Raw genomic sequence first — 71,470 nt, 5'->3', positions numbered from 1 at the left:
CTCTCTTATTTTTATTTTTTTTGGGTCAAAATCCTCTTTTTCCTTTCACCCTTTTTCTATTCATGTATGCGATGAACAAGTGGTAGAGTCAAATCTGAAATTCTTTTAGGTTTTGAACCTGAATATTTTGAGATTTTTCTTTCATTAAATTTTCTGTTCATGTTGTTTTCACCTTCTACTTAATTGATCTGAACTAGACCTTTTTTTTTTGTGATTGCAGGTGGGAAAAGTTGGTAAATTTCATGTTTTATTTTGGTAAATTAAGTTTCGATTGTAATTTTCCAGGTTTTCTATTGTGAATCCTTGACAAGAAAATATTTTGTGTGTTCTTAGTTTCTGGGTTTTCTTTGACTAATAGCCAATAGCACTGTAAGTGATCATGGAGCCCTACTAATTTAGATACTTGTTTTAAATACCTCTTCCTTGCGTATTTGCAAAGATCTTGCCTTTCTTTTTTCTTTTACAAGAACATCATTTACTTATTTTTGTTTACAAAAATGCCAGTTTTTTTTTAAAATAAAATTCCTATTGATTTGGTTATGAGAAGCTAAGATTGGCTTGTAATCATCTACTGGGGATAACATTTTGAGAATACAACCTAAATTATAGTAGATTTACTGGTCCCTAAAATGGTTTTAATCTTTGTAGGCAATAAAAAATTTGGTATGATATGTTGGTCTTTCCAATTTCTTCATTTGTTGAAAAAGTATAGTTAATTTTTTGCGGCTGAATAACAAGAAGATGTTAGGATTCGTTTGCATTCAGATCCTATTTCTTAAATTATCTACTTTTTTTTTGTACTTTGGTTATGTTATTAACATACTTTACTATATTAAAGGAGTGACCAAATCAAGATTCAATCGTTCTAAAACTAATTCGTGGAATAGTAAAATTTTTAAGTTAAAAATGTTATATTTTCCATTTTTTTTGTGGCATTTTGATTGAAGAATGGTCACTATTGGATAGAGTGGTTCTTGAATTTCAGCCTTAGATCCTTAATTATTTGCATGCTGCTAATGGACTATTGTCAAATGGTGGATACCTTTTGAATTGTCTCAGATATGTATGATATTTATTTTTGAAATAGATTTGACATTTTCCCATTTTTTCTCTATACATACTATCATTATGTTGAAAAAAACACTTCAAATTTTGGTGCTATTGTATTGTACAAAGAACTGAATGAGTTTTACGCAATCATAGACTTATTGGATTGTGAAAGACACTACCACTGGAGGTCGTGGTTTTCTTTTTCCTTTTCGTTTTACAGATGATCATTTTTTCCGTAACTTTTTTAAAGTTTGGTCCTCTATGTGTCTTTTCCTTGCGAATCTCAAAATTTTTTGGAAGATCTTAAGCTTCTGGACTATATGCAAACCTGTTGACCTTGATCCCTAACTTTTGATGATTACAAAACAAATGGATGTTGCTAACATCTTCTCAAAAGCTTTTTAAAAAATGAATCAAATCAAGTTCAAAGATTAAGCACATTTGAAAAAGACAGAATATGCTGAACCTGTCGGACGCTCAAGAAGACAGTACTGGACGTTCGATAATCATTGCATAACTTCGGACGCATGCTTCGGACGTCCAATAGGATCCTTCGAAGTCGACAAAACTATCGGACGCTGAATGTGTCTCTACCGGACATGCGATAGAAACAAAATAATTTCTCAAATCTCTTTGTTTGCTGTCGGACGCACAAAAAGCTTGCACCGGACGTCCGAAAGAATTGAAGAAAATCTCTTAAACTTACTGCCTGCTGTCGAACGCATAAAACAGGGCTATCGAACGTTCGACACTCCAACGGCTAGTTGATTCTTCAGCTACTTTCTATCCGTTGGAAGCATTAATGAGGTACTTTTTTGATCCTATATGAATAGTGGTTGGTCAAATACTTGAAACAACTTTGACACACTGAAGATATAAAAGATCTAGAGTGATTTTAATGAGAAAATACTTTCAAAAGAAGATTTGTAGTCTTAGTGGTGTGAGGTTCATTGTAAGTTTTTTATTTGTGAGTGAATATTTCATGAGTGTAATTCTGTGAGGGTTGTCCTGAGGGATAGTAAAATGTCCTGGATTGACCGAGTGGAGTTCCGGGCAAGGAGGATGTGAGCCTTTCTTTGTACACAAGAATGATTGTAATTCATCAACTTGAAGTAGTTTGTCTGAATTAATCTACAAGCTCAAGAGGAGTTGGATAGTTAATTGGTTTGCAATTCTTTCCTTTTTATTTACTTATTGTTACGTTTGTACTCTTTAAATTGATTATATTTTCTACTCCCAAGCAGCCTTATTTTCTTGTTAATTGTCTCATTGGTTGTTTTCGAGGCTTACAATTGGTATCAGAGTTTGGTCTCCTAGAAATTAAACTCAATCGACTTTGGAGTAAATATGACAACCAACAATGCTATGTTTTTTGAAGGACATTCTGTCATTAGACCACCTATATTTAATGGATCAAATTATGTGAGTTGGAAAGAAAGAATGATTATATTTTTGCAATTTATTGATATTGAATTATGATTTATTATTAGTGAAAGTCCATATGATGCCTCTCTTATAAATGAAAATACTCAGAGATCTAAACAAAAAACAAGAAGTTAACTGATTGCTGCGGATAGAGCTCATCTCACATTAAATGTAAAAGTCATGAATGTGTTATATTGTGTTTTAGACTCAAATGAATCTATTAGATTCAAAGGCTGCAAGTCAGCCAAGGAATTTGGGATAAATTGAGAGAAATTCATGAAGGTAGTGAGAATGTTAGAGAACAAAAGAAGTCCAGTCTAGTTACAAAGTATGAATCCTTCAAGATGCAACCTCATAAAAACATTGATGAGATGTATTGTAGATTCAATGACCTCATTAAGGATTTGGAGGTGCTGAAAAAAGAATACTCTCTAGGTGAGAAAAACAGAAAAATTCTGAATGCTTTATCGAAGGATTGAGAGAGTAAAGTGACTGCCATTGAGGAAGCCAAAGATCTAAATATCTTGCCTATTGAATCTCTCATTAATTCACTGACTTTTTATGAGCTAAAATTCAAGTCCAAGGTGCAGGAAGAAGAAGACACAAAAGTGAGAAAGAATATTGCTCTGAAGGTTTCACAAGATGAAGATGATACAGCCTCCGTGAGTGAAGATGACATGGAAGGTGATGACAGTGATATTGCACTCATCACACGAGACTTCAAAAGAATACTCAACAAGAGGAGATTCAGAAAAAGTGGACCTAACAACTCCTTTCCGAATCAGTCCAACAACTTGAGAAACATAGGGAAGCTTAAATTCAACAAAAAGCAAACTGATAAGTGTTTTGAATGCGGCTAACCTGGACACTATACAAGTGAGTGTCCAGTGATGAAGAAGAAAGAAAGAAGAAAATCAAGATTCAACAAATTTTAATTCACATGGAATGAGTGCAACTCCGATGGTGAAATTGAAGAGGATGAAGAATCTGCTCAATTGGCTTTTATGCCCATTGGAGATGATGAGGTAACATCTTGTAACTCTCAATTGGAAAGTGATGATGAAACTGATGATGATCTTGAATCTTTCATTATAAAATTGCATGATAGTTTAAAAAAATCCTATGCTAGAAACAAGGAGTTAAAACAAAAAATTAGTTTTTTACTTTGAGATAATGCAAATCTTTTTAAACAAAATAAAAAGTTGAAAGCTGAAAATAATTATTTCAAAAAGAGTGAGACTGCTTTACACTTTGAACTTGATAAAAAAACAAAGATTTGTGAATTGTTCAAAAAGGAACAAGGTGATTTGAAAAGAAGAATGGATGGTCTAAATGAATTGGTTAAACACAAGAAACAAGTTTATTTTCAAAAGAATAGGTTGAATTCTAATTCCAACGAATTTGCTATTTATAAGAGAAGATAAGTAAAATTTATTAAACCTGTTCATGTAAATAACTTCTTGATTATGTGTAATTTCTGCTGTCAAAAAAGTCACATGAAAAGTGATTGTTATGTGAGAAAAAATATAAAAAAAGGCATGAAATGCATGTAGATAGTTAGACATGATGCTAACTCTAACAAGTAGGAGATATTAGTAAGATTGATGAGATTCTTGTTCATAATGCTTTTTTGTAATTCTTTTTTGAAGTTTCTGATGCTTAGAACTGAGTTTTTTCTTGATGTTTTTGAATATTACTGAATTTATATGATGTCAAAAAGAGAGAAAAGAATAATTCTGATCTAATGATGATTTGATTTGTTAAACTCTCTGTGATATGTTGGTATGTTGGTGATTGCTGATTTCTGATATCATTTCTCTGTTTTTGTTTGGAATGTTGAATTCCTTGTTATTATTGCTGGATTACGGTATGAGATTTTTACTCTCACCTTATGATGACAAAAAGGGGGAGCAATGGATGCTATGTGTAAGGCGGAGTTATTCTGAAATTATAAGTTTAGATGCATTGTGTGAGGGGGAGTTTATGCTTATATGCTCAATTTTTTTTCTTTCTTTCATCCATTGTTTTGTTATCATCAAAAAGGGGGAGAATGTTGACCTTGGTCCCTAACTTTTGATGATTACAAAACAAATGGATATTGCTAACATCTCCTCAAAGGCTTTTTCAGAAATGAATCAAATCATGTTCAAAGATTAAGCACATTTGAAAAAGATAGAGTATGCTGAACCTGTCGGACGCTCAAGAAGACAATACCAGACGTCCGATAATCATTGCACAACTTCGGACGCATGCTTCGGACCTCCGATAGGATCCTTCGAAGTCGACAAAACTATCGGACGCTGAATATGTCTCTACCGGACGTCCGATAGAAACAAGATAATTTCTCAAATCTCTTTGTTTGCTGTCGGACGCACAAAAAGCTTGCACCGGACGTCCGAAAGAATTGAAGAAAATCTCTTAAAATTACTGCCTGCTATCGGACGCATAAAACAGGGCTATCGGACGTCCGACACTCCAACGGCTGGTTGACTTTTCAGCTACTTTCTATCCGTTGGAAGCATTAATGAAGTACTTTCTTGATCCTATATGAATAGTGGTCGGTCAGATACTTGAAACAATTTTGACACATTGAAGATACGAAAGATTTAAAGTGATTTTAGTGAGAAAATACTCTCAAAAGAAGATTTGTAGTCTTAGTGGTGTGAGATTCATTGTAAACTTTTCATTTGTGAGTGAATACTTCATGAGTGTAGCTCTGTGAGGGTTGTCCTGAGGGATAGTAAAACGTCCTGATTTGACCGAGTGGAGTTCGGGGTAAGCAGGAGGTGAACCTTCCTTTGTACACAAGAGTGATTGTAATTCATCAATTTGAAGTAGCTTGTCTGAATTAATCTACAAGCTCAAGAGGAGTTAGGTAGTTAATTGGTTTGCAATTCTTTCCTTTTTATTTACTTATTGTTACGTTTGTGCTCTTTAAATTGATTATCTTTTCTACTCCCAAGCAGCCTTGCTTTCTTGTTAATTGTCTCATTGGTTGTCTTCGAGCCTTACAAAACCAAAATAAGATAGGTAAAACATAGCTCTTCATCAGTGAAATTTCCGATCATCTTATGTCTATGCTACCATTTTCTCTTACACTTTTTCATGATTAATTTTCATATAAGTAGGAATGTACAGCAGTTAATAATATTTGTTAGAGAGTTAGAACGGTTTGTTATACTTTATGGCCGGTACTAATTCTCCAATGCATTTCATTAACCTAGAATTCCAAAGTTTAAATAAGTTCTATAGGACAAACATAACTACAATTTGGGAAAGTCAATTTCACGTCAGCAATTCTAAAGAATTATTTAAGGTACAAAAGGAGTTTAATAGTCACTTCTTGTTTTAAGATTTTGACGATTTGCATGGCCATTCAAATTTTAAGTTTTTTTTTAATCTGAACTAATGTTGTCAAGAATTTCCCAATTTGACACTTCATGAAGGGTGTATATTGGTTTATCCTTTCATTTTTTTTTGCATAGATGTGTCTATTCATGAGCAATTTTCTCTTAATTTTTCCTTTGATATGAATATTTCTTCATGTTTCCTTTTGTTTCTTGCTAGGTTATTACGAGGATGGATGGTAATTTTTTTGGAAAAAGGTGTAGCTTTCTGGCTGGAGTATTACAGCATACGAAAGTTAGAAATATACTAATTTATTTTATTCGTAATTGGGCTATGATGATACAATTTTGGTTTCTTTAGATGTATATCAGGCTTTAAGTTAATTGCCATATCTTGGTAAGGCAACCTTGATGGCATTTGACGTTCATTCTCCCCTTCAAATGCAATTGGGTTTGCAGCCATGGTAGTACTCTCATCTCTGCCTAACTTTTGTTGATAGACCTGAGCCTAACTTTAAATTACTATAATTACTGTTTGATTTAATTAAAGATTTGATCACTGATTCTTTTTTTTCATTTGTATAATAATTTTAAGATCATGTAAATTTATGATGTTCTTATTGGTTGTTTTCACCTTTGAAACAATCTCTAGAGAGCTATACCAGAAATTCTCAGGCGTGCTGCTTTGATTTACAATTATAGCTCGTTCATCATATGATGTTTTACTTATGAAAAAGCTTTAGCCTTTTTCCTTTTGCTTTATACTATTTTGGTCATGCTAGAGAAATTGCTTGATGCTTTGGTTCAATTATATAGTGACCCAAAATAAGCTTTTGTCAACGTGTCTTAAACTTTTGAGAAATTTTGTGGTCAAGTGTAGAAACTATATGATGTTTAGAATGAAATATCTAAATAATTGGGAGGTCTTGCAAACATATACGTCTTAATAGAGAATAAATATGATATTTGATAGTTGTTTTTTTTTTTTTAAAAAAATAGTGCTACTTTTTTACTTCAGTATAAAAAATTGGTTAGTTGAGAAAATCTATTCAGGGCCTTTCCTTTTTCCTATTTCACAACCCAAAAACATAAAAGAAAAAGAAAAACAGCGTACGTTAGTCACTTAGTGGTATTTGGGTAGAAATTCTATCTCCTAATTTTCTCTCTCTTTATGGTAATTAGAAGATAACATGTTCATAATGATGGCTTTTGGTAACGTTAAATTGCATATTTTGTAGCTGTTTAGTCATGACAAGAGATTAACTGAGACTTTTTTAATGTATCTACATTTGGTTTCTTCGTTTTTTGGTCTTCTGGGTTCTAAAGAATTAGAGAAAATAAGCATTTTTCTTCTTTTTTTTTGTAAACTTTATTTCTTGGAAAAATGGGGATAGGCATCGCTAGAGTTATGTTACTTTCAAAGGGCTATATTTGATGGTCTATTTTGAGGATAGAGCCTTGTAAATCTCTAGCAATGGATAGTGCCATACAGCTGACACTGCTGTTAAAGAGATTTGAACATCTACAAGTGGTGGAAGAAGTAAAATTGACTTGCAAGCACATAAAATAGAGAGAATGTCTACAACAGTGGATGTGAATGGAATATTAGAATGAACGGTTTTCTCTGTTCTTTTTATAATAACTGGTTTAAATTGACTAGATCAATTTCAAACCCCCTTTGATCACCCTCCAAAGGTTCCTGAATAGCTTTAAATTGTGTACCCCTGACTAGGAAATAAATCACATTGCTACACGGTTATAGTTTCCTTTTTCTTTTTAGTTAGTAGTTCAAAATCTCTTATATCTTTGCATCCGTACAAGATATGGTTTTTGTTTCGTTTAATTCTTTTGTAGCTTGATTGTGCTGAACGACTATGAAGCTTAAAGAGTCAGTGATGGCAATTCTTTAGAAGCACAGACTATAGAAGCACTAAAGTTAATGAACTTTACTCGAGATGGGTTCAAAGTGAACTGCATGAGATAACATGCTCGAATTAAAAGTTATCAATAGTTTGTTTTGTTATATGCCTAACAATTTATGGATTTGACCATTTACATCTGAGATAGATAAAATTGTGTTTGATGACTATGAAGCTTAAAGAGTCGATAATGGCAATTCTCTAGAAGCACAGACTCTAGAAGCACTGAAGTTAATGAACTTTACTCGAGATGGGTTCAAAGTGAACTACATGAGATGACATGTTCGAATTAAAAGTTATCAATAGTTTGTTTTGTTATATGCCTAACAATTTATAGATTTGACCATTTACATTTGGGATAGATAACATTGTCAAAATTCATAGTGAAAACACACTTTTTTTTTGTGTTTCACATTTTTTGCTAAATAGCTAAAAGTGAAAAAGTCTTTGTTATGCAGTTGACATTTCTCTGTTTCTCTGATTTGAATGATGAAACGATGATATACACATATTTTCAGCTTTTAGCTTCTACTGTTTGAAATTTTTTGCACTTTTTCTTTTGGTTTAACTTGATGTTCTATTGTTCATTCATGCTGTGTTGGTAAAAAGTTGGCATGAATGAAGGTATGTCCATGATTTATAAGCTAAAATGTATAAGTTATTTTTTTGGCTTTCTATTCTTTATTTATTTATCTACCATTCACATTTGAGGAAAATTTGGTTGGCAAGAGATATTATTCAAATATATGATGATGGCTCAAAATGCATATGCTGTTTATTTGCTTTCTATTGTTTATTTATTCATCCAACATTAATGTTTGAGACAAGTTCGAGTGGCAACAGGTGTGACGACCCGATCTCCTCCTAGGGTGTACCCGAGGGTTTAGCGAGTCGCCTGCCCAACTCTTGCCAGGACTCACTCACATTTAACTCCAGAAAAGAGCTTACAATCATAGAAAAGAAATAAAACAATGATTCCAAACTTAACATATACATTGATGCTTAAATCCAGCTACAAGGTTTATACACGCCCAAATATATCAAGGTGTTTACAATCCAGGTGCAAAAAACCTAGTCAAGTACTAACGCGAGTACAATTGTAAAATCCAAAAAAAACTAGACTACACTAGCCTGTACACGTCTCACGCCTCGCTCATATTCCCTATAAGGAAAACAAAACTAAAGGAATGAGTTAAAAGCCCAATCAGGTTCCATACACATAATCGAGCAATTAAATCTAGAACATTAATCATTTAATAGCAAATAATTCAGAAAATATTTAACATATAAAAGCAATAATAACTCACTCATTAAAAGGATACATGCTCACGAGAAGCCATTCGTTCATTCGTTTGCCAACCATTTTCCTTATTCCTCCAACATTAGAAAAATTTGCAAGTGAAAACTCCTCCAATGTTCTTGACATTCATTCATTCATTTCATTTCCCGCCACTAGCCAATTCACTGGTTAGTCTCCACCAATTTTTGTGGTCATACTCGAGTATACCAAACATTATCCTAGGATCACCAGTCGTCCGACCGAGTCTGCTTCTGGTGCGAGTCGACTGGCAACGAAGGGCCAGGGTTCAGTTCAGCCAAAAGACTTACATTCATACACAAGTAGCATTTAATCATTTAATCATTGAAAATTTCACGTTCATTTAGGTCGAATGCGATAAAGTACACACTCGCCTAACAAAAATTCATTTTTGCAATCATTGAAAAATTTAACATTTAATTAAACATTCATAACAATCCACATAGTCATTTGAACATAATCTACAAAAAACACTCACCAATTTAAGCAAAATAGCGTCAAAAGTTTCCTTCCATATTATGCCCTTGATCACCGACAAACCCCAAGAATAACCAATTTCAAATTGAAGTGAGCAAAGGTAATTCAAAGTTTTCGAGAGAAAATTAACATTTTTCATCTTAGTTAATACCAAATCTTGATCAAAATAACTCATATACTAATATTGAAATGCATTCAAGGATACATATATAACTTAAGATCCAACTAACTCTAAACTCAAACCTTACATCTCACTAATATTTATAAAAGCAAGTAATAGAAATTTGGGCAGCCTGCCCTTTGTATTTTGCTATTTTTCAGCCATTTATGGCTTCATTTTTTTCCCTCAACTCAGCCCAAATTCACACATAAGCAATCTTAACACAATAGCCCTTCAATTAGGTTCAATGTCATCCAAATACAAGGCAATTCTAGCAATGCAACCATAAAAATCAAAGTTGGAAACCAATTTTGAAGACGAATGGCTAAATAGCAGGTTTGACATCTTCCGGCGTTTTGGTCACATTTGAAGCTACGCTTATCGGATTGAGGTAAATTTTATGGCGTTTCGAAGCTAAGACATAGACCTACATTTCCTATAAAGATATCGACACCCAGTTCGTGTAATTTTAGGGTCAAAATGTGCAATTTTAGAGAAAACAGAAAGTTGCCTGTGAAATTGGGCTTTTGGCAGTCAGGGGTATTTTAGTCATTTCATATGCTATAGTACTCCGATTGAGTTAAAATTTTACAGGCAGATAGTTAACTTCATTCCCTACAACTTTCATGTTTTGATCTATACCTGATTGGGCCTCTAACATGGACGAATATATAGGTCAGAAACAGGGCAGATTCATCATTAATGCTGGAAATTTGATGTTTTAATGCTTAAAACTAACACTCATGCCTTTAATAATTACCCCAAGTCCCTATCTAAGCTCATAAACATCATATACTAGATAAATAACCTTAATCACAACTGAAAATTACAAACCCTAGTTGAAAATTATAAGCTAATGAGCAAGACCATGAAATCTTCCATAAAATCCATCACTATCAAGCCATGTATTGCTTCAATTGCAAAATAAGAAAGAAAAAGAGAGGTTTCTAGTATAATACTTCAAAACCCCCAAAATAAGTTGTGATACAAGAACTTTCTTCCTTCCAAAAGTTGTACCAAGCTCACCTCCAAGCTTCCCCAAAGATTAATTAGAGTGGATTCAAGTTTCACTTTACTTTTCTCAAGAATCAACCAAGCTCTCAAGATGAAATTTTTGGAAGTTTTTCTCTCTTTTCTTTCCCTGGAATTTCGGCCAAGGTGAAAGAACTGGAGAAGAAATGAAGCTAAGAGAAAGATAAGAAGATAGGAAATTAATTTGGTCAACGTTGGTTGGATCCTTGACACTTGTCAAGCCAAGATTTCCCTTTATTGTTTTTTCTCTTTTCTTTCCTTTCCTTTGGTAAAAAATGGTGGCTTCTTTATAGGATATTTTAGGGGTGATTAGCTGAAATAAAAGCAAGGTGATTAAGGTAATAAAATAGTGTTCAAGTGGTGCACTAACTCGACAGCAAATAGTGCACGTTGATTCGAACCGTTTTTCCTTAACTTGCACGTACTTATGTTTTTACATATGGTTCACTAGTTTATTATTATCACTTCTAATCACACACTTTTCCTTACCTAATACTCATTCTTATCCACCAAATTTAGTACACACAACTCACTAAGTGATCACACGGCCAAAATACGCGAAAACCCTAATTTACGCTAACTATAAAATTAAAGGTACAACCCTTGATTCTATGATTTATTGTAACTATTGAGGGAGTAAATGAGTAATAAAGATATTATAAAATAATTTAATCAAAATAAAAGGGTATTTTAAGTAAATAAGAAGAATTTTGCGAGTCCTCATAACAGGTATTTATTCAAATATAATGATGACTCAAACTTAGGAGTATGGAACGTGTTCTTGATGACTTTATTTTTATATTTTGTACTTTAGTAATTCCTTAAATTTTTTGCAACAAAGCATGGCAAAACTATTGGTGCATTATCCGTGGTTTAACAAGATTGTCATTCTGGTAGTGGTTATTAAATTCTAACTTGATTCTTTCTTGGCAGGATTTGATTGATGTTTAAATAGTGGAAACTTGGAAGCTAATGGAGTTTTGTCATGAATGTTGGATACTTTCCTTTCTCTCTAATATCTTTAGCAAATAGTTATTATTTACTTCAAGAATCGCTTACTATAGTATAGATGTCAAATTTTATGACAATTCTTTTTAATCTTTTAGCACTAATACATAGCTCCAACAGGATTGTCATTTTGGTGCACTAATACATAGCTCCAAAGCATGGCAAAAACTATTGGTCCATTATCCATGGTTTAACAAGATTGTCATTCTAGTAGTGGTTATTAAATTCTAATTTGATTCTTTCTTGGCAGGATTTTATTGATGTTTGAATAGTGGAAACTTGGAAGCTAATGAAGTTTTATCATGAATGCTAGATACTTTCCCTTCTCTCTAATATCTTTAGCAAATAGTTATTATTTACTTCAAGAATCGCTTACTATAGTATAGATGTCAAATTTTGTGACAATTCTTTTTAATCTTTTAGCACTAATACATAGCTCCAACAGAATTGGCTGATTGCTCGACGCAGACCAAGCAAAGACTAGAGGCATTTCTCCAAATATAGCTGCAAGAGAGCATTTTTCGATGAATGTATCTTAAATTCTGACTTATTCCCTTTTCACAATTAGTGACATGCATAGTGTGTTGGGAGTGTCTACCTCAATTATACATGTTATTATACTCTTCAACTTTATTACTTTTATTTCCTTTGTTAACTCTTATCTGTCTTAGTTTACACCTAAATTAATCACAACTGAAAATGTCAACAAAATCTTCAATTATCGACCACACAAAGAAAATTATATAAAAAATTAATTTTTAATTGGAAAATGCAGCCATTGAGGGCTCTGGGTATATTAATGTTGTAACCTCACACCGCGCATTGTGCGACGATCCCCTCCTAGTCCTTTATACAGATAAGAAGCACTTGCCGCTTCTACTGTTGAGCAATGATGTGCTTCTTGTTGTTGTACCTTCGAGTGCATGGTTTTGCTTGTACGAATTGTACCTGGCAGCTATGGTTGCAAATCTTGTGTCAACTACTATGCACCCGTGAAGAGTAAATATATTCCAAGCATAAAAATCCTTTATCCTAGCTATTAAAAGCAGCTAAGGTTGGGGAACAGTAGAAGTCGTCCCTCCCCGATTCTGCCAGCTGGATTGTGATTTCCAACCAAGTATAGGGGCAATTTGGTTTTATTGGGTTCTTTGTTGTAGGGTTTTGTTTCTTTAGTTAGTTATTTTTTTTTGCAACAATAACATTTCTATAACCTACTCTATCTATTCTAGGGGATCAACAGAAATCACTTTCGGAGGAAGCCACTGAAAGTGGCATGCCACATATGGTAGTTAGTAGAATACAAGGTTTGATCACTTGACCTTCCACCTCCAAGTGGCTATTGAGTCTTTGTTTCTTTAGTGGTTCCTTCTCTTTTTGTGCTTGTCAGTTGGGCCATTCCTAATGCCCCTCTCAGGTCAGTTTATTTTGATTTTGCCCCGAATGAATGTTAGCCAAAAGATGATAATAGCCCTTCCAACAACAATTTATTCCAGTTTTGCTGCACCATGTGTTTTTAAAAATTCAAAAAATAATGATAATGAATTAGAATGAGTGTGCAGTATTTTTGTGCCAGGCAAAGAAAGTGAAAGGTCTAGTTTATTATTTGTTGTTTGTTTCTCTTAGTTTATAAATTTTTGTGTAATGATAGCAACGATAATCATTTTAAGCCAATCTAGCCAACTTAGATTTTGTTCAATAGGTTTGTAATAATAATAATAATAAAAGCTATAAATGAACATCTAAGAGGTTTGGCATCAATTTTTTTCTTTCAATTACTCTATATATATTAATAAAAATATTATAATAAATGATTCCATGATTAGACACTTATTTAATGCTTTTTGTGCACATCCATCTTTACTATTCTTGATTGCTCAACTTTTTACGAATTTACGGATGGAGTATAACTCCAATTCATGCCGACATCGAAAAAGAACATGGTACCTTAACTTACCTGAACTCCTCTTCTCAGCTAACACCCATCTACAAATAGCTTCCTTATTTTTTATTCTCTCTTAAAAAATCACAGGCAGTTTCTCCCGAATAGAAGGATTGCTCACAAAGTTTTCATTTTACTTGACGATCAGACCATAGGACATGGAATATTTAGTAATGTTCACACTTCAATTTGTATGCAGTCTGCTAGCATTGAAAAAAAAAACTAACACCAATCTCTTTGGTATTATAGGAGTTACACCTAGAAGACGTATGCATATTTCACCAAATAAGAATGACATTATTGTGAACCACTGCACCATAGGAGTTGAGATATCAAAATTGAAGATAACATTTTCACTTATGGATGGAAAAAAAGTGCTCAAGTATCATCCGATTAAACCAGGATATATAACTATAATAGCACACTTAGGTCAAAAACCAATATCAAATGTAGATATTTGATGACAAACTTGTGAAAATCTATCTACTATAATGCTTAAATTATTCCAATCCTTAGATGTACAAATACTAAATATAATTAACACTATATATGTGTTCATCTAATAAAATGCATTTTTATCACTATCCATTTTCCTATGATCCATATAAACGATAGGCTGTTAACTTACCATTTTGCAAATTTTTGTTTAAGACAACAATGTTAAAGACTAAGATCCGCTTCCTTTAAAAATTTAATAATACTAAATATTTTCACTTTTTATATTTGTTACCAACATACATTAATTGATGATCACAATATTAATACGACCTAATCATAAATGTCATCCATACCTAAACTTTTCATACACATACTTACGCTTTCGTATCACACAAATTCTATAAACCTTAGCATCATCAACATAATATAACCATTTCACATTTTTCTTACCAACCCCAAACAAGAGGATGTGAGGATTCACAAAATTTATTTATTTTAAAAACCCTATTTCGAGCTTATTTAATCATGTAATTGTCCATTTATTCCGAATATCATTTTCTAGCCCTATTGAACTTAATTACATGGAAGTATAGCTTCAAAATATTTTTAAAGTGACTCGTTTCAAAAAATTAATTTCCGAAAGCGCGTTTAGTGAAATTAGTGAAAAAGTATTTGAAAATTTTAACCGTTGAAGAGTACAATAAGTTTCAAACATTGGAGACTTGTACTATGGATCTAAATTAGGTATTTTAAAGTTTAAGTATTCAGATGATAGTTAGTGGTACTATCGTTATAAGAATTTTTTGGAAGTTTCGCTTTATCGCGCTTAAATTGAAAATTCACATTTTTGCACGCGCGATTAATTGGGAGACTATAGACCTTCATTTTATATCTTTAAGAGTCGATAATAATAGTATGAATATAAGTATATTGGAGGTTTAGTGCACTAGTGAAATGAACGCGAGAGGAATCGAGCATAAAACGCGCGCGTACGCGCACTATTGAAAAGTTGACTTTTGCACCAATTCTAGCCACACAAATGAAGCTTCCTTAGGAAGCCAAATTAGATCAAAACACTCTCTTTATTCCTCACAAAGTGGCCGGCCATCAGCTGCAAAAATAACCCAAGGAGTTCTTCATTTTTCATCTCTAAATCTTGCACAAATCATCTCTAATTCCTTCCAAATTTCACACACACTTAGCTTAATACTTGGAGATCATCTTAAGCTACAAAAAGGGGGAGTTTTCCACAGTTTTCTTGAGCTAAGAGAGGGCCGAAATTCTACCCTTGTTCACCAACACAAGTAAGTGACGATCAACTCTCAAATTCTTGGCCTATGGAAGTTGATTTACACTTATGAGCTTAGATATTCATGTGGATGGCTTGTTATTGTTGGAAAATTTTGAATGTGGGCTCTATGAACTCCCACTCTTGGATTGATGGCTGATGTGATGCTTGATGATGGATTTAATGTTGGTTTAGTGCTCAAATTGGTAGATTAATAGTACATAACTAGTATAGACTTCAAGGAGTGCATGGATGTAAAGTTTTCAATTCTGCCCCTGTTATGATCGTGCCTCTTTTTGTGAAATTTTAATGGCTTGTATATGATATTTATATGTTGTATAGATGGTGTAAAATGTTTCATCGAAATATATTGAGATTTGGTTGGTCAAATGGATTAATCTAGCAAAGCTAGCAAACCTGGAAAAATTTTCCCGTAATGCTTAGCAGCCTTCTTGTTTCATCCATAACTCTGTGCTCCGACGTCGAAATCAAGTGACGTCAGTGGCATTTGAAATTAGACATTCCCAACTTTCCAACGGTATAAACTACAACCCCTAATTCCACCAGAGTATTCCGTACCAACCGTTTAAAGATGACTGTCTTGTTTCTCTGTTTTCTTGGAACGAAGTTCAGAAGCTGCAACTTGAGGCTCGAATTTGAGGTAGTTGTGTGCTGAATTTCACAACGATTTCTTCTGTGAAATTATAGTTCTATGAATGTATTTTCCAACACCACCAACCATGCTCAATTCCGAGTTGAATTGAGTGATTTGTGATCAAAATACGAAACCTACTCTGTTCTTGAAAACCCTAAATTTTGGGTAGAATTGATGCTAGACTTGGTGTGGACTTGTCAATTGAATTTCTTGGAGTTAAAACACTTACCAAATGTACTATGAATGTTCCTTAGGCTTTGCCTACACAAATGAACCATGTTTGAAAGATTTTCCTTGGCCAAATGTTTAAAAATGGAAAACAAAAAGCTCAAGGCAGTTTTGCCTTATGATTTTTCGAAACTTTGGTTGACTACCTTCTCGAAAGTATTTTTCCATGAAATTTGATAGAGGGATACCCTTTATATAGGAGTATTATATTGTCGAATTTGGTACCAATCCGAGTCCATTTCGCTGTTCGACATGTGGAATGTGAGATATGATTTTTCAAAATATCGTATCAGAACTGAAATTTTTTCGACTTTCAAGGAAATAGAATTATTCAAGTATTCCTTATTCCTTCGATAGTACTTGAACATTTATGCTTGATTTTCAAGATAAAAAAAAACTCGATTGCTCTTGTACTTTAAGAAACTCCACTTGAATCTCGATTTACGAGTAATTGAAGTTCATTTTCATGAAATTTTCCTAAATTGTACTAGTGCACAATCTTCCTTTATAATTGGGATGTGTGAATGATAATTCACTATTATTTGCTCAGGTGCACACGAGGACCTTCAAGAGGATGCCATGGTGGAAGCTTGAACCTCCAAGTGACACTTTTGCTATTGACTCACAGTGAGTGTCAACTGTATTTATTATGTGATATATCTGCAAAGTGATAAGTGTTATATAAATTGAAATTTTGAAACCTTTGAGTTGAGTGTGTACTTTATCGCACTCGTCCTCATTTAAACAAAGTGAACTTGAGTTCGTGAAGTGAAGTGCTTACTTGTCTAAGTGACTTGTTAAGTGAATATATGTGAAGTGTTTAAATGATTAATTATGCTGTGATTGCATAAATCGTTGGAGTAAACCTCCTCGATACAAAAGTGTAAAAGTGGAGGACGCCCAAACTCTCTTATTGGCTAACCTTGGACTTGAGCTAGCATGGGCTTGGTCGAGCTCCAAAGTGAACCATGAGATTTCATAAGCTCGACTTATTGAATGGTCTTGCTTGGCATACTCGCTGAAGTATCGCTTCATAAATGTATTGCGGGCCCGGTGTGATATGTAAGGTTGAGAAGGGGAAGTGGAAGTGATGATTCTACGGATTAAACCTACCCGGTTGACGGAGTTTCAACGCGTGGAGCTTCGTGATCATGCAAGTGAAAAATAGCTCCTGAGAGTTTCCATATCCTTGAATTGTTTCTGTTTACTTTTCAGTGAAGTGCTCTTTATTGAATGGTTATTGTTTTAAATTGATTAATTTGGAAGTGTTACTTGAACTACGTGCTTGCATGTGCGTTCTTGACCTCACGAGCGTTTTGCTCACCCTATAGATTTGTTTTCTTTAACAGGAGTGGACATGAGTTGAGGCATGGAAGAACCCTTTTGTGATATTTTGTATTAGAGCCCCAGTGTTAGTTGCCAAGTATTGTGGCTACGAAAAATTTTGGTATTTGAGATGTATTTTGGAAACCCATTGTAAGGATTGAATAATGGTTATGTGTTGTTAAGTTTAAAAACTTCCGCACTATTTGCAATTACTTTATCCGGTTGAATTTAGGTCCATAGTACAAGTCTCCAATGTTCGAAACTTATTGTACTCTCCAACGATTAAAATTTCCAAATACTTTTTCACTAATTTAACTAAATGCGCTTTCAAAAATTAATTTTTTGAAACGAGTCACTTTAAAAATATTTTGAAGCTATACTTCCATGTAATTAAGTTCAATAGGGTTAGAAAATGATATTCGAAATAAATGGACAATTACATGATTAAATAAGCTCGAAATAGGGTTTTTAAAATAAATGAATTTTGTGAATCCTCACATATCACATAATACAAACACTTGACACTCACTGTGAGTCAATAGCAAAAGTGTCACTTGGAGGTTCAAATTTCCACTGTGGGATCCTCTTGAAGGTCTTCGTGTGCGCCTAAGCAAATAATAGTGAATTATCATTTACACATTCCAATTATCAAGGAAGATTGTGCACTAGTATAATCTAGAAAAATTTCATGAAAATGAACCTCAATTACTCGTAAATCGAGATTCAAGTGGAGTTTCTTAAAGTACAAAAGCAATCGAATTTTTTTTTGTTTTATCTTGAAAATCAAGCATAAACGTTCAAGTACTATCGAAGGAATCAGGAATACTTGAAAAACTCCATTTCCTTGAAATTCGGAAAATTTCAGTTTTGATACGATATTTTAAAAAATCGTATCTCACATTCCACATGTCGAACAGCGAAATGGACTCGGATTGATACCAAATTCGACAATATAATACTCCTATATAAAGGGTATCCCTCTATCAGATTTCATGAAAAAATACCTTCGGGAAGGTAGTCAACCAAACAACCAAAGTTTCGAAAAATCCTAAGGCAAAACTGCCTTGAGCTTTTTGTTTTCCATTTCCAAACATTTGGTCAAGGAAAATCCTTCAAACATGGTTCATTTGTGTAGGCAAAGCCTAAGGAACATTCATGGTAAATTTGGTAAGTGTTTTAACTCTAAGAAATTCAATTGGCAAATCCACACCAAGTCTAGCATCAATTTTGCCCAAAATTTAGGGTTTTCAAGAACAAGACAGGTTTCGTATTTTGATCACAAATCACTCAATTCAACTCGGAATTGAGCATGGTTGGTGGCGTTGGAAAATACATTCATAAAACTATAATTTCACAGAAGAAATCGTTTTGAAATTCAGCATACAACTAACTCAAATTCGAGTCTCAAGTTGCAGCTTCTGAACTTCATTCCAGGAAAACAGAGAAACAGAACAGTCATCTTTAAACGGTTGGTACGGAATATTCGGGTGGAATTAGGGGTTGCATTTTATACCGTTGGAAAGCTGGGAATATTTAGTTTCAAATGCCACTGACGGCACTTGATTTCTATGTCGGAACACATAGTTATGGACGAAACAAGAAGACTGTCTGAGCATTACGGGGAAATTTTTCCAAGTTTACTAGCTTTGCGAGATTAATCCATTTGACCAACTAAACCTCAACATTTTTCGATGAAACTTTATACACAATCTATACAACATATAAACATCATATACAAGCCATTAAAACCTCAAAATTCCGCAAAAAGAGGCACGATCATAATAGGGGCAGAATTGAAAACTTTACATCCATGCACTCCTTGAAGTCTATACTAGTTATGTACCATTAATCTACAAATTTGAGCACTAAACCAACATTAAATCCATCATCAAGCTTCACATCAGCCATCAATCCAAGAGTGGGAGTTCATAGAGCTCACATTCAAAATTTTCCAACAATAACAAGCCACCCACATGAATATCTAAACTCATAAGTGTAAATCAACTTCCATAGGCCAAGAATTTGAGGGTTGATCGTCACTTGTGTTGGTGAACAAAGGCAGAATTTCGGCCCTCTCTTAGCTCAAGAAAACCGTGGAAAGTTCCCCCTTTTTGTAGCTTAAAATGATCTCTAAGTATTAAGGTAAGTGTGTGTGAAATTTGGAAGGAATTGAAGATGATTTATGCAAGATTTAGAGATGAAAAATGAAGAACTCGAGTTATTTTTACAGCTGATGGCCGGCCACTTTGTGAGGAAGAGAGAGAGTGTTTTGATTTAATTTGGCTTCCTAAAGAAGCTTCATTTTAAAGTTTAAATACTCAGATGATAGTTAGTGGTACTATCGTTATAAGAATTTCTTAGAAGTTTCGCTTTATCACGCTTAAATTGAAAATTCGCATTTTTGCGCGCGCGATTAATTGGGAGACTATAGACCTTCATTTTATATCTTTAAGAGTGAATAATAATAGTATGAATATAAGTATATTGGAGGTTTAGTGCACTAGTGAAATGAACGCGAGAGGAATCGAGCACAAAACGTGCGCATACGTGCCCTATTGAAAAGTTGACTTCTGCACCAATTCTAGCCACACAAATGAAGCTTCATAGGCAACCGAATGGATTCTAAGAAAAAAATGATTTTGCTTGCTTGTTTCTCTTTGAGAGATATTTATAAATTTAGATTAACATTTTAGTATGAGATTCGCTCCATATTTCATCTATAATCCTAACCAAAAAATCTACTCTGAATTTTATCTGCATTCTTGACCAAAAAGAAAAATAAAGATCCCTTCAGTAACCACTTATATAACACGCTTTGCAAGAATTCATTGCTATGGTTTATTTCAATTTTGCCCGAAATGGATTCTAAGAAAAAAATTATTTTGCTTGCTTTTTCTCTTTGAGAGATGTTTATAAATTTAGACTAACATTTTAGTATGAGTTTCGCTTCAAATTTCGTCTACAACCCTAACCAAAAAATCCGCTCTCAATTTTGTTTGCATTCTTGACCAAAAAAAAAGGGGTATTAATAAGCATAGTGTACCAAAAATTTTTTCCAAATCTCCCTATATTTATTGAAAGCTGCTTGGTATTAATGAACACATTTTAATAAAAAAAAACCTAAGATACATTTTGCTCCAAATTCCTATATATTAATGAAAAAAATAGAAGCTTCATTCATTGGACACTTATTTAATACTCTTTGGATACATTAACTATTAGTATTTTTATGCACCATTTATTTATTTCTTTGTTGCTAAAAAAATAATTTTGCTAATATTTTTTGTGTTAAATGTGCTGAGCTCCAACTGTTTCAATGACTTTTAAATAATAGAAAAATAATGTTTAACAGATGGAAACGGCTACACATAGAAAATGCAAGGTTGAATTTATTTTTTCCTACTTGCTTCCTTGAAAATCATCTTGCTTGATAACAGTTTATTCCATAGAAAGCGAAAGGCTCAATTTATTGTTTGTTCTCTATTTCTCTACATTAGTTTATATCTTAGTAATATAAATATGGTTGGAGACAATTCTATATTAATATAAACATGGTCTAATAAAAGATTCTAACATAAATATAGACATGGTCTGGTAAAAAAATTCTAAGATAAAATTTGCTCCAAATTGTTTCCATCTTTGATTTCCCTCTTTCTTTCCATGTTCAAATTTAGTTTAGTGTTTGAATGGCTATGCGTCATAAAACAATGCCAATATAAATCCCACTTCGACATTCCTTTTACACCACTCACTTTTTTCCTTCCTTTCTTTATTCAAATCTAATTTAGTGTATGAATAATCATAATGTCACAATAAAATGCCAACATGAATTTTGTTCCAAATTTATAATTTTATTCCACACATTTTCTATTTACATTAAAAGAAAAAAATAAAGGATCTCTTGATTGGATGCTTATTCAATACTTTCTAGACAAATCTACTATTATTGTTTCTATATATGATTTGTTTATTACTTAATTTTAATAGTACAATAATAATGATATCTTTTGTATTGGATATGGTGAACTCTAATTTAGCATAAACATGACATGATTAAAAAAATTTCATCTCTTAGGTATTACTCCAAATTTCTCTAAATTTTGATTTTTTTCCTTTTTTTCCTTTCAATTTAGTTAAACAATTTTCGTGTTAATTATGCTCGAAATTCCTCTCAATTTCTCACAAAAAAAACTGAATCATTTACAATTAAATATTGTGACATTCAATTGCATATAGAGTGCATGATTTAAAAAATCATTTTATATAATTTACTCCATATTTCTCTACATTTCAGATTTTTTCCTTTTCCTGCTTAAATTTAGTGAAATATTTTATTGCCAATTCCACTCCAAATCGCTTTCTATTTAGATTTCTTTGCATTTCAATTTTTTTCTTTTTCCGTTTATGAAATAATTAAAAAAATTCCTTCATTTTCAATGATTTTTAGACACGTTCATTGCTACCATTTTTATCCATTATTTATCTATTTCTTCATTTCAATAGTATGGCAATGATAACATCTTTTTTGTTCTATATCATCTTTGATTTTTTCAATTATTTCCATTTTTCCCTCTATTTTATTTCTCTTCAATATCATTTTCGCTTCAAATTTTGTCTACAACCCTAACCAAAAAATCCGCTCCAAATTTTGTTTGCATTCTTGACAAAAAAAAAATAAAAGGTATTAATAAGCATAGTGTACCAAAAATTTTTAGGATAAATTTTGTTCCAAATCTCTCTATATTCATTGAAAGCTGCTTGGTATTAATGGACACAATTTAATAAAAAAAACCTAAGATACATTTTGCTCCAAATTCCTATATATTAATGAAAAAAAATAGAAGCTTCATTCATTGGACACTTATTTAAAACTCTTCGGATACATTAACTATTAGTATTTTTATGCACCATTTATTTATTTCTTTGTTGCTAAAAAAATAATTATGCTAATATTTTTTGTGTTAAATGTGCTAAGCTCCAACTGTTTCAATGACTTTTAAATAATAGAAAAATAATGTTTAATGGTTGGAAATGGCTACACACAGAAAATGCAAGGCTGAGATTTGGAAGGCTTTACAAAAGAAACATGATACTGAAGAAGCTGGAGCCAAGATATACGCTTGTAGCCGCTACTTCAAGCATCAAATGGCAGAAAACAAATCTGTCCTTGCTCAAATACATGAACTACAAAAGATAGTTCATGAAATTCAATCTAAAGGCATCAAGGTGGATGAACAAATGCAAGTGGCTGCTATAATTGACAAATTACCAAATTCTTGGAAGGATATTCAAAAGGGACTACACCACAAGCAGTTGGAGATCACTCTAGTCAATCTTATGGCTCGACTTAGAATCGAAGAGGAGGCAAGGAAGCAAGATAAGTTTGAGGAGACCAATGGCAATGGTGACACTAATAAGGTACATTTTATTACTTCAACTGATAATGTCTCTAGATGTCAGAATTCTAAAAATAATGCATACTTGAGGCCTAGAGGGAAAAATATGAAAAATAAGAATAGACCACAATATCAATATAAAGGACCCAGAAAGAACCAAGAAACCACTTCTAATAATAATAAAGCTTTTAAGGGTCCATATTTTGTATGTGAAAAACTTGGTCACCAAGCCAAGGATTGTTATTTTAGGAAACGTGGACAACCTAAAAAGCATGGTGATAAACCTCAAACTCATGTAGTTGAAGAGCCTTTAGTGGCTATGATAACTGAGGTGAACATGCTAGAGAATCATAAAGGGTGGTGGGTAGATATGGGTGCTTCTAAGCACATTTGCCATGATAAAAATTGGTTCAAAAGCTACACTCATGCTGAAGAAGGTAAAATGGTCCTACTTGGTGACTCACATACCGCTAAGGTGGTGGGTGCTGGTGATGTGGATCTAAAATTCACCTCTGGCTATACTTTAACTTTGAAAGATATTCTTCATACTCCTCAAATCAGAAAGAACTTGGTTTCAAGCTATCTTCTTGACAAAACCGGTTTCAAGCAAATTATAGATTCTAATCAATATGTGATTACAAAAAAATAATGCATGTGTTGGGAAACATTATGCATATGATGGTATGTACAAATTGAATGTTGAAATGAATAAAGTATCTCTTAGTTTTGTTTATATTGCTTTTAGTACTAATTTATGGCATGCTCGACTTTGTCATATTAATTCTAAATACTTAAAGAATATGAGTTATATTGGATTGTTACCTAAACTTCAAAATGATTTTGAAAAACGTGAATATTGTAGCTTGACAAAAATCACAAAACAACCGCATGTAAAAGTAGAAAGGAGTAGTGATTTACTTGAATTAATACATACTGATATTTGTGAATTTGACCGCATTCTTACACGTGGTGGTAAAAGATATTTTATAACTTTTATAGATGATTTTTCTAGATACACTTATGTATATCTTATGAAACATAAAAGTGAAACACATGAAAAACTTGTAGCATATGTACAAGAAATTGAAACCGTTTTGACAAAAAAATTAAAAAGTTCAGAAGTGATAGAGGAAAAGAATATGAAATTTTGGGATTAATTGATTACATGAAATCTTTAGGAATTGTTCATGAAACTACTCTGCCTTATTCACCTGCATCTAATTGTGTAACAGAACGTAAAAATAGAACTTTAATAAATTTAACAAATGCAATAATGGTGAATGCAAATGCATCAAAGAATTTTTGGGGAGCAGCAATTTTGACAACTAATTACATAATGAATAGAATGCCTAGAAGACAAACTCTTTTAACACCTTATGAGTTATGGAATAAAAGAAAATCAAATTTAAACTATCTTTGTGTGTGGGGTTGTTTGGTGTCGCGCCCCATTTTTCACAAATAAAATAACGTATTTAAAATCGTATTTAAAAAATATGATTTTATTTAAAAATAAGTGAAAATGACCTAGAATGAGACTTCAAAGAATGCGACAATTTGGGTCCAAAATTTTATCAAAAAGAGTTTTTAAGAAAAATAGGAGTCGTCACTTGGTATTGATTTTGGGTGTATTAAATCATCCAAAAATGTTTTGACAAAAATAAAATAAAAGAAAATCCTTTTTGACAACTCCAAGTCTTTGAAGAACAAGAGAAAATGAGTTCGGGAGTCACAGTTGAAAAAAGGGAAAGCAGAAGCTCGATTGACTTGAATCTAAGGCTCCCTTTCAACTTAATCTAAGTTAGTTGCGAGATTTAGTCAAAATTTTCTTAATCTAACCCTTAAATTTATCACGTTTGAATGTTTCCTATATAGATGCAAATCTAAATTTATAGAAAGTATCGAAAGGGACAAAATTCCATTCAAGGTTTTAATTGATACCAATCGTATTAATTGCGAAGGACAAAATAATTTCTTGAAAGGGTCATGAGTATGCAAATGATGAAATTAAAAGAAGAACTCCTCTAATACGCATTGGGGCCGTGCACAAATGATTGGTGCTGTACTGGTGTTTTGTGGTTTTTAATAATACAAGGGGGTGGCATCCCTCCCTATCCCAGGGTTTAGCAAAAAAAAAAAAAGATGAAATTAAAAGAAAAGAAAAGAAAAGAAAATTAAATTATATACATAGGTATAAGTGATCAAAGGAAAATGAATGCAGCATAATGGGTACGGGAGACAAAAACTTGTGATATAATTTTCTTATACATGGATTAGTAGTATTTAAACTAAAAAGTTATAATCACTCATTTCCCATGTTTAAAGAGTAATTCTCCTAATTTAGACAAGCAAATGAACTAACTGATTTTATAATTTCTTAAATGAGATGCAATTCTAAATGATATGATTGACATATATAGAAGGTAGGAGATAATATAATAGAAAATATCATGCAAATGAGAAAAAATTCTAAATAAATAAAAAATGCATAAAAATGTAATGAATATCATACAAAAAATGAATCTAATGCATAAAATGAATCTAATGCATGAACAATCTACGGATCTAGCGTTGGACTAACCCATTTTTAAAGAAGCTTACTAGCGTTGGACTAGCAAATAGATAGAGGGACAAACCACAACTAGCATTGGACTAGTGTGGTGACGCCATGCATTAATAATACATAGTAAAATAAATAAAGCATAAATTAAAACAAATAAACACATAAGAGCACGTAGCACGTAATGTGTAAACATAATATCTAGATGCAACAAAATCCTAAGGAAAGCAGATAAAGCATAAAACACATAAACCAGATAAACACGCAAAGCCTACCTATTATAACGGGGAATCTAACTACAATCTAAAATGGGAAATATAAGAAAATAAACTTACATATTCTATCTATTATAATAGGGGACCTAATTACAACCTAAAGCAGGGAAAATATGATAAAATAAACCTATTTATCCTATATATTACATTTCAAAGTATTTAAATACCTCCTAAATAATTATAGAAATTAACTAAACAAATATAAAAAAATTTGAATGAACATTTGAATCAAATAAATAACGAAACATATAAAAATATACAAACACATAGGAGCACGTATGAGCACATAAGAGCACGTAATTGACATTGAAATAATAATAGAAGCACTTCCATTTTGAAGTAGTCAAATTGCCCTATTTATACTCAACATGAACAAAAGAATCATGGCATCAATTTAATTGAAAATAATAATAATGATAAAAATACTAAATTCACATTAATATGTCAAACATAAAGAAATTTAAGAATATCTAAAAATCACAAGTTAAATATATTCAAAAGTAATATAATTAACTATTAAAGAAAAGAAACAATTATAATAGAGAGAGTCAAATTCACTAGGGACTAAATTATAAAAATTGAAAAATGTTTGGGGTCAAAAATATATTTTCTAAAGTTTAAGGGTCAAAATTAAATAAAAATAAAAAATTTTGGGAATAAAATGCAATTAATTTAAGGACCTAAGTGAAAGAAAATTAACATTTTCTGAGTCACAATAAAATTACTCCAAAGATTAGGGGCTAAAGTGCAAATTCATTTTTCTACTTTTGTAAGAAAGGGCTTTGGGCCATTTATTTTTGTTTGCTTGGACCGTCTTCATAAAAAATAAACACAAGCCCAGATGAAAATCCAGAAAAACAAACCTCTAGCCCACCTGAAAATAAAGAAATTGGCACATCAAAAAATAGAACATTAGCCCATTCATTTTCTTTTCTTTCTTTTCTTTCTTCCTTCTCCCATTTTCTTCTTCTTCCACTCTGGCGGGCTAAAGCTTCAGCAGCTGCCGGCCATAGTAGCCACCGGCAGCGCCACTGTCGGACTGCCACCGGCCGCCAACAAATTCTCCGGTTGGAAAAAATTACCAAAATACACCCCCACTCGATTTTTCGCGTAGAATCAGTTTTTGGGTCTAGTTTTTACAAAAAAATGAACCGAAAGTGATGAAATAGCCAAAAAATAGTCTAGTTTTTATTTTTTCAAAGTCACTATAATCATCACTAAAATCATAAAACTTATACCAATACACTCCTTATGAATTTTACAACATAACTATGATCTGAAATCAATGAAAAGCAACAACAATGTAACAAAATTAAAACAATACAGTCCAAAAAATAAAAAAAATCCTTCAATGCTTTTAAGGCTCAAAAACTCCAATAACTTTGGATAACCAAACATTTTCTGACCTATACTAGCTAGTGGTCATCCATTTTGACAAAAAAAAATGCACAATATTCAGCTTTTTAATTCGTTTTTCCATTTTGGCATTTTATCAAACATGTAGCATGCATACACAAAAGCTATTTCTTTTCTCCTCAATCTAGTTCATGCCAGTGACGGAGCCAGGATTTTTTTTTTTTGGGGGCCAAAATTTTTTCCTAATAAAATTATCTTAATATATTGTGTTCAAAATAATTTCCTTTTATTTAAATATATGACATCTAAAAATATCAAATATTAAATTTAATTATAAAGGTATGTCTATTCATAAATATACGGTACAGTCATAACAAAAATTAACAAAAAAGATAACCTTTGATTAAATATCTTATAACATCACAAACCATCCAATTTACATATTATGAGAAGATGCTCTCCAATATGTCACCTATGCTATATATATATATATATATATATATATATATATATATATAACCTTGTAATATAAATGTAACTATTTTTAATTAAAAAAAGATAAAAGTTATGTTAGTATACTTTGAAATTTCAACATCTTTTCTTAGAAGTAAATTGAGCTCTACGTTCTTTCATAGAACTAAATTCATCTATGATTGAATCACTGGTAAAATTTTCAGCAACTTCCTTTTCTATATACACAGTTAGACAATCATTCAAGAAATTATCTTCCATCTTGTTTTGGAGCTTTGTCTTGATTATTTTTATAATTGAAAATGCCCGCTCTGAAGTTGCAGTTGATACAGGAAGAGTAAGAACAAGTCTAATCAATCTATCAATAACAGGATATATCACTGATTTTCTTGTCTTCACCAAGCCTTGACATAAACTCATTAATACCAGATAATTCTTGCAATTCAGGATGATTTGGAATGTCGAACTCAAAATGTTGAAGTTCTATTCTTAGACGTTCTAGTTCTTGCTCCATAAAATCATTTGGATAGAACTTCTCTGCAAGTTTACAAATATCATCAATTTTGAACAGCATAAATCCATTTCTAGGATTTAAAGCAGTGCTCAAAATAAGCAATTCCACGGTATGATCATTAAACCTGCTATGTAACTCTTGCAATTGATAATCAATTGTTGTAAGAAATATATCCACTCGATAATAATGCTCCACACTAATCTCATCATGATGACTTCGAGATCTACCACGTCTTGCAATATATTGAGCATTCATGCATGGGATATCAATTTGATGTTGCTCACAAAATAATTTAACATTCACAGAGAAATCATCCCATCCCAAATCTCGAAAATTCTTCAGTAGCTTTGTTGTGCTTGAGACAAGATGCAGTGCATTCAAAATATCTTGAGATTTATGTTGTAATGCTATACAAAGAAGATGAGTAATTTCCATAATGTCTTTCATAAGATGCAAAGTGAAAACAAGTTTAAAGGATAACAACTTATTCAAAGCAAAATTTGCATCTCCACGTTAAGAGTATGAACCTCCATCTACTGCAATGTTACTTAAACCCACACAAGTAGCATTGAACATTTTCAGTAAACTAGAAATAGAATCCAAATGAGAACCCCAACGAGTATCTCCAGCTCGTTTTAAAGTGCCAATTTGATTAAGCTCCATTCCAATTTCAAGTTCACCATTAGCAATCTTAGTAGCAACTTCAATTGCTTGAGCCTCCTTTAATTCATCATTACGTTTGTTAGATGCAGTAACAATGTTGATAATGAAAACTAAATTGGAGAAGAATTGGTGAACAGAAGCTACTTCTCTAGAAACTGCTACTAAATCAAGTTGAAGCCTATGAGCCAAACAATGAATGTAATAGGCATATGGATATTCATGGCAAATTAAAGCTTGCAAGCCATTCCATTCAAAGATGACTATATATATATATATATATATATATATATATATATATATATATATATATATATATATCAACTCTCATAATATAAATTAAAATTGAAAAAATTTAGGGGGGGCCAATTTTATTTTACACACATATTTACATATTATGAATTAAAATTCTCAAAACTTAGGGGGGGTCATGGCCCCCCTCTGCCCCTCCTTGGCTCCATCATTGGTTCATGCCATTTCCCAAATTTTCAGCAATACAACAACAACAATAAAAGACAGCAAAAGCAAGGAAACTAAACAAAAAAATGGGGAATACCTCAATCCAAGCAAGAGCTTCTCAGTCAAATTTTTGAAGGAACTCCCAAGCTTCACTCCTTTGTTGCTTGCTTTGTTGTGTTTGAGTTGTGTGTGGGTGTGTTGTGTGAATTGAAAAAAAGGGAGTGATAGAGCCGAGAGAGGGTGAGGGAGATTTCCTTCTTTTTGTGCGTGTTCGTCTGTTGAGGGAAAAAAAAAGGAAAAGCCGAGAGACAGAGCAGAGTTGGTAAGTTTATGTTGTTGTTAAAAATTCAGCGGGAAGCTTGGGAGTTGTTTGTTTACTGTGTTTATGTGTTGGCCGTTTGCCAATGAGTCGAGAGAGTCCAAGCAAATGAGTGGAATTTCTGTTAATCAAATGATGGGTTCCTCACCAAATGAAAAGAAAGATGTAGGGAGATATTGAGTGTAAAAATGAATCAATAGTGTATTTGGTCAAAAAGAAATAATTAGGGAGAGATTTTATCTTCTCTTTTTCTTCTTTTTCTTTTTGTTTCTTTCCTAAAACAAACCTGCAAAATGAAAAAAAATACACATTAAAATACAAGAAAATAAATAACTCATTAAATAAATAAAAAAATTCAAGAAAATGTTAAAAATTGACAAAAATTTGGTGTCTACATTTGACATATGTTAGATTAACCAATCCAAAAATTCCTAATTTAGGAGTTAGAGCTAAAAAGTGTGCATTTGTTGGATATGCTTTAACCAGTAAAGCTTTTAGATTTTATGACATAGAAAGTAACATTATAATAGAATCACTTGATGCAATTTTTCATGAAGATAAATTTCCATTGAAATTAAGAAATAGTGAGGGTGAAGAGGAAAAAATAATAAATGAAAGTGAAACTAGCTCTCCACATTTAAAAAATTTTGGAACTAATGAAAATTTGAGAAGAAGCAAAAGAGCCGGAGTAGAAAAAAAACTTTGGACCAGATTATTTAGTTTACAATGTAAATGGTGATCCAAAAACTATAGAAGAAGCCTTAAACTCACCTGATTTTGTTTTTTGAAAAGAAGCTATAAATGAATAGATGGAATTTTTATTGTCAAACAAAACTTGAAAGTTAGTTGATTTACCTACTGGTTGTAAAACTATTGGATACAAATGGGTACTTAGAAGAAAATTAAAACCAAATGGTACAATAGATAAATATAAAGCAAGACTTGTAGCTAAAGGCTTTAAGCAAAAGAAAACATAAACCTTTTTTATACTTATTCACCAGTAATAAGAGTTACATCAATAAGATTGCTTATAGCTATTGCTGCCAGTCATGATCTTAAAATTCATCAAATGGATGTAAAAACAACTTTTTTGAATGGAGATTTAAAAGAAGAAATATATATGGATCAACCATAAGGTTTTGTACAGCTTGGTCATGAAATTAAAGTTTGTAAGTTAACAAAATCTTTATGTGGTTTGAAACAAGCTCCTAAGCAGTGGCATGAAAAATTTGACAGGAGCATGATATCAAATAATTTTAAAATAAATGAAAGTGACAAATGTATTTACTATAAATCTATTGCAGATACTCATGTTATCCTATGCTTGTATGTTGATGATCTTTTAATTTTTGGGACTGAATTGAATATTATGGAAAATACCAAGGGGTTATTAAAATAATTTTGATATGAAAGATTTAGGTGAAACTAATGTAATACTTGGTATGAAAATTACTAGAACCCCTAGAGGAATTATGTTAAATCAAGCACATTATATTGAAAAAATACTTAAAATATAAGTATTATGATTGTAAACCAGTTTCCTCTCCTTTTGATTCTAGTGTGCATTTATATCCAACTAAGAATGATGCATTTGTGTTAAATCAACATGAATATGCAAGCATAATTGAAAGTTTGAGATATGCCATTGATTGTACTCGACCAGATATTGCTTATGCTGTAAATATTTTGAGTAGATTTACTAGTAAGCCTAGTTATGATCATTGGAATGCTATTACTAGTGTTATGAAATACCGTAAAGGTACTATAAATAATGGTTTATTTTATAAAAATTACCCTGCTGTTTTAGAAGGGTTTAGTAATGTAGATTAGAATTCTCAATCTGGTGACTCATTATCTACCACTGACTATATTTTTATTTTGGGTGGTGTAGCTGTGTGTTGGAGATCTAAAAAACAACACATTATTGCTAAATCTACTATGGAGCTTATAGCTTTACCTTCTGCCAGTGAAGAGGCCAGTTGGTTAAGGGATTTATTATCTGAAATTCCCGTTTGGAATAAACCTGTACCACCTATACTTTTACATTGTGATAATACTGCTGCAATTGGTAGAGTACAAATATTATAATGAAAAGTCCAGAGCTGTTAGAAGAAAACACAATACTGTGAGATCATATTTATGTGATGGTGCTATAAATATAAACCATGTGAGATCAAAAGAAAATCTCACTAATCCATTAACGAAAGCTTTAGCCAGAGAACAAATTTTTCAAACATCAAAAGGAATGAGACTTGAGCCTAAAGAAATTTTAAATTGGAATAATCTATGAAGATACAACAACCTACGGACTGGAGATCACAAGAACTAAGTCAGGGACAAACGAATCATAGATTGGTTTGGGTGAAAAACATGCATATATTATAAAAAAATTATTAAATCCCTTCCCATGGTGTAAAGCATGCTCGTGATTCTATAACGAAGAAAATGTCAAGATTTGATATAAATCTTTTAATGAGTTCTATAGCCCTTTATGGGTGGGATACCTTAGTCATAGGGGTATTCTTGATAGACTCACCTATATGAGTGTGGAAGTAAAGGGTGCTTCCTATGAAAATTTGGCTAATTCTCTAAAACACTCGTGAATCTGGGATAAAGCACAAGGCCGTAATGTGCTGGTTTAAGAAGCTTATTAATTAATATCTTGAATATCATGTGTGTAACATAACCTTACATATCTAAAAGTAGTCTTAGTTTCAAAACTTTAGTCCACTTTGACTCTAATATAAGGATTATGGAAACGCTAAATGAAGGTTTCAACACAATGCCACTTTCACTATGCATGATGTTCTCACTTTGTCCAAATTTCCTTTTTTATATCTTTCAGATTTTATTAAAACAAGTGGGGGAATGTTGGTGTATTTTAATAAAATCTTAATTATTTCTTGACTAAATCTTTACAAGGAGTTATAATAGAATTTATTTGGAAGTAATGGGAATTTTAATTTTGGGAGTTACAATGCATTTTGAATGGAGTTATTGTACAATTATTTGAATAAGAGCTATCAATGAATTATTTGGTCAAATTGAGTCTTTATAAGCCATTCAAATATGAATTAATTTTTAGGTTACAAATTCTACCAATTAGCTACAATTTAATATGAAAAAACCGTTATACATTGGACTTTCAACCGTTTTCTAAAGGTTTTGTAGCCTATAAATAGTGAAGTTCTTTGGAGAATTTCATACACACTTTTCTCAACAAAAGATAATTCTAAATATTATTCTTCTCACACTCATTTCTTTCTCCCTCGTTCTATTTTCTTTGGGCAAAGAAAGATATAGGGAAGCTTCTGCTTCTCTTGGTTGTGCAGATCAAAGAATAGCAACAACTATAGAGTTGGTTGTTATATCCTGGAAGCGATGCGTTAGACCTTTTGCATCGGTTTAAAAAATACCATAGGAGCGTGTATTGTCTTAAAGAGAGCGTCCTATGTACCTCAACCTTACTGAACTTTTTAGTAGTTGTCAAATTCAAGGTAGTTAGTTTGAAGATCAGAATTTGTTCGTGTACTCTCCTCCAGCACCAATTGAACAGAAGTGTTTGAACAGGTGGGGGTTCAAACTCTACCCGCAGAAAAAAAAAATCCAAGGGTGGTGTCATAGTACCCCCTTGGTGGAGTTAGGTTTACATACCTACTAGTCCCTAACACACAAGGCTTTCTTTGGACACAAGGCTTCTTTGGCTCCCCTTCCCCTGTAGATTAGGATAGAATGTGTTATACAATTATTATCGTTACTGGGAAAAAAAAACAGAAGTGTCTGAAAAGCTTTTTCAAGTAGACTACCAAATTTTTGTCACACATGCACTCTTATCAGGTCGGTGTTACAACAATATGATGCTTTCTTAGAAATCCATGCTGTATATATTAGACCAAAATTTTTACGGTTGATCTGAGAATTTTAAACCTTACGAGAGTGCTTTTCCTCCTTGGGTGCATCCTTTCCAGGCATCTCCTTTGGCTTTGCCCTCTCCATCTCCCTAAATGGAACCAAGCATGCCATTATACGGTTGCTTAATGTTAAAATGAGATAACAGGCTCCTTCAAAAAGTAAATTTAAGAAAACCAAAGATATCAATGTAGCAAACAAGAACATATGCAGCTGCGTTAGATATCACCATCAGTTCAAATTCAGTTGCTCTTCCCACTAAATACATACTAAGTAAGAATTATTTGGGCGACACAGCCAAGTGTTCCCCTGCTCACATGGAGTTCCTATCTCATCCAAAATATTTGGGCCAACCTTCGATCACCATTTTGTTCTTTTTTACATGTATAAGTAAGCAAGTGCTTTAACTGTGTTCTTCAGGTCTCCAAGTGTAATGCAAGAACAATAGAATAGTTTCTCGGTTTAAAAGAAATGCTAATGAGAAAAAACTTTTATTCCTTCCATGGAAGGATCAGGCAGTCACATGCTAATCTGAAATGCCTAACTACAAGCAAAACTTAATGCCCAAAAACTATACAGCCCCAGCAAAAGAAATCTGCCCAACAAGAATAAATCATCATAATTTAGCTACCACTAGCGACCAAATTAGGTTCGACTTGGTCTACACAACAAATCAATCATCGAGAATGACATTTCAGCAAAGTTTTTTGGAACTTTTCGTGCCTTTTTACTCGAACATAATTGAACATGCAACTCGGATGAAATATTTGTTGTCTTAGTTCAAGAAACAAACACTTCAACTGCTGAATTAAACTTCTTCCACAACCAAGTTTAAGCTGTTAAAATGTGGAAACGTCAAAAGAGTAAAACCAAATAACTATTTTCCTCATATTATGACAAAACCTAATCCACAGAAGGGAAAAGAGTGACTAGTTATCCAGACTTTCAATTAGGAAGCATGTGGTCTAAAAAAGCTAAATAGCAACAGCATTTGCGTCAGAAATGGATAAAAAAATTGATATTTCAAATGAGAGAAGTAAAATTTTTTGATTTAATCTCTTTGTTGAGTTGGGTATTAAAACAAAGGGCCAATGAGTACAAGAGAATATCAGGGATAAATACTTTGCAGCAGAAGCAGACTCTTCCTCAAGCCAATGGCGTATCTGTCGGACGTTGTGTCTGAAGATGGTGGCAGATTGCTTGACGTCACTCCTAAGCAGCAGAATCATAGCACTGATACGGCCACCGTGAGTATGAAGTTGGTTAAGGCCATTTGACTGATTGTCTTGATTCACTTGCACAACCGTATCTTCAATGCAGAAACTAACAGTAATCATCAAGCTACAAAAAATGTTGCAACACAAAAAGGTACCTCAGGAATCTTCAACCTTGCATAAAAAGCATGCATCAAATAAAAAAAAAGAGCCTTTAAGTCCTTTTTGAAGCAAGCAATCACAAAGACTAAACAAGAGCATTTAAGACCAACCAAAAAAAGAAAAAAAACTAATCTTTAAGAATACTATTTTCCAAGAATAAGGTCTGCACTGAGAAGAAAGGTAGTTTTAAATATTGAAGGCTTTTAGCACAATTTTCCCTAGTTTTGATAACGTGACTATATACTCTCCTTAATCAAGCATGTTGAGTAGTCAATACTACCTCCAAGAACAGTAAACAACACAATCAGGTCACAATACAACTTTGGCGTCCAAACTGAAACCTTTCCACCTATAAAACCTCTTTAGTCCCAATTCATGGCCAACCGATGTATGAATATGGTGCCTACAATCTTCAAGGGGCATATAGTACCTTGACCATGAATTTAGCATAAACTGCTGTCCAATGAAAGATCCCAGCTTTTCCAAAATGTGTATGTTGGAAATTTGTCGGAAAAGATGGTGTCAATAACTAGTCAATTATTGGGATCAGTTATGGTGGATTTGTGGTGTAACAAAACGAAGGCCCTGTGTGACATTGACTGCCTCTCTGAGGGAGTCGTGTGAATCGCAATGGAAGGAGCAGAAAAGCAAAAAGGGGAGGGGAAAACAAGGAGAAGAAGTCCATTTCTTGGAAATCCACTTTGAAGCCGATTTTTAAGAAACCCATTCCTATTCTCATGTAAATCAGGTAAAAGTATCGATTTTTCGCTGTTTGGAATTAAAAACACCAATATTAAATAAAAATAGCTCCACAGGACAAACATAAATAAGCTGCAAATATCACACAGCAATTTCAAAGGAAAGTATCAGCAAGATTTCATGGCAAATTCATAACAAAAGCAAGAAAGCTAATCCCTGACTCCATGTGCTAAAGAAATCAACAGGCAAGAAACTATAACAAAGCCCTGACTATTTCAATTTACATAAAAAACTTTAATTTTGATGAACAAAAAATTAAGAAACAAACTTGACCAAGAGCAGGCTATGTGGAGGCCTTAGGTCATTCACGGCGACTTACAGGAGGAACTGTCGGATTGACGGCGACGAGGAGGCTGGAGAGGTCGGGGGAACCAGGGCTCAGATGGGAATAGCCGGGGTAGGGGTGGCTGAAACTTTTACCAAACTCCTTTAAACATTTCTTAAAAGGGCAAAGAAGAAAGAAATCAAAAAATGGAGAAAAGGACAGGGAAAAAATTTTTTTTCCAAATACTGGTATTTTTTTTTGGTCTGCCTGCCAATCAATGGTCACAGGAGGCTTATTTATTAGTAAAACATTTCTAAATAATAAAACGAAGAGGGCGTTGCTTTCCAAATTTCCCCTGTGTGTTTGGATGGAAATGTTTTGAAATAAAATAATTTTGCTTTCCAAATTACAATTACTTTTTTATCTCATACGCATCACATCATAACAAATATTACAGTAACTATTTCATATAAATCTTTCAAATAAACTCCTATCCTACATTGAAATGTACAATTATTTGCAGATAATATGAAAAGTAGCATGAGAAAAGGGAGATAGAAAGAAAAGAAATTAAAAGTAAACAAAGGCGATAAAGGTAATTAACATAACAACAGTACATTTGATCGAGTATATATATATATATATATATATATATACCATTTAGGTATAAAGGTTTTTTTCGAGGGAACATTTAGGTATAAAATTAAGTGCCTAAAATTTATTAAACAGCATTTAGGTATAAATTTAAGGAGGGCTTAGTGCATTTAACGAAAAGGGGGAAAAACAATGAACCAATAACCCAAATTTGTTCATTTTTGGCACAATTTCTTTTTCTTGGTAGAGTCAATCACCCCAGTTTGGGGCTTCTTCCCTTACCTGTCACAAAGTCTACTATAATTCTACAGCTCATTATATGTCGGAATCTGGATTGTAGATTTTTTAGCTGCGAAACTACTTAGTTACAAATGTCGAACGAAAACTTCAAAAGACAGATTTCGAAGGCAATTAAAAATTTGTGGGGAAGATAGATAAGGCCTTACTCCGAAGCTTACTGATACAATCCTTATTTCACTAACAAATCTCTTAATAATGAATGATTACAGAGGTATCATTGTAGGAGCAACAAAGAGTCGGTCACTTTCATTGATCTAAATCAGAGAATCTACAGAGTCCTAAACCAATTGACTCGGTGGTCTATGAGGCCTAGGTGCATTGGGATTTCCCTGCTCATAGAAAACCCGTAGAAGAGAGACTGCTTCTGATGCTATTATTCCTCCTTGGCACTTGAAACCCCTCCTCGAAGGATCTTCAGAATGCAGTGACAATATCGATCCACAACCTCCAAATTTATCATTTGCACAGCCATAATACACTTGTTTTATACCAAGCATTGATAAGGCTGCAGCACACATAATGCACGGCTCGCATGTGACATAAAGGGTGCAGTTTGAAAACTTTTCAGCAACTTGATCCTTTGAAAGTCCATTTTCTCGCCATTGGTCCAAAAGCACATCAATGGCTTCCATCTCTGCATGCCTCGTAGCATTTCGGCTCTCAGTGGTTCGATTTCTTCCAGAGGCAATAATATTATTTCCTTCATCCACAATGACACAGCCAACAGGAACTTCAAGGTTATCTAAAGCAAGCTTTGCTTGGTGGAATGCAAACTTCATAAATGCTTCGGTATCTGGCACCATCTCCATCTGCAGTCTTTCTGTGACTGCAAGTACCGACATGTATATAGTTGAAGATGGCTGACAAAAAGGGGCAGAAGAAGAAAACAAAAGGAAAATGCATTAAAATGCATCTATCAGCCACTTAAGTAACGATTTTCTTCTTAGGAAAAAGATTATTTTTCTTTCTTTACTTTGAAAATCACATTATACCACAATTACAAAGCAAAATTTGAGTTCAAAATGCATATTACACTTGTCACATAAAAAAAATACACTTTAACAAAATGCAATTTTTTGATCAAATTAGTGTGCAATACTTGGAAATTGTGACTCAAATTTACTAAATGCAAGTGGGGTTTTAGAAAATTAAGTAAAGGAATCAACTTTCTCCAATAGTAATAAGTATATAGAAAACCCAGACAGGTAAACGAAGTTACATGCTTGATTCACTCAAAAAAGAAGAAGAAAAAAAAGACAAATGCAACTAGACATCAAATAAGGAAGTGAGAGATAGCAGCCCAATAAATTCAATAACAATCTAATGCTAATCTGGAAGTTTTCCGAGTTAGTGTGTAGCTAATGATTAATTACACGAATTAAGTAAGAAACGGATGCTAGTGTTTTGGTGGTATGCCAGTAGCAAAAAGAAGAGAGTATAGCAAGGAAGAGAAATTGCCGGTGGCCGATTGAACTTTGAGAGATTGGAGACTTCCAGCGAGAAAGGTGAGAGAGACTAACTGATGGAACCAAAGGAGGCCACAAGAGGAGCAGGGTAAGTTAGGGAGGGCATCTTCTTTTGAAACCGAAAAGTTTTATTCCTACTTATTGATCGGTATAGGCTTTATAGCCTAATTTAAGCCAAATCTTGTTAAAAAAAATAATTGCAGTTTTAGTCATATGACGACGGTTCCAAAAAAAAAAAAGTCATATGACGAAAAGTTGGATTAGATGATAAAATAGAAAGAATTATAAATAGGAAATATCCAAAAATTACATTGAAATTTATCATATGTGCTGCAAAAAGTAAAGGCAGGAAGGGTTTTTTTTGGGGCGGCCGTGGGGGGAAGGGGGTTGCTTTGAGCAGGATAGTAATGGTCAATAATATATATTCAGATTGCCTATTTTATTCTAATTAGCAACCAAAACCCAATATATATATATATATATATGTGTGTGTGTGTGCAAAATTAAAAGAAAAGAAATAACATGTAGTAGTTCCATATATCTAATCAGTAAACGTTGTCAATAAGTCCGCCTGCTTTTACTTTTGCTCAGCTTCATTATCTTGCCACTAGCTCTTAAAACTTACAAGGGCCACACGACTCCTTATTTCACGCCAAAGAAGTATCAATTCGGTTCTCTCTGTCTCTTTTTCTCTTAACTCCAAAAGAGGGCAAATTGATTTTCGCAGGAAGTTTTACATGCTTTTTAGATGATTTTGTAGCTGATGATCATCTGAAAATCAACCAACCGCCATCAACCAGGAAAAGAAAGATAGAGGAAAAGGCAAGAGAAATGAGCAAAGGAAAGAAGGATGACGCCTAATGTTTGCACTGTTTTGATGTTTGAACAAAATGCAGTTGAAGAGAAGCAATAATGTTAGAAACTGGAAAACTCTCTGCGTGATATTATTGTCTCTGTGGAGCGTTTGCAGCCATGGTTATTGCAAGGAAGAAATCACTTTAGACGGACATGAAAAACGGAGTTGTACTAGATCAGTGTTTAGTGTTGGCATGAAGTTCTATTGACATGATATGATATAATTGTGACAAGTAAATGGAAAACAACTGAATTTGTATTTTCATGGCAATAATTTTAATTTAGCTTTAGCTTCTCTAACAGAAATATCAAGTGTTTAACTACATTTTACAACGTTGATTTCAATACAGCAAACTTGATCTACATCTTTCATCCGTTATGAATAGCAGATCATAAGCTGCAGTAATCTCGACATTGTTACTCTATTCTTCAGTTTTCACTCTTCATAAATAATTCCCACCAAAAAAAATAAAGAAACCAGCGAGTAAGACAACTTGGAAGTTAACATCAAATTCCCTGCTCGGTATGATGCGAACACTTACTTCACTGTTATATAAACTAGGGAATAATAACAGATGTTGTAGCTGGAAATTTGTTGGCTGTACCAAAACCGTCTGCCATGATTTACAGTAATGGTATAGCATCATCCAAAGCAAGAGTTTTTCAAATACTATAAAAATTTTTAAAAAGTACTCTAAAAGTAGTTTAAATTTTTTTTAATGTTTGAAAAATATCCCAAAATATATTCTAAAAACTTTATTACTTTTAAATACCCCAAAATATATTCTAAAAAATCCCAAAATATACTATAAAAACTCTGCTACAGTAACATTTTTCAAAAACACCCCCAAAAACAGTTAATCCAAACGAAGTATTTTTGCAAGAATAAGGTCTCCGCTGAGAGGAAAGGTAGTATTAAATACTTAAGGCTTTTAGCACAACTGTCCCTAGTTTTGATAACGTGACTATATACTCTTCTTAATCAAGCATGTTAAGTACTAAATACTACCTCCAAGAACAGTAAACAACATAATCAGGTCACAATACAACTTTGGCGTCCAAAACTGAAACCTTTTCACCTATAAAACCTCTATAATCCCAATTCACGGCCAACCGATGTATGAATATGATGCCTACAATCTTCAAGGGGGCATATAGTACTTTGCCCATGAATTTAGCATACACTGCTGTCCAATGAAAGATCCCAGCTTTTCCAAAATGAAATGTATATGTTGGAAATTTGTAGGAAAAGATGGTGTCAATAATTACTCAATTATCGGGATCAGTTATGGTGGATTTGTGGTGTACCAAAACGAAGGCCCCCGTGTTTGAATGCCTCTCTTAGGGAGTCGTGTGAATTGCAAAAGGAAAAAGCAAGAGCAGAAAAGCAAAGAGGGGAGGGGGTAAAACGGAGAAGAAATCCGTTTCTGAAATCCACTTTGAAGTCGATTTTTAAGAAACCCATTCCTATTCTCATGTAAATTAGATAAAAGTGTCGATTTTTTGCTATTTGGAATTAAAAACAGCAATAATAAATAAAAATAGCTCCACAGGACAAACATAAATAAGCTGCAAATATCACACGGCAAGTTCAAAGGAAAGTTTCAGCAAGATTTCATGGCAAATTCATAACAAAAAGCAAGAAAGCTAATCCCTGACTCCATGTGCTAAAGAAATCAACAGGCAAGAAACTGTAACAAAGCCCTGACTATTTCAATTTACATAAAAAAACTTTAATTTTGATGAACAAAAAGTTAAGAAACAAACTTGACCAAGAGCAGGCGATGTGGAGGCCTTAGGTCATTCACGGCGACTTACAGGAGGAAACGTCGGATTGACGGCGACGAGGAGTCTGGAGAGGTCGGGGGAACCAGGGCTCAGATGGGAGTAGCCCGGGCAGGGGTGGCTGAAACTTTAGTCCTTTAAACAGTTTTTAAAGGGAAAAGAAGAAAGAAATCAGAAAATGGAGAAAAGGATAGGGAAAATTTTTCCAAAAACTGGGATTTTTTTTGGTCTGCCTACCCATCAATGGCCACAGGACGCTTATTTATTAGTAAAATATTTCTAAATAATGAAACGAAGAGGGAGTTGCTTTCCAAATTTCCCAGGTGTGTTTGGATTGAAATATTGTGAAATAAAATAATTTGCTTTTCAAATTTTAATTACTTTTTTATTTCACATACATCACATCACTATTATTTCAAATAAATCTTTCAAATAAACTCCTATCCTACACTAAAATGTACAATTATTTACAGATAATATGAAAAGTAGCATGAGAAAAGGGAGATAGAAAGAAAAGAAATTAAAAGTAAACAAAGGCGATAAAGGTAATTAACATAACAACGGTACATTTGATCGAGTATATATATATATATATACATATATATATATATATCATTTAGGTATAAAGGTTTTTTTTTAGGGAACATTTAGGTATAAAATTAAGTGCCTAAAAATTATTAAACAGCATTTAGGTATAAATTTAAGGAGGGCTTAGTGCATTTAACGAAAAGGGGGAAAAACAATGAACCAATAACCCAAATTTGTTCATTTTTGGCGCAATTTCTTTTTCTTGGCAGAGTCAATCACCCCAATTTGGGGCTTCTTCCCTTGTCACAAAGTCTACTATAATTCTACAGCTCATTATATGTCGGAATCTGGATTGTAGGTTTTTTAGCTGCGAAACTACTTAGTTACAAATGTCGAACGAAAACTTCAAAAGACAGATTTCGAAGGCAATTAAAAATTTGTGGGGAAGATAGATAAGGCCTTACTTCGAAGCTTACTGATGCAATCCTTATTTCACTAACAAATCTCTTAATAATGAATGATTACAGAGGTATCATTTTAGGAACAAGAAAGAGTCGATCACTTTCATTGATCTAAATCAGAGAATCTACACAGTCCTAAGCCAATTGACTCGGTGGTCTATAAGGCCTAGGTGCATTGGGATTTCCCTGCTCATAGAAAGCCCGTAGAAGAGAGACTGCTTTTGATGCTATTATTCCTCCTTGGCACTTGAAACCCCTCCTCGAATGATCTCCAGAATGCAGTGACTATATCGATCCACAGCCTCCAAAATTATCATTTGCACTGCCACAATACACTTGTTTTATACCAAGCAATGATAAGGCTGCAACACACATAATGCACGGCTCGCATGTGACATAAAGGGTGCGACCAAATTATCCGATCGGCCACTAAACTTTTACAATCGTCGAGTTTTGGTCACTCAACTATTAAAAGTCTAGTTTTGGCCACTAAAATGTATAAAGTTAAGACGCGAGATCATTCTGTTAGATTTAACTGTTAAGTTCGTCGATCTGTCTGTCCGCGTGATTTCCAAAACAAAAGACAGGATCAATTTAACAAGTTTAACGAACCTCTCCCTTCGAGTACTTAGTTCCTGAAACGAACAGAATACTTGGAGTGAGAACTAGAGTAGCTACAGTAACAAAATTGAAAGCTAGAGAGGTTTCGAGAGAAGAAAAATATTCATTCTGAAATCCAATATCGTAGGGAGCTAACAAATTGGAAATAAGAAGAAGGGGCATCATACAAGGCCCATATAGTGTATTGTTTGTTTGTAATATAGACATCTAAGAATCACAAAGAAGCTGGTTCTGCAAATCATGTTGGAGGTTCATTGATGCATCGGAATCACTAGTTTTTGGGACAGCAGTAAGATGCGAACAATCAGATCAGCAACTGTTTTTTTTGCATCATCCTGAGATATTCTTGAAGAGCTATCATGGTCATCATTAACTTCATTCGCAATTCTTTCCTTGCTGTTGCTTTTCCAAACTATCCTCTTAACCTTCATCTTTGGCAGTAAGCTATCCATTCTGATTCTAAAGTATCTCCAATGGAAGCATAATTATGCGCCCTCAAAATTGATCTATTCCAAAATAGAGAAATTTGTGTTGATTTTGCACTTCCCCAAAGCCTTCCATCACCCTTGCTCTAAAATTGGCAACGCCGACGGCCAAAAACCACGTTGGAGAAGGAAATCTAGTGGCTAGAGAGGAGAAGAAAGTTTTAGTTGGAGATTTGCCATATGAGAATCAGAGGCTGACATTGTTTCTTCTGCCATAGGGGAATCAGAGTCAAATCTCCTCTATTGGAGAGGAGATGAAGCTGTGTAAGAGGATGGCCAATGTTGAACTTTCTAAATTGACCTTGCTTTTTATCTTGAAAATCATACGAACAGACAGATCGGAGAACTTAACGACTAAATCTAACAGAATAGTCTTGCGTCTTAACATTATACATTTTAGTGGTCAAAATCAGACTTTTAATAGTTGAGTGACCAAAACTCGACGATTGCAAAAGTTTAGTAGTCAACCGGATAATTTGCTCTAAAAGGTGCAGTTTGAAAACTTTTCAGCAACTTGAGCCTTTGAAAGTCCAGTTTCTCGTCACTAGTCCAGAAGCACATCAATGGCTTCCATCTTTGCATGCCTCATAACATTTCGGCTCTCAGTGGTTCGATTTCTTCCACAGGCAATAACGTTATTTCCTTCATCCACAATAACACAGCCAACAGAAACTTCAAGGCTATCTAAAGCAAGTTTTGCTTGGTGGAATGCAAACTTCATAAATGCTTCGGTATCTGGCACCATCTCCATCTGCAGTCTTTCTGTTACTGCAAGTGCCGACATGTATATAGTTGAAGATGGCTGACAAAAAGGGGCAGAAGAAGAAAACAAAAGGAAAATGCATTAAAATGCATCAATCAGCCACTTAAGTAACGATTTTCTTCTTAGGAAAAAGATTATTTTTCTTTCTTTACTTTGAAAATTACATTATACCACAATTACAAAGCAAAATTTGAGTTCGAAATGCATATTACACTTGTCACATAAAAAAAATACACTTTAACAAAATGCAATTTTTGATCAAATTAGTGTGCAATACTTGGAAATTGTGACTCAAATTTACTAAATGCAAGTGGGGTTTTAGAAAATTAAGTAAAAGAATCAACTTTCTTGAATAATAATAAGTATACAAAAAACCTAGACAGGTAAATGAAGTTACAGGCTTGATCCACTCAAAAATGAAGAAAAAAAAGAAAAATGCAACTAGACAGCAAATAAGCAAGTGAGAGATAGCAGCCCAATAAATTCAATAACAATCTAATGCTAATCTGGAAGTTGTCCCAGTTAGTATGCAGCTAATAGTTAATTACCTGAATTAAGTAAGAAACAGATGCTAAATTTGGTAACAAACACAATCTAGATTAGCCCAATATCGCAGCTGAAAACTTGGTGTTTTGGTGGTACACCACGAGTAGCAAAAAGAAGAGAAGAGTATAGGAAGGAAGATAAATTGCCGGTGGCTGATTGGACTTTGAGAGATTGGAGACTTCCTGCAGGAAGGGTGAGAGAGAGAGAGAGATCAACCGACAGAACCAAAGGAGGCCGCGGGAGGAGTAGGGTAAGTTAGTGAGGGCATCTTCTTTTGAAACCGAAAAGCTTTGTTCCTAAGTCGTGGTCGGTATAGGCTGTATAGCCTAATTTAAGCCAAATTTAGTTAAAAAAATAATTGCAGTTTTAGTCATATGACAACGGTTCAAGAATATCAAGGGCTGAATCACATTATCTCTAAGAAGCAAATATCCAGAAAATATGGACTTCAAGAAGACGTACGAGTACACTATCCTGTAACAAGTGAGACATTTACCTCTTCACACCAAGCCAATTATATCCTCCTGAACAATCGAGAAAACTTATCATAAAGCCTAATATTCACAGAGCTCACCACTTACTAATCGTCAGTGCAAGACTAGAAACGAAAACACTTCAGAAATCTTGCCATTTAAAGGCTATGATTCATTAAGAAATTATTAGAGGACCAAGACATCAGGCTAAAACTGCAAATTATATGACAACAACATAATAAGAGTTTGCTACTGCAAAAGATACACATGAATATCCAAATTGACAAGAAAAAAGGGTCCTGAGAAGCACTAAGCTAATACACACTAAAACAATAAGAATGGATATGCACTTGCCAATTACCTGAACATCAAGCTGCTTAACAAGCGATGCAGTCTTTTTCAGAACTTCCTCTTGCATACGAGCATCAGTGTCATCATAGGCTCGAACAAGCATCGGTAGAACATGGGAAATCAAGTGCTCATGACTAGCCTGATAAAACATGTAAAAATTGCTAGTTAAATGAGTATAAGCCATGGTCATAACCCATCTTTTAACTACTTAGCAGCTTAATGACAGGGCAAAGAAATAAACAAAGAGTTTAAAACACAATGGTTATCTAAACCAACAATAAACCAAAACTGCAAGTGGAAAGCATTTTAATTGTAATTAGCTCAACTAAATTTCTCACAGTATCTTCTTCTCATTTAATCCTCTCACCAAATAACTTTCGTTTCAAATTTTCCAGTCTAGACGTTAATAGTAATAGTCCCAAAATTGGATTCACTCTTGAAAGGCAGGATAAGGCTTTCCCATCACACCATTTGGAAAATTACCATTTATGAATTCTAATGTACTGGAGGGCTACATTTCAAATTCCTTCCAAAGCCACCTCACCTAGAATTTATTATTACATGTTCCTAGTCATAGTTTAAGACACCATAGCCAAGTCAAACTTTATTAGCGGACACCTAAAAGTACATATAAACCAACGACCAGAAAGCACTACAATAACAATGCAGCTACCGGCAGGAGTTTCTTGGAAATTTTCATTACATCATAGACAGATAAAACAGAATTATAAGCAAAAATGAAAGACCAAAATAGCTTTTGCATGTAAAACTTCAAGGGTTCAATGCTTTGAGAATAACCCCACATCTGATAATCAACGCCCATTTCATACTGGACTAAATATTATTCAGACACCCCCCAAAAAGGATTAGGAGAAATGAAGATAATTTACCAGACTAATCCATCCACTTAAACAAGTCCAATTAGACAAGTTAAAGCAGCACCTTAATGCTCACTAAGAAAACTCACAGCAATTGCATCAATACCCCGAATTCCATACCAACTACCAAGTAATGAATCAATGCTTCTAGGAAAATTATTCAACACCATGACATAAAACAATCCCAGCAAAGACAACAACTTTAATTGAGTGGTGTCAGGAGTGACGGGAATAGGAACTGAACTTCAAGTTTTCTGCATGTAAACCTACGAGTACACATAAAATGACCGACTCCCACAGCTTGATCTTTTCCCCTTTTCCCACAGCTTGATTTATTTTTCCTTGTATGTAAATCTACAAGTACACAAAGAATGACCAACTCCCACAGCTTGATTATCTTTTCGGGTGAAGCCTGCTGCAGTGAGTTTAAATTGTCACTTTTTCTGAACCTCAAAACTAACACTTCAAAACAGATAATAGCCATTTGTACATTAAATGGCATAACAGAACTAGTTCAGACAAACATAAATTTTTCACAGGCAAGGGCTCATCAAGTTCTAACTAAACAAACACATATGGCAGTATCCTTTAATTGACTAATACATAAAAATCACAATAAGCTACCATAAAGTGAACCACTCTTACAACTAATATAGATTCCCAAGAACAATTAGTTAATTACCAATTTCTGCATACGAATTTAAGACATTTTACTAAACAAATCAGATTTATCTCCTAATCATTAAGTTGATATGAATCTAAAAGGAAAAAATTCTATGATAAGAAATTAACAAAAAGAAAATGTAAAGGCATTGACCAAAAGAAAAACAGTACATCCAAAAGCAAGCAATTTCTTGCATTAGCAGATGTTCTTCAAAGCTATCTCTGTTACCTTATTGATAATAAGCTCAGCATGCTTCACAAGTAGCAACAATGTCTCACCTGCAGCACTATTTAGGACAGGAACAAGAGCTGGAAGAGTGGACAGCTCAAAATCATTTTTGTCCTGCAAAATTCTTATACGCATAAATCTACGAATTATGTGATATACAAGTTTCATAATTATCTCCTACCAAACTCCACATTTATCGGACAATATCACAACATGGTCCACATGAACAAGCAAGATAATCATTTCTGTATGACCTGCAATCAGAACCTGAGGCAAGGGTTGTGCCGTAAGCAAAAGAGTAATAAAACAAAAAAATTTCATAATGCCACAATATCATTGTTAATTTTCATAAATTATAAGCGTTTCAAAAGGGTACTGCACAACATATCTTGATCAAAAATAGAAGTAGGAGAAATCACATCAACCAGGGCCCATTGGTCTGGAGTAGACTGAGTTAACATATGTCTTCAAATAATCGATTTTGTTAAGATGTTTTGCTTCATTGGCAGAAAAACCTGAACATGACATCCAGAAACAGCATTCTTGGAAGCTCCTCAATATTATCATCTCTTTCATCTATATGACATATCAAACCAAAAGAAACTCTCATTTCAAACTCACCTGTCAGAGCTTATGCCAACCATTGCAGGAAATGCTATAGCCTTTGTGAAGAGTGCAAGTGAAATTCTTTCCATTGCACATGCTAGAGTCTTCCTCAATTAATCTTTCTGGAAACCAATTTGGTTGAATCATGCATGACTAAAGGACTGCAAAGAGACTTTTAACCTTGTTCCTTGAATACTATGACTTTCTTTCAAAAACTAATCCTAGACTATCCTGCCATTCTGTTTAATGAAGTCCAACTTTTTCATAAATCTCAAAACCTTCCAGATCTGAACTTGTTGACAGCATGGCACTGAGAAGCTTATCTTATCAATGTGATAAACTATATGAATCTCTATCAATATTTTACTTGAAATATAAAAAGAAATAAGAATAAAATGTAGCTTAACATCTTTCACAGCGAACGGCAGAAGATTTAACATAGCTGGCAACATGGGGAACAAAAAAAACACTGGCAAAACTCAACTGTTTGGCCATGTTCAAGTTCAGGCTCAAAAATGAAGGCTCCTTATTTTGTCATTGAGCATGGGCATATGGATCAAGATTTGCAGGCATTAGTATCAATGGTACCTGAGACTCTGCTATTGTAAGAACCATGGGAAGTATCATTGGCTGCATGACCAGATTTCGAAGCTCAGCACAAAGTGGTGGAAGTACCTGCAAAGATCATCAAGATAAGAGCCATCTCATTAAAACTCTTTCCACAGCAAAAGGAATTAAAATGTCTCATCCATGTCCAACATCGGTATGACTCGCTGCTTAACAATACCCTATTTACTAACTCTTTTCTCTTTTTCCATTTGTCCTCTTTTATCTGTGGGGGCACTATCAGAGATGTTAAGGCAAGAGAAGGGTTTCATGCGATGTTTTGGAGTCTAAATAGACAGTGAAACAAGGTAACCAGGAGTCAACTTGGTTAAATATCCAAAATCACTGTAGAATCATCTAAAAGGGACTTCAGACATCATGAAATCAATTATTCCTGCAATCACCTAGTTATTTGGTTCTGTAAAAAATATAAAAGCACATACAGCTTGAAGAAGTATGTCAGACAACGTTATAAAGTCATATTAAACAAACCTTATACCGCAAGACACGCGGATCAAAATCTTTCCACATGTCTGATAATGCTTTTAGAAACTTGGTCTTCTGCATGTTATCCCTTTCCTGCAATAAAGCAGAGTTTGAGTAGGAATACTCAATGTTCCATAACATTCTAATACAAAAAATAATTGTCCTTGCTAAGCCTCTTCTGATATAAAAAAGCATACAAGCATGTGCTCCAGGAAACAAAGTGCACGCAACCTAGTGTCATCACGAAAAAAAGGTGACCCTGCAAAGAAGGAATGTGCATTTGGTTATACAGAATACAAGATAAACCTTAATAAAAATCCTAAACACAATAAGAACAGAAGTAAGCTATTCAACATTACCCAAGCTCACAAACCACAAAGCCTCCTCTAAACAATAGTTAAATTGCTAGTCCAAAGCCTCCTTAACTTACAGCCACAAAGACAAAAAGACCATTTTACTACCACATTCCAGATGCTCTCCATCTATTTTCACATCCTACAATTATTTAGAGAATGTGTCTCTTTCTTGTTAAAATACTATAGAGGAGTATCTGCCATCTTCCCCCTAGCCCAACCATCAAAAACAAAAACATAAAAGCTTCAAAGAAAACTAGGACAGGAATTCTCTCAAAATGCTACTTCCCAGATGTTCATCTCATACAATATCACCAAAGCATATGTGTGCGAAGATAGTCTCACATCCTTACCTGTAAAGTCCATTGCTGTTGGCCTCAAAGCCTTGTTAGAAGAAGGCATCCTTTGCAAGTCAGAAACCAAGTCCCACGGTATTGACGAGAAAGCCTCACTGGATAAGTATGTCAAAGTATTCATGTCCTGCACTTGAGTTGCATAGGGACATTAGTATAAAAAGTCACAAACGCTATTACTGTGCAAATTAAACATATGAACACATCTATAATAAAGATACACAGTATTTTGAGGCAGCAATGAATAATCCAGCAGAACAGGAAAACAACTGTACTTCTCATTCAAGAGACCAATTAACCAGACTATTATTCATTTTAGCAGAGTATCTATTTTAGTCATAATGTTGTCATCTTATAACCATACAGCAATTCATTGCTACAATCTAAAATCTCCTACTCCAACCATAAATTGTGCGAATCATCGCGCCAGGAAATATTAGATAAATACCATTTTGACATTGTTGTGACCATTAAACAATGGTTTTCGAGCAACGAAGTGGCAGGCAAGACATGCAAAACTGAAGATATCAGAGGCAGATCCAACTGTAGATGTTTTACTTCGAACAAGTTCAGGAGCAGTGTAGTCCAGTGCTGGCTGAAGGGGCAAAATAGAATTTTCAACATCATATTCCTGTCAAAGAATTATATTAGCGGACTAGTTAGAGCCTAAGTAGTTCCAGATAGAATCCAATAGACCAGTTAATAGAACTCCAATCAACTGCTGCAAAAATTTTGATGCCGAATGTGTTGCACATCTCGAGAACAAAGAGACAAAGCATACAAATACAACAGAAACAATCCTTTCAAAACTTTCTTCGGCCATACGTAACAATTTATTCTATGCAGAGCAACTTATAGACAAAACTGGAAGATTACAATGCAATTGCAATTAGAAGTTAAGGCCATCTGCTTAAATACACAGCAAGATAGTAAAACTACCAAGAAAAACAGAAAGAGAAGAACTGAATTAAATATGTTAATCCTCTTCCTATCAATTCAGAACTGTTGCTAAACCATATGGAAGGACTTAAAGTTTGAACCTGGCCTCTGGAATCCTCCTAAACAGAGATGATACAACATGTTATACCCGAGGAAATCAGATTTTTGTCTATGTATTGTTTTAGTATTACTCTACATACTCAGTTCAAACTTAGTAAAGGATTGGAAGGAAATTGCAATCAACTTTGGCCTCTCCTCCTGCTCAGAGAGAGACGACAAGTCAACAACTTGAAAAGGGAGCATTAAAGAACTTTTAAGTTGAAACTGGCCTCTAAGATCCTTTTAACCAGAGATTGAGACATCACTTTTACTTCTTGTTTTTCTGCCATGCCTCTTACAAGTTTTATTCTGGTCACGCAGTTTCTTCTACCTCTCCAGCTATGTACCTCCATAACAACATAAGCCCATACCAAAAGTTATATAAAAAGAAAAAAAAAATTATACACCATTCCTCTTCATATTCCTGGCGCATATCAACCTAGAAAGAAGCATAATCCACTTTCATGACCATTCTCCAAACTTGAAATTCACTCTCTCACTCCAAATCAAAAATGTCCCTTCTAGAAAAAGACTTTGCACTCAAAACTTTTCCCAACAATTAATCCCAACCCATATCAGATGCACTACCTGTAAAACCTAGTCCACAACTCGAGACAATGATGCTACTACAATAGAATCTCAGACATTGTGAAAGTAACAAGCCTATTCTTCTTACCAACAAAGCCCTGCAATCACAAAAGAAAAACTTCTCTTGTAGTGATCACAATAATTTAAGCTCGGGTACTAAACAATTTGCAAAACCAAATGTGCTTTTTGTTTGTACATAACATCAATGCAAGAAAGTTCTTGGTCTCCCAGTATTTTGCTCCTGTCTTCCAAAGACTTAATGTTATTACGGTGAAAAGAAACCAACCTTAAATAGGGGAGGTGCCAAGAGTCTCTTTTCAGAGTAAAGCATACTAGACGAAAGTTCCTGTATCAGTTTTCCATGAGAGTTCAAGAAGTAGTTGTTGGAACAGCAACTTATCAAATAGGGGTCAGATAAATGTAATCAAAATACAATTTCAGAAAACAGAAATGCAGTAAAAGATCTAAAAAAAAATACGAATGCAACAGTATTGTGTTTCCATAATGGATCTAAAAATTTACACTCACAGCATAGTGGAAAGCCTGCAAATTTGCTCAATCACTGGATGATTGATCTGTAGATATTGCGAAACCAAATCCACCTAGCTTCAAAGCTCCATTAGATGTGATTAAAATTGTCTGCAATATCAGATAAAGAGGCAATACATCAAAGAATGCACATTACTTGGAAAGAACCTAAAGGCATTCTGGATTGCATGAGAAGCAAAAGACGGCATGATTCTTCTTATAGAATCTATTGCTCTCTTTAGGCACGAATGATGAAAACAACTAAAGCAACAATGACAAACCATCTTTAGGCCAATATTTAGCAAAGCAATCTATTATCAATTATCTTGATCCTTGATAAGACAATATGTTTGCGATAGTTAATGCTTGCCTCAAAAACACCAAAAACAATCTTCACCCAACCTTCCTGACTCAAAAAGAAAATTTTTAGAATCAGTGCTTAGAAAGCTATTAAGATTGAGTCAAGTAGCCACTAGCAATGGATATCAGCAGATTTTTCATTTGGCTCAAAACCAAGAGAAGCAGGAGGTTAGCACAAGAGTAAGCATGAAAAAGATTCTCTGGACATTTTAGAAGGATGACAAACCAGGAATTAAAAGAGAAACACAGTAACAAGCCCCATCTTCTGCAGACTCGCATGGTGCTATCTACCAATTGGAGCCAATCAAGTATGAGCAGAAAAATCTGAACTACACAATTTAGCTTCTCACTACTAGACACCAAGCATTGGACAAACAAAAATTTTTAGATTAACTACTGCTTAATTATCATTTTGTATGTAAAAGAGAAGAAGCAAGAGAGGAAGATATTTTGGGATGACATTCGTACTTACTCATATGTGAGTAGTACAACTGACATATATATACAAGATTGAAATAATCTAGATCCTAAAATCAAGCTATCAAGATCCTAAAATCAAGCTAGAATAATTAGCTATCTACTTCCTATAATTAAACTAGGATAATCAGGCTAATAATCAGGCTATCTAATCCCTATAATTGATGTATAATATATCACACATATCTAGATATATTCAACACTCCCCCTCAAGCTGGAGCATACAAATCATATGCACCAAGCTTGCCACATATATATTTTATACGAGGACCTCTTAGGGACTTGGTAAGAAAATCTGCAAGTTGATCACTTGAATTAACGAAACCCGTCTCAATAACTTTGGAGATCAATTTTTCTCTAACAAAATGGCAATCAACTTCAATGTGCTTAGTCCTCTCATGAAAGACTGGATTGGAGGCAATGTGGAGTACAGCTTGATTATCACAAATCAACTTCATTGGGTCACTAGTCCCCAAATTCAACTCATTGAGCAATTGTTTAAGCCATATTAGCTCACATGTAGCCATAGCCATGGCTCGATACTCAGCCTCAGCACTGGATCTAGCAACCACATCTTGTTTTTTACTTTTCCAAGATATTAAGTTGCCACCAACCAGAATACAATAACCGGTGGTAGAACGACGATCAATAGATGATCCTGCCCAATCTGCATCAGTGTAACCAATTACTTGCATGTTTCCTTTATCAGTATACAACAATCCTTGGCCAGGTGCTCCTTTGATATATTTGAGAATGCGGAGAGCTGCATTCCAATGAATATCACACGGGGAATCTAAAAACTGACTGATCACTAAGACAGAAAAAGATATGTCAGGACGTGTTACTGTAAGATAGTTCAACCATCCCACAAGCCTACGATACTTTCCAGGATCCTTAAGTGGCTCCCCCTGTCCTGGAAATAATTTAATATTGGGATCCATTGGAGTTTCGACAGGCTTAGCATTTGACATGCCTGCCTCCTCCAAAATGTCCAATGCATATTTTCGTTGGCAAATAACAACACCTTCTTTGGATTGGGCAACTTCGATACCCAAGAAATAACGAAACTTGCCCAAATCTTTCGTCTGGAAATGGCCAAAAAGGTGGTTCTTTAACTGAGCAATTCCATCATGATCCTGTCCAGTGATAATAATATCATCGACATAAACGACAAGATAAATGCTACCTTTTGATGGAGAATGACGATAAAACACTGAATGATCAGCCTCACTACGGATCATGCCATATTTTTGGACAACATCACGAAAGCGTCCAAACCAGGCCCGAGGAGATTGTTTGAGACCATAGAGTGCACGTTTTAGTCGACAAACCATTCCACTAGACTTCCCCTGAATAACAAAACCAGGTGGTTGATCCATATAAACTTCCTCCTGCAATGTACCATGAAGGAATGCATTCTTGATGTCTAATTGGTGCAAAGGCCAATGATGAACAGCAGAAAGAGATAAGATGAGACGAACAGAAGACATCTTGGCCACTGGAGAAAAGGTGTCAGTATAATGCAGACCAAAAATTTGAGTATAACCCTTAGCTACTAGACGAGCTTTAAGACGATCAATTTGACCATCCAGACCAACTTTAACAGTATAAATCCAACGACAACCAACAGTTGATTTACCAGGTGGGAGTGGGACCAGCTCCCAAGTGGAATTGGAGTGAAGAGCAGCCATTTCATCTATCATTGCCTGACGCCACCCAGAGTGGGACATAGCCTCACCTATAGTTTTAGGAACAGACATGGACGACAAAGAGGACAAAAAGGCATAATAGGATGAAGACACGCGCTGATAATTGAGACAAGTATAGTTGGGACATTGATTGCGAGTAGAACGAATACCTTTGCGGACAGCAATGGGTGGGCTGGCTGGAGAGGAGATCGTGGTAGGTGACGAACTTGGAATAGTTCGTGAGGCATCAGGGACATCAGCAGATTCTCCAACACCATTATCTGGAACTGTAGTAGGACAATTCCTTACATTGCGTCTCTGGTAAGTGAGCAATGGTGGTGATGCGGGTGAAGGTAAGGACTCTTTAGGAGGCTGACTAATGTCAGTGTCATGAGTTAGAGGAACAAAATAAGTAGAAACAGGAATATCCTCCGTGATTGTAGAATGCTCAGACTTGTTAAGCTGAAAGAAAGGAGTAGACTCAAAGAACGTAACATCTGCAGAGATGATGTATCGTCTAAGATCAGGAGAAAAACATTTGTACCCTTTTTGTGTTCGAGAGTACCCAAAAAATACACATTTGACAGCACGTGAAGACAGCTTATCTTTTCCAGGAGTGAAATCATGTACAAAACATGTACAGCCAAATGTACGAGGGGAAATAGAAAATAGTGGAGTATTAGGATATACAAAAGAGTAAGGAACTTGATCCTTAAGGACAGATGATGGCATGCGATTAATCAAATAACATGCAGTGAGAATGGCATCCCCCCAAAAACGTAACGGAACATTTGCATGAAGAAGTAAAGTACGTGCTGTTTCAACCAAATGTCTATTTTTCCTTTCAGCAATCCCGTTTTGTTGTGAGGTGTGAGAACATGATGATTGATGAATGATCCCTTTAGACTCCATAAAGGACTTGAAAGAGGTGGAGAAATACTCATGTGCATTATCACTACGTAAGATTTTTATGGAAACACCAAATTGTGTTTGAATTTCAGAGACAAAACTTTGAAAAATAGAAAACACTTCAGATCTATTCTTCATAAGAAACACCCAAGTACAACGAGAATAATCATCAATGAAAGTGACAAAATACTGAAAACCTAAAGTAGAAATAACACGACTCGGTCCCCAAATATCAGTATGGACTAAAGAAAATAGAGATTCAGCTCTACTATTAGCCCTTTTCGGAAAATGACTACGAGTGTGTTTTCCAAGCTGACATGATGCACACTCTAAGGAAGACATAGTAATAGATGGCACCATCTTTCGAAACTTATTTAAACTTGGATGACCCAAACGACTATGGATTAGCAGAGGATCATCTACAGCAGAACAAGATACTGGTGTTGGTAAAGACAGATGGTAAAGTCCCTGAGACTCACGCCCTGTGCCAATCGTCCGCCTCGTACCTCGATCCTGTAAAATTACAGATTCCTCATCAAATGTAACTAAGCAGTTAAGAGAACGACACAAACGACGAACAGATACTAAACTAAAAGGACAATTGAGTATAAAAAGAACAGAATCGAGAGGCACAGAAGGTAGAGGGTTAGCCTTGCCAATCCCTTTAGCTTGGGTTTGTGAGCCATCAGCAAGAGTAATATTGGGTAGAGAAGTAGAACTGTGGAGTGAAGAGAAAAGTTGTGGATTACCAGAAATATGATCTGTGGCAGCAGAATCTAAAACCCATGGGCCAAGAGATGGAGATTGAGAGACACATGCACTAACATTACTAGTGTGTACAACTGAGGCAGTAGGTGTGGAAAATTGTTTGGATGTAAACCATTTCACAAAATCTTCATACTCGGGCTTGAGAGTTGGTTCTGAACTTGCGCAAGGTTCGGATTGAACAATATTCGCCACTTGTTGGGGAGGACGTCCATGCAAGAGCCAACACCGATCTTCTGTGTGGCCAACCTTTTTACAATAGTCACAGTAGGGTCGATTTTTGTGACCATTATAACCACCTCGACCACGGCCACGTCCACGACCTCCTCTTTGGCTGGATTGAGATGCCAAAGCTGATGAATCAACAACGATAGTCTCCGAAGATGATTTTGATTCATCCGGGAGCCGTAACAGCCGTGAAAAAGCTTGAGACAAAGTAGGAATTGTGGGGCTAGCAAGAATCTGATCACGAATGGTAGAATATTCTGCAGGTAATCCAAAGAGAGCCAAAAGCATAAAAAATGTACCTCGCTGAGAGAGTTGTTCCTGCTGAGTTGTAGCAGGGGGTAGCAACTCATTGAAATCGGAAAGGACCCCTTGAATTCTGCCTAAGTAAGAACTCATAGGCATATCAAGTTTTCGAGGTGCAATGAGACTCATCAAATCAGAACAAACGGCATAAACACGAGATATATCATTAGTGTATAATGCTTTGGCCTGCTCCCAAACACTAAAGCAAGTCTTATGTGGACGGAAAATTTGCTTTAGTGAAGAATCAATGGTCTGCCAAAGCATGCTACACAATTGAGCATCGATTCGCTCCCACTTGGATGGATCAGTCATAGTATCATCAGGTTTAGTAGTAAGATGATCTTTATATCCTTGTCCCATAAACCATAGCTCAACGTCAGCAGCCCAAGTAGAGTAGTTACTGCCTTTTAGTTTTTCGGTAGTAATAATAGTACAACCAGTAATAGATGGATTGGCCATGAGAGGAGTTGTGGATTTAGATGTAGATGTTATAGATGTATCGGATGTAGACATAATGATATTGGGTTAAAGAAAATCACCGGGTGGGATGATTAGAAAACGAATTTCTCTTTCTCACTTGCTCTGATACCATGAAAGAGAAGAAGCAAGAGAGGAAGATATTTTGGGATGACATTCCTACTTACTCATATGTGAGTAGTACAACTGACATATATATACAAGATTGAAATAATCTAGATCCTAAAATCAAGCTATCAAGACCCTAAAATCAAGCTAGAATAATTAGCTATCTACTTCCTATAATTAAACTAGGATAATCAGGCTAATAATCAGGCTATCTAATCCCTATAATTGATGTATAATATATCACACATATCTAGATATATTCAACAGTATGTAAACTACTGCTTAAGGCTCTAAAATACCAACTAAAATGAATAAGAGAATTAGATAAACCACAAACCTCTCTTTAAAACTTCATGGGAAAACAGACTTAGTAATCATTCCTCTTGCTCTTACAAGATCAACCAGACACAAAAAAAAAAAAAAAAGAAGTGCCAACTCAGAATGAGCAAATATTTAGAAAGGATACATATCTTTTCCCGTGATTCCTCCAAATAAGGGAACAGAAAAGAGGATGCGTCATCCTCCAACCCCCCCCCCCCCAAAAAAAAAAGGTTCTTCTTTTAGAAAGGACAAAAAGACAAGCAAAATGGCAAGTATGACATTGACTGGAAGACAGTATGGAAAGAAGAAAAAATTACCTCAGGTGCTACAGACCGATGTATAAGATGAGCATTGTTGTGGAGAAAATCCAAAGTTTCTGCAATTTGTAGGAGACCATGCTTCACCTCCAATAATCTCATTTCCTGCACATAAGGAGATTATCAGAAAACTGCATAAATCATAATTATTTGCAGCCATATATTACTAGATAAAGTGAAGAACTTCAGTAGCATGGCTCGATACATTATCTACTTCAAGAAGATTGTAGCATACAAATCAGTCATGTATGAGTCAGGCACTCTAATCTCCCTTTTTCCAGAATGAATCCAAACAAGACCAGATCTTGAATCCAGAATTGAAGTTGGACTTTTCTATAATCTAGCAATCTAGTAGGTAAACTCATTATGAGTATATCAGTCACAGCAATCGGCAAAGGGAGATTGCATGCACCTCCTCCGTCCGCCAAAGAAAAACAAAGGGCCAGGGGGAAACACCTGATAGTTGTCAAATTTACTCGAGAAGAAATGTTAAACATGATAACACATTAATGTGCATTGTATAAAATTTTTGAAATCAGCACTTTTCCTTTGTGCCTCCTTTAGTTATTTTGTTAGTACAATGGTTCATTCACACGTAAACTCCATCTTCTCTGTGAGCTGTCCCATATCATTGCTGTTACTATCATTCACCGGTAATTGGCTTCTTTTTAACTTCTAGAAATACTTAAAACCAAATAAAGAGCATTGTAGTTCATTCCTCTTACTATGTTGGTGTATTGCATGTTATCCAACACTATTTCCAGAGTACACACCAAGGCAAGATTGGTGTATCATCTGGGATAATTTACACTTAGCTGCATCTAATGAACTAAAGTCCATTCATGTAAGGATGCTTGGCTGACTTCAAGATCCAAGCAGTTCTGAATTATCATATAAACCGATGAGAAATTTGCCATCTTTGTTAAGCTATTAACAAATATAATTCCAAGTTCTGCCAAAATCTATGCCAAGATTACAATTTTTTCCAAACAACTCCAGAAGAATGCCTACACTTTATGGTCTAGTTGAGGGGTTTCAGTAAGCTTATAGGCCACAGATAAACATATGGATAGACAAAGTCTACAAATCAAGAGTGGCCATACCTGCAAAAAAAAAGTGCATTTTAACAAATCGACAAGTCAGCCAAGTTCTCTGCACAAGTAAATCTTTAGTCCACCTCTTTTACAACTTACTAATGTAATTATTATAGGACTCAATCAGAATGATGTTACGATTAACATTTAAAATGGTTTCCTTCCAATTAAATACCAAAATAAATTAGTCGCCTCATAGACTCTTAAAGGGTAATAGTGATCTTCAAACCAAGTATCTAAAAGGTAGTTCATCTGAAATTCTTGGATCAGTTTTCATTTTCATCTCATTCCTAATTTTCACAATCTCTCCTTTTCAACATCATGTAGTAACTATATAAATAGAGAACTCAGATACCCCACCCATAGCTGACCTCAGAGTGTACTCTTTTTGAGCACAGTCTTGTACCTAAAAATACCATCTTGTCACCCAAATAACTTAAACCACCTCATCTAATAAGAATAGAAACAATTCGTCTAGCATATTTTCACATAACTCATTTCAAGGCAGCACCAATTCTACAACTCCTGAAAAACTACATCCCTAGAACATAATGTACTCAAAGGGGGGAAAAAATTTTGATTCCAGACACAATGCGTGACCATTTGCCGTGGCACTATGTTCAAAGCGACTTGGCAAGACACAAGATGGCCTATGAGTGGACTGCTATACATTATTATCATTTTTTTCAGCATATCACTGCTCATGAATCATACTACCAGTAAAATGTCGACACATACATATTGTTGGTAAAAACAGATCGCCTTCGGGCCATATACTGTGGAAAATTACTGAAATTTAGCTTCCACGGAGTGTAGAAATAGACATCAAATCCTCACGTCAGCATAAGTTGCTTCCACTACGAGGATTCTCAAGTCATAAGAGAATCCACCTAATGATGCTAATAAAATATTTACATCAAAAGCAAACAATTACCATTCCTTTGAGCTCCTTGGGCACTTTCTCAACATTCTCCAAATTCCCCAAAGCATTTGCGGCCGATGCAAACAAAGGCTTAGTAACCATAGCAATTGCGTTCTTACTCTCATCAAGCGCGTGGACCACATGCACAACCCCAGGATGCCTCAGCCTGACCAACCGGGAAGCATCAGCCCTGAGAACATCCAAAAACGCATCCTCTGCAGCATTGGAAAGCCCGGCCCGCTGCCTCGCCTCCGACAGTGGCTTCTTGTCAAGCAGCCAAACACAAACGTTGAGATACACCGCGTGGCCGTCACGGGACTTAGCAGAATACAGCTTCCGGGAGAGTCCGGGGCCGGCGGAACCGATCTGGTCGAGCAGGTCGTAGTCCTGTAAGGGCTTGGGCAGGCCAGTGACTTCCTGGACCGTCGTTTGGACCGTTTTCTCGATCGCTGCTGAGTCCTTGGCGAAGGCCTGAGTGAGGGAGACTTCCCGCTAGCCCCAATGAACATTCAAATATTTGTCCAACATTCACATGTCATACAAATATTTAAATTTAAAATTACACAAATTTCACAAAAATTTTGATCAAAATCAACTTTGGTCAACTCTCATCAAAATGTGACAAAATCAGTCAATTAGATCAAAACTTAATGGATCAAAAGTCCATACCCATAATTTGATCTAAATTTATCCTGAAAAAATGGCTAATTTAGTCCCTAAATTTTTTTTACTATTAATTTAGTCTCCATTTAATTTTTTTGGTTAATTTAATCCCTATACTTATTTATCTGTTCCAATTGAGGAACGTCGCTGCGGCGCCACCTTGTAATTTCGATCAACCTTCTAATTAAGCACTTAAACAGGGGTATTTCGAGTAATTAACTAATGAAGCAATAAGATAAAAAGTAAAATAGAAGGAAAAACACAAAATCAGTGAGAAAAGCCGCCTGGTGAGTTTGGAGCAAAAAAAACATTCACCTTCGACCTTGTATAGAACCCGTCCAATGCCAACAAGAAAAAATCCGAGTAGAAACAACAAAAACCATCTCCCAAGAAACGCAAAACCACCACCCCGCCATCACTTCTCAAAATTCTGCTCCGACTTCAATGAATGAACCTGATTCAGCTCAAATTAAAGAAGCCCAGTTGGAAAAAGATATGAAAAATGACTATTCGAGCAAGATTAAGGATGCCCAGTTGGGGAAAAGTGAGGAAGCGGTGGTTAAGAAACCTAAGGTGTTAATTACTCCTGATGAGAGCCTTCTTGAGTTGAAGGATAAGCCGACAAGTTTTGATCCCAAGAAAGCGGCATTTTGGGGAAAGGAACAAAGGGTGCCGTTTATGTTTGTAGTGAAGACGTTGGATGCTATTTCTAAAGAATCAGGGCGGATTGCGATAACTGCAATCGTTTGTAACATGTTGAGGACTGTGATGGAAACGATGCCAGAGGATTTGGTGGCTGTTGTTTACCTTTTGGCGAACCAGATTGCTCCAGCTCATGAAGGATTGGAGCTTGGGATTGGGGATGCTTCGATTATTAAGGCTCTGTCCGAGGCGTGCGGAACAAAAGAAGCACAAATTAAGAAGCAGTACAAGGTGAAACTCTACTACATTCCAATCACTCGTGTTTATCAAATCTTGGGTGTGATTTAGAAATGATTGAATTTCTTTTCTTATCTCTAAAGTTAGCTTTTCTTATATCCACCACCTCCTCTATTCTCTCCACCACCTATCCCTTAATATTATATTCACCACCACCTCCGCCACCAAACTCACCACCACCTCCACCACCAGTGTACATTTATTCATCGTCGCCCCCTACCACTTGTACACTCACCACCTCCACCGCCAGTTGTACACTCCCCGCCTCCACCTCATTCACCTTCACCACCACCTTGTATAGAACCCGTCCACCACCATCACTACCGCCCTGATCACCACCTCTTGATTAAATCTCTTTGATTTGTTATGTTAATAGGTTAATGAAGTTCGGTGGGTTTTTTGTCACTATAAAAATGTGTTGGTAAATTTTCCCTTCTATTTTACTTTTTATCTCACTGCCCCATTAGTGAAGTACCCAAAATACCCCTGTTTAAGTGTTCAATTAGAAGCTTGATCGGAATTATAAGGTGGCGCTGCCGCGGTGTTCCTCAATTGGAACCGATAAATAAGTTTAGGGATTAAATTGGTCAAAAAAATTAAGTAGGGACTAAATTGACAGTAAAAAAAAAGTTTATGGACTAAATTGGCCATTTTTCCATTTATCATTCAAGTTCAAAATTTTCTTGAAGTCCATAAATACTTTGTAATACTATATATTTAATGGGCCAAACACATGAACTTTTGTAAGCCTTAAATGCCTTGTTTATCTTTATTAAGGTTTACTTAAATCATAGAAACCCTAATTTTCTTAACATAAATTCTTATACTATATAAGAACGAGTTTAGGATAAAGACGATTTTTAGATTTCAACCACAAGGGTGGAGCTATTTTGAAAATGTGAGGGTGTTTGAAGTGTAATTGGAACATTAAGTACAAGTCATTATAGATTTAATTTCACTATAATTACTTATATAACCTTTCAGGCATTTAAGATTAGGGGCAGGTTTGGTATGTTATAATGTTTGGTGCCAAGTTGAGTATCAAGTACAACTGAATTAAGCTTGTGTTTTGATAAAATTACATAAAAGTCCTTTTAATCATTTATTATACTGATATCTAAGCCTTCCAATTTCTTGAAACTTTTTCATCCGTTAAGGAATTAATTGGATGTTTACATAATTAGATTTTAATTATAATTAATTAACTTAATTATTATCTGAACAATCATTATCATATTTATGCCCCATGTTTAGCCGATACCCTTTCTTCTTTTTCGGTTTCACCCCTTTGGTTTTATTATGGTTATTAAATATTTGGTGGGATGAGTAGCTTTTCCTTTAAATTGAGGTGAGTTCTTTGGGTTTGTCTTCTTCGATTATAGTTTTTTTTTCTGATGATTGGTTTATTCAAAAACTCCATATAATTTGCTTTTTGATACTTCTAATTCCAAAAATTAGCTAATTGTATTGTTTTTCTTAGTAGATCTCAGAGATTCTGTCTCTGGTCAAAGTACAATTTGAGATAATGTTGTCACTTTCTAAAATAATTAAAAAAGCAATTTTATCATCTTCTCCTCCTCGGCCAAGGTATTATCTCTTTATTTAAGTCAAATAACCTTATTTCTCATGAACTTTCTCTTATTGTTCTTGACGCCAGGGATCTGTTGACTACATTCCAGCAGTTATGGTTCAAGTAGTTATTTTTTCATGTAATATGATTTGGAATTCAGCTTGTGTTTATTTTAATTGGGAATTTTATAATTGTAAAATTTATTAACTTAGAATTTTGTACTTCATTGAAACTAAAAAAGAAAATTAATCATGCTACGTAGTACTAAGATGTCATTTGCAGTCTATTTGTTTTCCATGTTATGATCTCGTTCTTGTATTCTACTATTTATATAGTTTCAAATACAAAAAATTTACTTTTTATGCTATCTAAAAAAATTTATAGTGGAACTTGATGAGTTTAAATGCTTTAGCTATAGTACCATTTTTATTGCATTGTATTAATTCATTTACTTATAATTGTATGTTGTACAATGATAAATAATGTTTCTTGATTTGATTGAAGCAACTATTATCCATAGTTCAAACGAGTCAATTAAATAGAGATGCTATATTGGATACTTATACAAGTAAATATTGGAAAATATTATTAAACAGTTTCTACCTATAATTTGCAATTCGAACTCATATAAGGAATTTCTTCTAATTTTAGTTACCATTTTCTACAATTTCAAATTTAGAAAATATTATTTAATTTGCACCAATTTTTATAATCAAGATAGTTTCAATTCAGATCTTTAATAATTATGCAAATTTGAACTTATTTATGAGATTATAAAGAAATGCCCCTAGCAAAAAACACCAAATCTGAATAGTTTCTATAAAACTTTGAAAAAGATCACTTAAGTTTCTTATTTATCTATCATTTTTGGGCATTATTATCTCTGTAAAAAACATGTGATTAAGTCGTATTATGCCCACCAAATTATATAAATAGTTAGTCAAAAATAAAATTATTTTAGATTAGATTGGATGCAAAGTGATTGATGGATAAACTTGACTTGATAATTCAGGCCGAGTTTAAGTCGAGGGAGAAATCAGAAGCATTGCTTGAGGGATCTTTCACGAACATATATAAATTCGAGAGATGAATGACTCAATTGATACTTTTAAATGTTTTATCAACTTGGATAAGTTTTAGAAGAGACCTTTGGATACTTTTCAATTGCACTTCAAACATTCTTATATTTTCAAACTACCCTTATCTTTGCAGTTGAAATTCAAACATAACTTTTGATCACAACGGATTCTTATATGGTATAATGATAAGGATGTCTTATTGCACATTATTTTTATTGACTCACTGTGTAGTTTATGATTTTTCTATTAAAATCACATGATAAAATCATCATACTTCAGTTTCTATACTACAAAATATTAAATAATAATTATTAATTATCTTGAATCACAAACACCAAATTCTCGGGCGTCGTGCAGGCTGTCCCTTCCTAGTAATGATAAATAAGGAAACCAGCCAAAGAATCCAATTGTAAATAAATTGAGCACAAAGGATCATATTGAATATCAATCTGGATTCATAAATGGAATTGGTCAACTAAAACATCACAGCAAATAACCAAAGTTTGGTTAGTGGGACTTGACTGAAGCCAAAGAGACATAATTCATAACTTGGCCGAAGGCATAATGAAAAGTCACAGCAAAAAACTATTTTGGCCTTCAGCTTTCAGCTTAGCAAGACAATGACCCACTAGAAAGTCATGTTCTTTCATCATATTTCGGATTTCTGTTTCGGCTTTCTATTTGAGATAAGAAAAGGACAAACTACTCAACAATCAATTAAAATCCCGAAACACGTGTCAACTAGTTATAATATGCAAAGTTGAATTCTCTAGATGTAAAGGTCAATCGGCCATTATATCAAACAAACTAATTGGATACAAATAAACTTAAGAATCACAACGATTTGTCAATTCTGCTGGAACAAGCAAACCTTTTTTTTATTGATCGATTCGTTACAAACAACTGACATGTGTCGAGTCTGTGTAATAATAAATATCTACTCGAAAAAAATACAGATTTTGTATATAGCGGTGAGTAGGGTCGAATTCACAGGGACTGGGGATAATCCATTTCTTCTAGAGTTCAAAGTATGAGAGGTTTTTGGATTAAATGCTAACTAAGTAAATTAAATGCAGAAAATAATCTAAGAGAAATAATTAGAGAAAGCCAAGGGTACACTTCAGAAATAGTTCATGTACTGATCATCAATTTACAGATAATTCCACATTTATTAATAGATTGGTTAGAGTTGCCATACACGCGATAAACAATCATTCTTTCCTTAATTTATCGATAGTCAAGGTACGACCGTTGACTATTTTTCTAACCCAAAAACAATCATAAGTACGACCGTAGAATTTAATTTCTGGTTTGCATTAAGCTTTAGAAAGACTCAATCCTAACTAACAAACACGCTACGAGGGTTTGTTTAAATTAGATCATATATTCCCCTGACATAAATCCAATCACACTAGTTGCTACTGAGATAGAGATAACGAACAATTACGGATTCAATAACCCCTATTTAGCAAAATAGCCTATATGAACAATCAATTATTGCGCACTAATTAATCATGCATAAGGCTATAACAATTAGAAACAGGAAATATATAAATACCAATAAATGAAGAAATAATTAAAAACGGTTTATATCTCACAGTAATTGCCGAACCAATTCATCAGTTGTCCCCTTGACTAGAAAAAGAAGTTATTTCATCTTCATGGAGGAAATTCCATGCAAAATTGCAGAAGTCATTCTCGAAAACATTGTTCTTTCTTAAGGTGATTCAGTTCAGTGGAATCATGAAAGAAAAGCAAACTATAAAAGATGACTAACTGTTCTAAACAATTGTCTCCAAAACAATTGTTCTCCAACCATAGAAAACGCATGGGACGGCCAAAGATGACCAAGTCCCGTCTGACCAAAAGTTGTCTCCTAATTGGGATTATATATTCCCCATACTATGGAAAGAAAAGAAGTAGGAATTAGCCGAGAAACTAGCTTTCTCCCTACTTTTTTGCTTGTGGCGGCTGGCTCTCCCAAGGCTCCCTGGAGTCCTCCTCGCAATTGATCTCTATCTCCTCTTTGACCGCGGCCAACAAACTAGGAGATTTCCTAGTTGATACATTCCTTATTTGTGCTGAACTACCTTTTGTAAGTTCAAATCATATTCGGTAATTTTTCATCTTTTTATCACATTTTGCTCCAAATTCCTGTAATAAGCACAAATACCAAAAGTGAATAAAATATGATAATTAATCCATATTTGGTAAGGTAATAGGAAAAATTAATTACAAAATAAATAGCAGAATTATAACCTATCAACAACGCAGGAATAGACTACTCATAATTTATAATCTTTAAGAGGAAACTTTCAAAGACTACAAATTATTTTCTAATAATCAAATATATTCTGCTTTGATATCAATTGTTAGAGTGGTTGTTTATATTCAATATTTGGTGAAAACTATCACCTATTAAACCCAAAATCTATATGACGATTATTAAGAAATAAATTAACAGTAAAATTGCGAAAATGTAATTGATTTAACCCATTTTCTCAACTTCTTTTTCCATGTCCATTGTGTAGGAAAATCTGCATAAGTCAACTGTTGAGCAGATGTATCTGTGGAGTTCGTTTTCATCCATTCAATGAACATTGTACTATGTTCTTCTGCTCTGTTTAATACTTCATCCAAAGGATCATTATCACCAAATAGCACTGGCTGTTCATTTGGAAGATGAAAATTTAATCTTTGAACGGCAATACTCCGATATTGGATGTCAAAATCAAAAATTCTCCAGCAAGCCTCTGATGCTGATATATATCGGCAATCTAGATATCTTTTTATCTCATCCACTTCACGAACAACTCGTGTTCCACTCTGTCCATCAGTTGCATCATTTTCCTTAATGACAAAAGTGGCTCTATCATATCCTTTATTCACATATTTGAATAAATATTTTATAGACCTGCCCTGATTGCACAATTCAACACAAACATGTCCCCAATATTTGACAACCAAATCAACATTATGAGGAACGATCCATCGATTATCAATTTTCACACCAGCTTTAATACCTTCTCGTCCATTGTCCCTTCTCCTGTATACTGGAAAACCATTTTCATCAATTATTGTTTCGGTCTAAAAATATTTGGGATAATGTTTACTGCACTTTCCATTTTCCATACACGGTGACCTTGTATTAGCTGGTCCACATGGTCCGTGTGTCATAAATTGTAAAACTGTTTCATAAGCTATTGGATCAGTATTCTTATCTGGCAATTCGGCTGAAATGATTCGATCAACATCTCTTGGTGTAGTGCACTTATCATCTGGATGTAAGAATAACAGAATATGCGTATGGGGCAACCCTCTCTTTTGAAACTCAATTGTATATAATGCTGTACAAAGTATAAGTATATGAAATTAAATGAGAATTTGATATAAATTAAATATTTTTGAAAAAATAAATAAAATATTTTGTTAGTTTGATACCTGCCATCACCTTGCCAAAATGCTGTCCATGTGTTAAATCATTCATCAATTGATCTAATTTTATGTGAAAAACACGTGCAACGATATCAGGTCGATCCACAACTTTCTGATCAGGGATCAAACTTATACCCTTGCTGATTTCTGGCCAATTAGAATTGCATGTGAAAGTAATGAAAAGATCAGGAGGACCCATGAATCTGCATATTGCCATTGCATCTTGATAATTTTGAACCATATATCTTGGTCCACTGGTAAAAGTTGAAGGCAAAACCAACAGTTTTCCTGCTGATGCAGGTGTCGTATCACCTCGTACCACATTATCTTGCAAACCTTTGTATAATTCTGCTCTAATCTTTTGCTGATTGGCACGAATCCAATTCAAATTATTTTCCTCAATTGCAGCAAAAGCATCAACAATATACTGCTGAAATAAATTACCTGCACTGACCAATGTTTTCGCTTCATTGAGTCTATTTTGTATTCTGAAAGCATAGAATTCCCGCATGCTGATAAACTTTCTTTTACCGTTACTCTTTCTTGGATTTGGAGACACATTTCTTGGTATGTTCACCCTAAAACCATCTTCACCATAAGGAAATATGATTGGATATTGCATCGCCATAAAACTTGGATGCAATTCGGTGATTCTTTTTAACCCCATAGTTTTTTCCTCAACAATAATATCTCTATTTCCCCTTGCCTGCTCTCCATCACTGACTATAAGTGCAGCTACTTCTGATGATATTGGTAAGTTGTATTGTCTTCCATCTCGAGATCGAGTACCAATCAATCTCAAACGAACTGACATGTAATTGGATTCCTGAAACTTGTCCCTTGCCATTCGAAATGCCTTTGCAAGTGGATTATACTCGTCCAACATCTCTTTCAATCCATTGACAATTTCAGGATCCAAATTTCTGTTTGCTGTACTAAACGGAAGAAATAAATTAACAGTAAAATTGCGAAAATGTAATTGAGCAAAAATGTAATTGATTTAATGTTATATATTTTAATTGGTTCAAAGACCACTTTGGGTAAAATAATTTTTTTACTGTCCCAAGAAGATAACTCTAAATAATTGAGTGATAAAATTATGCCACATGCTCTTTGTAAGCTGAACATGACAAAACGAGCAAGATCCATTGAAAAATTGTCAAATGGAATTTCCATCGAATTTCTTTAATTGGTCACATGCATCGAATCAGAAATAAGTTTGAAGAGAATCGCACATACAGTCATGCACGCGTCAGTACATTGAAATGGGTGCACCCGTTCTGTGGATAGCTTTGGAGTCTTTCTTTTGACTGATTAATGTGAAGATCAATCTCATGACATTGACTAAAACGGAATCCTATTGGGCCGTTTCGAATGCATGATAATTTTCATTTTTTAAACATGTCAAAAAAATGAGAACAAACAATTGGTGAAAGATTCAAGTTTACAAGATGAATAAAAAGTTTAAAAAGGATGCAACTATGCTAAGTAAAAACTTCAGTAGACGGGCAACTTCCTTGACTAACGAGGTTTTGCATGGACTACCATTTTTTTTTTCAAAAATTATGTATGTTTTTTGTAAATATTTTTTAATCAAATTTTCACCTCATATATATAAATTTTCATGGGTTTTGTTGTCCAGAATTTTTGTAATGAAATTGTTTTCAGCGAGCCAAAAGATTCTTTTTTAAAAAAATATGTTCATCTTTAGATGTAAGAATTTTATGGAAGTAAATGTTATTGTTGATTACGTCCCATGTTGTTCTTAAATGTTTAATAATCAATTGACTAAGGCATTTCTTCACGATCTTTAGCTATTATTACTGTTAGTTACTTTACTTGAATTTTTTTTGCTATGTCTGACACTGCTGTTAAATATTCATATTATAAGTATTTGGCCTATGTCTCTTGAGTGATCATGAACTCAAAGGGGAAAATTTATTTTGGTTCCTTTTGCGAAATTTATGTATGTTGGTGTTCAAGGGTCAACGCAACAAGATTTTCATGGGCTAAGTCTACAAATACAATTTACTATAAAATTATTACCCACTTTAATACATCAAATACCATAATTAGTGTGGCTAATTAAATCCTGCTTTGCTATCATGCAGTAATAATGAAAAATTAATAAATGCTGAGTTGCACGGACAAATCGAGGAGAATGTTCAAACAGAAGAAAAACAAAACAAGTTTCTGAAGAGTAGAATATTATTTGATACTATTTACTGTACTTTTTATTTATTTTCAAATTTTTGAATGTTACGGTATTGTTGAATGTTATTTTTTTCATTTTTGAATTATTATTTACTGAATTAGATGTTCAAATTTATACCATAAAAATAATTTATATAAGTTTGTATACTTTACATAGTAATATACTTAAGACAAGTTATAATAGATTATACATTAAATCTGTATTTTATATCAATATTTTTATAAAATTAACTAAATATTTTATTTTTTTCAATGATTCCCGTTCAACGAACGGGTACAAAACTAGTTCTTGTAATAAGCACAAATACCAAAAGTGAATAAAATCTGATAATTAATCCATATTTGGTAAGGTAATAGGAAAAATTAATTACAAAATAAATAGCAGAATTATAACCTATCAACAATGCAGGAATAGACTACTCATAATTAATAATCTTTAAGAGGAAACTTTCAAAGACTACAAATTATTTTCTAATAATCAAATATATTCTACTTTGATATCAATTGTTAGAGTGATTGTTTATATTCAATATTTGGTGAAAACTATCACCTATTAAACCCAAAATCTATATGACGATTATTAAGAAATAAATTAACAGTAAAATTGCGAAAATGTACCTGAATTCATGTTGACAAACTAGTGCTTGAATCTTTAGAGATTTCTGGGTGGTCTTTCAGGTTAACACGTATTTGCCAATTCTTGAGAGAGCCCTTTAATTTCTCTCTAATATTTTTCCTGACGATAGGATATCAGAAAAGGGTTATTTTGCAATACTAGAAAATACGACAATAAAAAAATGTGTGTCCTGAGAACCATAACCCTATTTATAGATAACATTCCTGTTACCTTTTGGATTCCTATTTCAATCCATCATATAAATAGGAAATACTCTTAAGTCTCTACATATTGAAGACCCATACGCTATTAGATACATTAAACCCAAATCATATTTAATCACTTTAATTGGATTTAACCTTATTTGACAGTCTGCAACATATAATCATTCACATATAAATCCAGTACCATTGCGACAAAAAAAAAAAAAAATCAACTTGCAATAGATTAAAATTTCTTTTTTACTCTCTTCCCCCAAATCTATCTCGAACCCAATCTTCAGTTTTCTTTTTTCTTTTAATTTTGTCCAGATTTGTTTCGTGATTTTGGGCATAATTTGGATTTTCTTGAAACCTTTTTGATCGTAACCGAAAAATTTTAAAAGGCCTATTTTAACTTTTCTTGAGAAAGAGGACAATGACTATAAGGATTTTCGTAACGATTTTAATGTGGGGAAAAAAAAATTTCAATCCACTACAAAGAATCATCATATTTGGAGTTTTGAAAGGAGGTGGAAGAAAAGGGTAATGCAGATGACTGAATCCCTCTTGGCAGACATGCAGATGACTGTGATCCCTCTGGCAGAAGCTTCTGCCGCTGCTTCCTCCATTGCAAGGAAGCTAAATAGTGATAGTGGAAGAGGAGGAGAGAAGAAGAAGGATGAGAGGAGAGGGTGTCTACTGCTGTTGGGAGTAGACTAATGGAAGGATGTCAGCAAATCCTAAACATGGAGGTTTTTGGACTACATAGAGTTGCACCAGCTAATCCAACTGCTTTATGGTTGGGGAAAAAAAAACTGAGGGAATTTTGATACTTCTGTCAATGATTAAATAAGAAAGATCTTCCATGATCCATCAATAATCAACTATGAAAGGAAGAGTTAGTCTTATATATACATTGATATTATATATATTATCATAGTTACATTACAATACATGTATAAAATTTGAATTTCAAATTCATATTAGTTGTCATGTATCTAATAATAATAGCGCATACACTATTAGTATATAGAAGATTAATCTTAGAAGAAAAGAGTTAGATGTCACTTTCTCAGTCTGAGTCCTTTAGTCTAACGTATCATCCAAAAGGATTCCTGATTATGATTTTCAGGCTAAAAAAATGCTGGCAGAAGATGGCAGGTTCAGTTCCGTCTAACGCAATTGACAAGCGGACCTATTATTGTTTCTGAGATTTCTGAGCTATTGGGTCTCATTTGCGTATGAATTTCGATCGATGTAAATTTAAGTAGGTCATATGAAAAGTGAATTTATCAGTAGGGAA

General features: G+C 34.1%; 7 protein-coding genes across 33 annotated transcripts; 1 reads left to right on the top strand and 6 right to left on the bottom strand.

The window, feature by feature from the left end:
• Positions 1-26,153: 26,153 nt before the first annotated feature.
• On the bottom strand, positions 26,154-36,197 carry LOC113727103 (uncharacterized). 20 transcript variants are annotated; one of them, XM_072075619.1, is made up of 6 exons: positions 35,981-36,192; positions 34,649-34,867; positions 33,550-33,617; positions 33,272-33,332; positions 29,396-29,903; positions 26,154-26,967 (listed from the first exon to the last, which is right to left on the bottom strand). In XM_072075619.1, the coding sequence occupies exons 2-5, from the start codon at positions 34,861-34,863 to the stop codon at positions 29,762-29,764; spliced, it is 486 nt and encodes a 161-aa protein (XP_071931720.1). In that variant the 5' UTR covers positions 34,864-34,867; positions 35,981-36,192; the 3' UTR covers positions 26,154-26,967; positions 29,396-29,761. The 20 variants fall into 20 exon arrangements, 13 of the variants coding, with proteins under 13 accessions (XP_071931720.1, XP_071931716.1, XP_071931719.1 ...); XM_072075615.1 differs by lacking the exon at positions 26,154-26,967 and adding an exon at positions 27,907-28,202; XM_072075618.1 differs by lacking the exon at positions 26,154-26,967 and adding an exon at positions 28,275-28,586.
• LOC140035584 (uncharacterized) lies at positions 28,027-28,614 on the bottom strand. Its single transcript, XM_072076869.1, has one exon. The coding sequence runs from the start codon at positions 28,612-28,614 to the stop codon at positions 28,027-28,029; it is 588 nt and encodes a 195-aa protein (XP_071932970.1).
• A 765-nt stretch (positions 36,198-36,962) lies between the features above and the next one.
• LOC113727102 (tRNA-specific adenosine deaminase TAD2-like) lies at positions 36,963-41,181 on the bottom strand. 4 transcript variants are annotated; one of them, XM_027251089.2, is made up of 2 exons: positions 40,909-41,181; positions 36,963-37,680 (listed from the first exon to the last, which is right to left on the bottom strand). In XM_027251089.2, exon 2 carries the CDS (start codon positions 37,660-37,662, stop codon positions 37,099-37,101), a length of 564 nt encoding a protein of 187 aa, XP_027106890.1. In that variant the 5' UTR covers positions 37,663-37,680; positions 40,909-41,181; the 3' UTR covers positions 36,963-37,098. The 4 variants fall into 4 exon arrangements, with proteins under 4 accessions (XP_027106890.1, XP_027106889.1, XP_027106892.1 ...); XM_027251088.2 differs by having other exon boundaries at positions 40,960-41,181; XM_027251091.2 differs by having other exon boundaries at positions 36,963-37,646; positions 40,960-41,181.
• A 2,122-nt stretch (positions 41,182-43,303) lies between these two features.
• Positions 43,304-59,497, bottom strand: LOC113727101 (SCY1-like protein 2 A). Of its 5 annotated transcripts, none has more exons than XM_072075607.1 (12): positions 59,464-59,497; positions 57,436-57,540; positions 51,483-51,593; positions 51,241-51,300; positions 49,777-49,959; positions 49,329-49,455; positions 48,820-48,881; positions 48,629-48,715; positions 48,119-48,205; positions 46,925-47,038; positions 45,165-45,293; positions 43,304-43,823 (listed from the first exon to the last, which is right to left on the bottom strand). In XM_072075607.1, the coding sequence occupies exons 4-12, from the start codon at positions 51,283-51,285 to the stop codon at positions 43,566-43,568; spliced, it is 1,092 nt and encodes a 363-aa protein (XP_071931708.1). In that variant the 5' UTR covers positions 51,286-51,300; positions 51,483-51,593; positions 57,436-57,540; positions 59,464-59,497; the 3' UTR covers positions 43,304-43,565. The 5 variants fall into 5 exon arrangements, with proteins under 5 accessions (XP_071931708.1, XP_071931709.1, XP_071931712.1 ...); XM_072075608.1 differs by having other exon boundaries at positions 49,777-49,923; XM_072075611.1 differs by lacking the exon at positions 51,241-51,300 and having other exon boundaries at positions 49,329-49,460.
• On the bottom strand, positions 56,786-60,530 carry LOC140004426 (SCY1-like protein 2 A). The gene is made up of 4 exons (XM_072076868.1): positions 60,495-60,530; positions 59,464-59,943; positions 57,436-57,540; positions 56,786-56,794 (listed from the first exon to the last, which is right to left on the bottom strand). Exons 1-4 carry the CDS (start codon positions 60,528-60,530, stop codon positions 56,786-56,788), a joined length of 630 nt encoding a protein of 209 aa, XP_071932969.1.
• Positions 60,531-60,558: 28 nt separating this feature from the next.
• LOC140035286 (DNA ligase 1-like) lies at positions 60,559-62,909 on the top strand. The gene is made up of 2 exons (XM_072075612.1): positions 60,559-61,047; positions 62,711-62,909. Exons 1-2 carry the CDS (start codon positions 60,559-60,561, stop codon positions 62,828-62,830), a joined length of 609 nt encoding a protein of 202 aa, XP_071931713.1. The 3' UTR covers positions 62,831-62,909.
• Positions 62,910-66,159: 3,250 nt separating this feature from the next.
• On the bottom strand, positions 66,160-68,023 carry LOC113724195 (uncharacterized). The gene is made up of 3 exons (XM_027247120.1): positions 67,144-68,023; positions 66,837-67,049; positions 66,160-66,755 (listed from the first exon to the last, which is right to left on the bottom strand). The coding sequence occupies exons 1-3, from the start codon at positions 68,021-68,023 to the stop codon at positions 66,160-66,162; spliced, it is 1,689 nt and encodes a 562-aa protein (XP_027102921.1).
• Positions 68,024-71,470: the final 3,447 nt, after the last annotated feature.

This window comes from Coffea arabica, chromosome 2c, assembly GCF_036785885.1.
Source record: "Coffea arabica cultivar ET-39 chromosome 2c, Coffea Arabica ET-39 HiFi, whole genome shotgun sequence".
Lineage (NCBI taxonomy): Eukaryota > Viridiplantae > Streptophyta > Magnoliopsida > Gentianales > Rubiaceae > Coffea > Coffea arabica.
This window is presented reverse-complemented; position numbering and strand designations above follow the sequence as displayed.

Bases quoted from the DNA above. Each gene is read 5' to 3' on its own strand.
- LOC140035584 (XM_072076869.1), bottom strand. From the start codon at position 28,614: ATGGAAATTACTCATCTTCTTTGTATAGCATTACAACATAAATCTCAA.
- LOC113727102 (XM_027251089.2), bottom strand. From the start codon at position 37,662: ATGTCGGTACTTGCAGTCACAGAAAGACTGCAGATGGAGATGGTGCCA.
- LOC113727103 (XM_072075620.1), bottom strand. From the start codon at position 34,863: ATGATTACTGTTAGTTTCTGCATTGAAGATACGGTTGTGCAAGTGAAT. The intron at 33,618-34,648 runs GTATTTATCCCT...GGTTCCATTTAG, and splicing joins GAGTCTGCTTCTGCTGCAAA to GGAGATGGAGAGGGCAAAGC. The intron at 29,904-33,271 runs GTATGTAAACCT...TTCATTTTGCAG, and splicing joins TGTGTGTTAGGGACTAGTAG to GTTTGTTTTAGGAAAGAAAC.
- LOC140035286 (XM_072075612.1), top strand. From the start codon at position 60,559: ATGAATGAACCTGATTCAGCTCAAATTAAAGAAGCCCAGTTGGAAAAA. The intron at 61,048-62,710 runs GTGAAACTCTAC...TCTTGACGCCAG, and splicing joins AAATTAAGAAGCAGTACAAG to GGATCTGTTGACTACATTCC.
- LOC140004426 (XM_072076868.1), bottom strand. From the start codon at position 60,530: ATGGCGGGGTGGTGGTTTTGCGTTTCTTGGGAGATG. The intron at 59,944-60,494 runs GTTTTTGTTGTT...CATTGGGGCTAG, and splicing joins TTTGCGTTTCTTGGGAGATG to CGGGAAGTCTCCCTCACTCA. The intron at 57,541-59,463 runs GTAATTGTTTGC...CCTTATGTGCAG, and splicing joins CCAAGGAGCTCAAAGGAATG to GAAATGAGATTATTGGAGGT.
- LOC113727101 (XM_072075607.1), bottom strand. From the start codon at position 51,285: ATGCTTTACTCTGAAAAGAGACTCTTGGCACCTCCCCTATTTAAG. The intron at 49,960-51,240 runs GTTGGTTTCTTT...ATTCTTTGACAG, and splicing joins TGGCACCTCCCCTATTTAAG to GAATATGATGTTGAAAATTC. The intron at 48,716-48,819 runs GTATGCTTTTTT...GCTTTATTGCAG, and splicing joins GTTTCCTGGAGCACATGCTT to GAAAGGGATAACATGCAGAA.
- LOC113724195 (XM_027247120.1), bottom strand. From the start codon at position 68,023: ATGTTGGACGAGTATAATCCACTTGCAAAGGCATTTCGAATGGCAAGG. The intron at 67,050-67,143 runs GTATCAAACTAA...TACTTTGTACAG, and splicing joins TTTTGGCAAGGTGATGGCAG to CATTATATACAATTGAGTTT. The intron at 66,756-66,836 runs GTATGGAAAATG...ATGGTTTTCCAG, and splicing joins AGCTAATACAAGGTCACCGT to TATACAGGAGAAGGGACAAT.